This window comes from Meriones unguiculatus, assembly GCF_030254825.1.
Source record: "Meriones unguiculatus strain TT.TT164.6M chromosome 13 unlocalized genomic scaffold, Bangor_MerUng_6.1 Chr13_unordered_Scaffold_33, whole genome shotgun sequence".
NCBI lineage: Eukaryota > Metazoa > Chordata > Mammalia > Rodentia > Muridae > Meriones > Meriones unguiculatus.
The window spans coordinates 1710497-1782585 of record NW_026843645.1 but is presented as its reverse complement, the minus strand read 5'-3'; the positions used below and the strand labels follow the sequence as shown (position 1 = coordinate 1782585).

General features: G+C 38.8%; 2 pseudogenes; both read left to right on the top strand.

Annotated features, from left to right (window-relative positions):
* The first annotated feature begins 26090 nt into the window (after positions 1-26090).
* On the top strand, positions 26091-52982 carry LOC132650757 (zinc finger protein 431-like; annotated as a pseudogene).
* Positions 52983-70349: 17367 nt separating this feature from the next.
* Positions 70350-72089, top strand: part of LOC132650756 (zinc finger protein 431-like) — a 3116-nt pseudogene continuing 1376 nt past the window's right edge.

Genomic DNA, 72089 nt, shown 5'->3' with positions numbered 1-72089 from the left:
CCCCCTCCCTCATCTCCTCTATGTCCCACTATCCCTCCCTCTTCCTCCCATATCCTTCTCCTGTAGTCCTCTGATAGGGAAGGTCCTATCAGACCCTAGCCTATCAGGTTCCATTAAGACTCCCTGTATCCTATTCATCTGTAGACTGTCTAGGTGGTCCCACCAGGGAGAAGTGATCAAGAAGCAGGCAACCGATTTCAGAGACTGTCTCTTCTCCCCTTACTAGGAATCCCATATGGAGACTGAGCTGTCCATGGGCTACATCTGAGCAGGGGATGTAAGTCCTCTCATGCTCTTTGGTTGATGTATCAGTCTCTGCAGGGCCCCAGGACCCAGATTTTTTTGGCTTTGTTGGTCTAATTGAGTGACTCCTGTCCCCTTTAGGTCCTTCAATCTCCCACTTCTTCAATAAGACTTTTTGTGCTCTATACAAAATTTTGCTGTGGGTCTCTCCATCTGTTTCAATCACCTGTTAAGTGGAGTCACTTAGTGCTCATCCTTGGAAGGCTCCTATCCCGTTCTCTCTCTTCTATGTGCTCTGGCATCTATCCTGTTTTCTTTCCTGAATGAGAATTAAGCATCTTCCCTATGTTTCTCCCTGTACTTTAGCTTTTTAAAGTCTGTAGATTTTAGTATGTCCAATCTATATTGTATGGGTAATATACACTTGTAAGTGAATATATACCAGACATGTATTTCTGCTTCTGGGATACATCACTCAGGGTGATCTTTTTTAGTTCCATCCATTTGCCTGCAAATTTCATGATTTTCTTGTTTTTAATACCTCAGTATTATTTCCTTGTGTAAATCTACCACAATTTCTGTATCCATTCCCCCATTGAGGGACATCTAGTTTGATTCCAGTTTCTGGCTATTATGAATAAAGCTGTTACAGTCATAGTTGAGCAAATGCCCTTGTTGTATGGTTGAGCATCTTTCTGATATATGCCTAGGAGTTTTTTAGCTGATTCTTGGGGTAGCAATATTCCCAGTTTTCTGAGAAAGCACCAGACTGATTTCCGAAGCAGCTGTACAAGTTTAGATTCTCACCAGCAATGGAGGAGGGTTCTCCTTCTTGCGCATCTTCTCCAGCATGTGTTGTCCCCTGAATTTTTGATCTTAGCCATTCTGATGGGTGTGAGGGGGAATCTCAGAGTCAATTTGATTTTCATTTCTCAGACTTTTAAGGACGTTGAGCATTTTTAAGTGTTTCTACACCATTCAATATTTTTCTGTTGAGAATTTCTCTTTAACTCTGTCTCCAATTTTTAATTGGATTATTTGATTTGTTGGGTTCTTTTTATATTCTGGTATTAGCTTTCTGTCAGATGCAGAATTAGTGAAGATCCTTTCCCAGTCTGTAAGCCATCATTTTTTTCTGCAGACAATGTCCTTTGCTTTAGAGAAGCTTTTCAGTTTCATGAGGTCCCATTTATTGATTTTTGATCTTAGAGCCTGTGCTGCTGGTGTTCTGTTCACGAAGTTGTCTCCTGTGCCAATGTGTTCAAGATCTTCCTCACTTTTTTTAATAACAGATTAAGAGTGTTAGTTTTATATTGAGGTATTTGATTCACAAGGACTTTACTTTTGTGCAGGGTGATAATTATGGATCTATTTGTATCTTTCTATATATGGACATCCAGTTAGAGAAGCACCATTGGTTGAAGATATTCTTTTTTCCATTGAATGGTTTTGGCTTCTTTGTCAAAAATCAGGTGTTGTAGGTGTGTCGGTTTATTTCTGGGTCTTTGATTCAATTCCACTGATCCACCAGTATGTTTCTATGCCAGTACCACACTGTTTTACTGTTTCTCTATAGTACAGCTTGCGATTCAGGATGGAGATACCTCCAGAAGTTTTTTTTTATTGTACTTGATTCTTTTAACTATTCTGGATTTTTTTGTGTTTTTTTTTTTTTTTTATGTGATGTTGAGAATTGTTCTTTCAAGGTCTTTAAAGAATTGTGTTCATATCTTGATGGGAATTGCATTGAATCTCTATATTTCTTTTGGTAGGATGTCCATTTTGCTGTTATTCCTACTGATCCATGAGTATGGGAGATTGTTCCATCTTATGATATCTTCTTCAATTTCTTTCTTCAAATACTTGAAGTTTTTTATACAGATTTTTCACTTGATTGATTAGAATCACATAAGTGCACTTTATGTTATTTGTGGCTATTGCAAGATTGTTTTTTCCCTAATTTCTTTCTCAGCCCTCTTGTCTTTTCTATACAAGAGGGCTTCAGATATATTTTAGCAACTTTGTATCCAGCCACTTTGCTGAAGGTGTTTATCAGCTGTAGTAGTTCTCTGGTAGAATTTTTAGGGTTACTCATGTAACCATATCATACTATCATATCAACCATGAATAGTGATAGTTTGACTTCTTCCTTTCTGCTTTGTATCCCCATGATTTCCTTTAGTTGTTTTACTGCTCTAGCTAGAATTTCCAGTACTATGTTGAAGAGAAAGGAGAGAGTGAGTAAACTTGACTTGTCTCTGATTTCAGTGTGACTGAGTTAAATTGCTTTCCATTTAGTTTGATATTTGCTGTATGCTTGTTGTACATTATCTTTACTGTGTTTAGGCATGTGCCTTTTATCTCTGATATCTCTAAGATTTTAAACATTAATGGAGGTTCGATTTTATTAAATGCTTTTCAGCATCTATTGAGATGATCATGTGGTTTTTCTTTTTCAGTTTGCTTATGTGGTGGATTACACTGATGGTTTTCTGTATATTGTATCTCCCCTGCATGCCTAGGATGAAGCCACTTGGTCATGGTAGATGAGATTTTTGATGTTTTCTTGGATTCATTTTACAAGTATTTTATTGAGTATTTTTTTCAATATTCATAAGAGAGACTGGTCTGAAATAATCTTTCAGTCCAAATACTTTTTTAAAATTGAAATACAAGTATTTCAATCCAAATACTTTTTAAAACACAGTGTATCCCTGTGTTTTAGTTAGCCTTTGTGAGGTTTATATATCAAGGTGAATGTGGATTCATAAAATGAGTTTGGTAATGTTCCTCTTTTCTGTTTTGTGAAATAGTTTAAAGAGTATTGGCGTTACCTCTTCTTTGAAGGTCTGGTAGAATTCTTCGCTAAAACCATCAGGCCCTGGGCTTTGTTTGGTAGGGAGACTTTTGAGGAATGCTTCTAGTTCATTAGGGCATGTAGGTCTATTACTTAGGTACATGATCCAGATTCAACTTTGATTAGTGGAATCTAGCAAGAAAATATTTCATTTCATTTAGATTTTCAAATTTTGTGGCATATAGACTTGTAAGGTGAAACTTAATGATTCTTTGAATTTCCTCAGTGTCTGTAATTATACCCCCTTTTATTTTCTGATTTTGCTGATTTGTATAGTATCTCCCTGTGTTTTAGTTATGATAAAGGTTTATCTATCTTTGTCATTTTCTCCAAGAACCAGCTCTTGCTTTTGTTTATTTTTTGAATTGTTTTCATTGTTTCTAATTTATTGATTTCTGCCCTAAGTTCGCTTATTTGTAGCCATCTACTCCTCTTGTATATGTCTGCTTCCTTTTGACTAGGTCTTTTACGTCTGTTGTTATGTTGATTTGAGATGACTCAGATTTCTTTATGAAGGCACTTAGTTCTACGAACTTTCCTTTAAAAATTACTTTCATTGTGTCTCATTAGTTTGGGTAAGTTGGTTCCTTCATTTTTGTTAAATTCTAGAAAGTGTAATTAGTTTATTTCTTCCATAATCCAGCTGTCATTGAGTAGAGTTCAGTTTCCATGTGTATGCAGGCTATTTACTATTTTTTTGTTATTATTGAGGTCTAGTTTTAGACCATGTTGTTCTAATGTGATACAAGAGATTATATTGGTATAAAATTTTTTGAATGTATACAATTTACCTTTGTTATTCAAATGATGATTTCTCTCCTTCATTGCCTGGTTTCAATCCAAATACTTTTTATAAGCATCACCTGTCTCAAGTTTGCATAAACATGCCACCGTTTGTTCTCTATATTTTCAATTAAAACAACCAGCCACAATAATGAGCAATGGAGAGGATAGGGTGAGACATCCTGGTCCAGAGTGAGAGAAAGAGGAAGGAGGCAGAAGAGGATAGGAGGAGAATCTGCAAGAGAAGTCTTGGCACCACATGCTGAAATGAACTGGAACTAAGATATCACTTAAAGCAAGTATGATGGGTGAATCTGAATGGTAGGAAACTGTGGGTTTAGAGGTTTAGGATGGAGTAACTGTTGGCCAGCATTGTGCTCTAGGTTAATTAAAATCCTAGTCTCTGTGTGGTGATTTGGTTATACTGCTGTTTAGGAATAACTACTGCTTAACTAAAAGATTTATCAATAGTAAATATTAATAACCTACAACAAATGGCACCCAACTAATCTAAGTATCTATACCCTTTAAATCCAACTTTAATATAATTTGGTGGGGGAGAGGAATAAGCTCCCAGGGATACAACCCAAAATTTAAAACTAAAAACTCCCACATACATTACTGGCTCTTTAAGAGAGACTCTTAAGAGTCAGAGCAAAAGAAAGCCTACTGTGGACAGACCTGAGACTGAACAAAATTGGTTGCCCCTACAGTGTAACAGGATGAGAGAAACATTAAAACAGACTTCTCTGAGCTTGGCTGATAATCTCTTTTATGGTTTTAAGACAGAAATAAAGGAAAGTTTAGAAATTATGACTATGGTTACATTCATATTCCTCAATTTAACTTTAATAATTGAGTAATCCTTTTATGTATTCTCAAAGGCAAAGGCTTTAGAAAAGATACCGTAACAACACAATGAAAAAGAAAATGAAGGTTGGAAACAGGACATAAAACAAGAGATCTTACAGAACATAATAAACAACAGGAAAATAGGGCAGAGGTTTTAGAAAAGATACTGGAAAACACAAAGAATAACTAGAATGCTATAAAAAAATAAAAGTTAGAAGGGAGGCATAAAACAAGAAATTCAAAAGATTATTGAACAAAACAAACAACAGAGAGATAGGTGTGAAATATGGGTACAGATCTTAAAAGAAGAGTTTAGAATACTAAGTAAAGAAAATGCTCAGGCAGAGGCAAAATATAATAATAAAGAAAGCCAAACAAAGACAGTTAGAAAACAAATGTTAGCTTATCCATTCAGTGTACAACAGAGACCAGCAGATGATGATCACCCACATGATTACCATGAGGCTGAATGGCACCCTGTGGAAGTGCTAGACTTGAGAAAATTTAAAGAAAGTGTCACCAATTTTGGAATGCATTCACCATTTTTTTAAACAAATGCTGAGTTTCTGGTCAATCAGTAGAGTAATCCCAAAGGACTAGGAGGATATGGCAAAGGCAATAAAAGAACCTGAGCCATATTTACAATGGCTATCATGATGAGGAGAAGAGACTAGAGAGATAGCATACAAAAATAGAGCCAGGGCTGTTGGTGTTTCTAAGGAACAGCTGCTTAGTGATGGCCAATAGGCTGACACAGAGATACAAGCTGTATATAATGAAGAAACCTTAGCATTATGTCATCTAGCAGCCTTAAATACCTTGGACAAGGTTGAGGAATCAGGAAAACGGCTTGAGCCATTCTCTCAGGTCATACAAGCTCCATGTGAAACATTCATTAATGTTTTGCAAAGATTGACTTCAGCTGGGGATACAAATATATCAGATCCACTAGCTAGAAAAGCTTTTGAAAATGCAAAGATTTTGAATGCAAAGAGGTAATACAGACATTAAAAGCAAGGTGTGCACAAATAGATGAATGGGTTATGAATACGATTGACATCAGACCTCAATCACCCAATTTGGCCTTGATAGGAGAAGCTACCCATAAATACATTGGGAAATGTCTTAATTTTGATGGACAAGGTTGCTGCAAACGGAGTCATGAGAAAGAACAATATAATTCAAAAAGGGAGTCTATACTTTCTAGAATATGCAGAAGATGTGGCAAGAGTTGACATTGGATTAGTGAATGTATAGCACAGATAAAAGGGGTAATCCTTTATCAAAAATGCCTGAGGGGTCTTTCTCAGGCCCCAATGCAGAACAGGATCCTCCTACACAAGAAAGTTAAACACCACTGCTCTGGGAATAAACATTAAAAACTTCAACAGTGAGGCCAGGGCAGGTTTTATAGATAAAAAAAAAAAAAAAAAAAAAAAAAAAAAAAAAACAAAAACAGGAAGGGAACAAAAAAACAAATATATTGGCAAACCTCTATAAATGATCATAGGCCAAAGTTAAAGATAATTTTAAATAATATTGAAATTGTAGGCATGGTGGATACTGGGGCTGAATTCACAGTTATCACTCCTAAATTCTGACCCCCAAATTAGCCAATTCAAGAGGTGGATATCCAATTCCAAGGAGTTGGAACTTTATCTAAAGTGAAATAAAGTGTTAGATGGTTTAAATGTACAGGACCAGAAGGTCAAATTAGAAAACTAAGACCATATGTGGCTGAGATAGCCATAAACTTATGGGGAAGAGATCTGTTACAACAATGGGAGACCCAAATTAACAACCCCCAATTTCAGAGGCAAAACAGGTAATACTCCTGATAAACAAGTTAAAATTATTTAAAAATGCCATCAAAAACAGTTATAGGCTGTCCATAAACAAAATACAACAGAGGCTGTCTTCTCAACTTCATGTTGGGAAGCCACTGCTAGTAAAAATCCCACAACCTTACCAAGGTGGTTGGCTGACCAACCTATTTGGATTGAACAATGGTCTACGAGTAAAGAAAAATTACTGGCACTAGAACAGTTAGTCCTGGAACAGCTGGATGCTCAACATATAGAGGAGTCCAACAGCCCTTGGAATTTTCCTATATTTGTCATCAAAAAGAAATCTGTCAAATGGAGGATGTTAACAGATCTCAGAGCCATTAACAAAATTATTCCGGCAATGGGGTCATTACAATCCGGAATCCCATTGCCTTCCGTGTTACCTAAAGAATGGCCTATTATAGTGATTGATTTAAAGGATTGCTTTTTCACAATTCCTTTACAAGAGCATGATAGGGAAAGGTTTGCTTTCTCAGCACCCACTTTGAATAGAAGCTGTCCAATAAAAAGATATCACTCAAGGGTCTTAGCACAGGGGATGTTGAATAGTCCTACTTTGTGCCAATATTTTGTACAACATATGTTGGAGATAATTCATAAGCAGTTTCCTCAATCCATAATTTACCACTATATGGATGATATCTTATTAGCTGATTCAGATAGAAAAACATTAGAAAATATTTTTCATGAAATAAATAGAACTTTGCCTTGTTGGGGTTTAGAGATTACGCCCAAAAAAGTAAAAAATGAGATTCTATTAATTAACTAGGATGCAAAATGGGTCTACAGAAAACTCGACCACAAAAAGTATAAATTAGAAGAACCCAATTAAAACTCTCAATGATTTTCAAAAATTGCTGTGAGATATTAACTGGCTATAACCTACATTTGATTTAGCTACTCAAGAGCTAAATAACTTATTTCAAAACTTACAGGATGATAAGGACTTTAAAAGTCCAAGAATGTTATCAACTGAAGATGAAAATGAATTGGCTCAGGCAGAAAGGAAATTACAAGATGAATATATAGACCATATTAATCCAAAGAGGGCCTGTATTTTGGTTATCTTGTTTTCTACTCATTCACCCACAGGAATTCTTATGCAGAGGGAGGACTGTCTTAGAATGGATATTTTGACACACAAACAAAATAAAAACTTAAAAACTGAATCCTTATGATTCAGTTCAAAAATCAAAATTATATACAATTCTCTTGGTGTTATCAAATTTTCAAGAATCTCTTGACAGAGAGCACTCACCATCGGGAAGGTGGAAGGCAGAAACCAGCTCCATCTTTAAGGCATAGCATTCCACAGTTCTCTACATTTCCCCCTTTTTGTTTTAGACGCATCAGGCAAGAGTAGAGGTCTGATCTCTGATATTAGAAATAAATTGGGACTTTGTACAGATGTTCATTTAGGTGTCATCTGTCATGAACAACTCCACATTTGGCTAAGGCCGAGGATCTGGCTTGCTTCCATGTAGGTGGACCTATCTGCATTGCCCCCGTGGCACGCCTGGGTTGGCTACCCAGAGGCTATTTAAGCTGTGGGCTGACTTTCCCCGGAGTCCGAGGATTGTTCAAATGTTCCTGAATAAACTGCATTGAAAAAAAAAATGTATAAATAAAAATAAATTAAAAAAATAAAGTAAAAAAAAAAGAATCTCTTAATATAGTCACTGACTCACAATATGCAGAAAGAGTTTTTCTGCAAATAGAAACTTCTGATCTAATTCAGGATAATTTGGACTTAACTTCACTGTTTCTTCAATTACAAAGAGTAATCAGAAATAGTAATAATCCACTGTATATAACATAGATCAGATATGATATGGGTCCACAAGGCCCTCTAGCACAAGACAATGATGAAATTGATCAACTATTGATAGGAAGTGTGTTAGAGGCCTCAGAATTTCATTAAAACACCATGTTAACAGGAAAGGTTTCAAAAGAAAGTTTTCTAACACTTGGCAACAAGCCAAAGAAATTGTGTGAAAATGTCCCACTTGTTCATTATGTAACTAAACTCCACTAACTGCAGAAAGTAACCCTAATGGTAACCAAAAAAATGAAATTTGGCAAATCACGTATTTTATTTTATAGAGTTTGGTAAACTGAAATATGTGCACCATACTATAGACACATATTCAGGGTTCCAATGAGCAAAAGCCATAAGTTCTGAGAAGGCTGATTCAGTTATTACACATTTATTAGAAATGATGGAAGTTATGGTTATGCCTACACAATTTAAGACTGATAATGCTACAGCATATGTCTCTAATAAAATGGAAAGTTTTTTTTTACATATTATAAGATAAAGCATGTAGCAGGTATACATCACAATCCTGCAAGTCAAGCAGTCATTGAAAAATCAAAACGTACTTTAAGGGACATGCTTAACCAACGGAGAAGGGTATTAAAACACCACAGAGATATATTACATAATGCTTTATTGACCTTAAATTTCTTAAATGTAACAACAAACAACAGCTGCACAAAGACACTAGGTTATATAAAAAAAAAAAAACTGCTGAATTATTTCAGCCTATATATTTCAAAGATACCCTCACTTCACAATGGACAGTAGGGAATGGGTTATACACTGGGGAAGAGGTTTTGCATATATTCATACAGGAGAAGAGAAATTATGGGTTCCTTCAAAACTAATAAAAATCAGATATCACAGAGGAAGACCACCTGAAGACATAGCCACACACAAGAAGAGAGAAAACAAGAAGACCAAAGAGAACAGGTAATATAAATTGATAATCCCTTTACATGGGAACAACTCTAAAACTGACTGAGAAATAACAAATGTCTCTAATGAGAACTTCAGCAGTACATGGCCAATAAATCCTTGGCTATAATATCCTCAAAATTTATTATGCCATTCTTTGAATTGGCATTGACAAAATTGATTCACAGTTTAATTTTTTTTTCTTTTGATTTTTTTTAAAGTTTTCATCAATTACACTTTATTCATTCTGCATCCCCCCATTAGCCCCTCCCTCCTCCCCTCCCAATCCCAACCTCCCTCCTCCCTCTGCTTGCATGCCACTCCCCAAGTCCACTAATAGGGGAGGTTCTCCTCTCCTTTCTGATCTTAGTCTGTCAGTTCACATCAAAAGTGGCTGCATTGTCCTCTATATGGCCTGGTAAGGGTGCTCCCCCCCCAGAGGGAGGTGATCAAAGAGCAGGCCAATCAGATTATGTCAGAGGCAGTCCCTCTTCACATTACTATGTAACCCAATTGGACTCTGAACAGCCCTGGGCTACATCTGTGCAGGGGTTCTGGGTTATCACCATGAATAGTCCTTGGTTGGAGTATGAGTCTCTGGGAAGTTCCCTTTGTTCAAATTTTCTTGTTCTGTTGCTCTCCTTGTGGAGACCCTGTCCTCTCCAGCTCTTACTATTTCCCAGTTCTTACCTAAAATTCCATTCACTCAGCCCAACAGTTGCCCATCAGGCTCAGCATCTGCTTTGATAGTCTGTAGGGCAGAGGCTTTCAGAGGCCCTGTGTGGTAGGTTCCTAGGTTGTTTCCTGTTTTCTTCTTCTTCTGATGTCCATCCTCTTTGCTTTTCCGGATGGGGATTGGACATTTTAGTTAGGGTCCTCTCTCTTGCTTAGTTTCTTTAGATGCACAGGTTTTAGTGGGTTTGTCCTATGTTGTATGTCTATATGAGTGAGTATATACCATGTGTGTCTTTTTGCTTCTGGGACAACTCACTCGGGATGAGCCTTTCCAGATCCCACCATTTACCTGCGAATTTCATGATTTCCTTATTTTTCATTGCTGAGTAATATTCCATTGTGTAGATGTACCACAATTTCTGCATCCATTCTTCAGTTGAGGGGCATCTGGGTTGTTTCCAGCTTCTGGCTATTACAAATAAAGCTGTTACAAACATGGTCGAGCAAATGTCCTTTTTGTGTACTTGAGCCTCTTTTGGATATATGCCCAGTAGTGGTATGGCTGGATCTTGAGGAAGCGCTATTCCTAGTTGTCTGAGAAAGTGCCAGATTGATTTCCAGAGTGGTTGTACAAGTTTACATTCCCACCAGCAGTGCAGAAGGGTTCCCCTTTCTCCACAACCTCTCCAGCATGTGTTGTCACTTGAGTTTTTTATCTTGGCCATTCTCATGGGTGTAAGGTGAAATCTCAGGGTTGTTTTGATTTGCATTTCCCTAATGGCTAGTGAGGTTGAGCATTTCTTTAAGTGATTCTCTGCCATTCGGTATTCCTCTACAGAGAATTCTCTGTTTAGCTCTGTTCCCCATTTTTTAAGTGGATTACTTGGTTTGCTGCTTTTCAGCTTCTTTAGTTCTTTATATATACTGGATGAGTCCTTTGTCAGATAAAGGGTTGGTGAAGATTCTTTCCCAATCTGTAGGTGGTTGCTTTGTTTTGATGACAGTGTCCTTTGCTTTACAGAAGCTGTTCAGTTTCATGAGGTCCCATTTATTGACTGTTGCTCTTAGAGCCTGTGCTGTTGGTGTTCTGTTCAGGAAGTTTTCCCCTGTACCAATGAGTTCTAGGGTATTTCCCACTTTTTTTTCAAGCCGATTTAATGTGTCTGGTTTTATGTTGAGGTCTTTGATCCACTTGGACTTCGGTTTTGTGCAGGGTGACATGTATGGATCTATTTTCATTTTTCTACATGTAGACATCCAGTTAGACCAGCACCATTTGTTGAAGATGCTATCTTTTCTCCATTGTATGGTTTTGGCATCTTTGTCAAATATCAGGTGTCCATAAGTGTGTGGGTTTATTTCCAGGTCCTCTGTTCGGTTCCATTGATCTACCATTCTGTTTCTATGCCAATACCATGCAGTTTTTAAAACTGTTGCTCTATAGTATAACTTAAGATCCGGGATGGAGATACCTCCGGAAGATCTTTCATTGTAGAGGATTGTTTTAGCAATTCTGGGTTTCTTGTTATTCCATATGAAGTTGAGAATTTTTCTTTCCAGGTCTGTAAAGAATTGTGTTGGTAATTTGATGGGCATTGCATTGAATCTGTAGATTGCTTTTGGTAAGATGGCCATTTTTACTATGTTAATCCTACCAAGCCATGAGCATGGGAGATCTTTCCATCTTCTCATATCTTCTTCTAATTCTTTCTTCAGAGATTTGAAATTTTTTTCATACAAGTCTTTGACTTCCTTGGTTAGGGTTACTCCGAGGTACCTTATGTCATTTGTGGCTATTGTGAAGGGTGTTGTTTCCTTAATTTCTTTCTCAGCCCTTTTGTCTTTTGTATACAGGAGGGCTACTGATTTTTTTGAGTTAATTTTGTATCCTGCCACTTTGCTGAAGGTGTTTATCAGCTGTAGGAGTTCCCTGGTAGAGTTTTTGGGGTCACTCACGTATACTATCATATCATCTGCAAATAGTGATAATTTGACTTCTTCCTTTCCAATTTGTATCCCCTTGATCTCCTTCAACTGTCTTATTGCTCTAGCAAGGACTTCCAGAACTATGTTGAAGAGATATGGAGAGAGTAGGCAGCCTTGTCTTGTCCCTGATTTCAGTGGGATTGCTTTAAGTTTCTCTCCATTCACTTTGATGTTGGCTATAGGCTTGCTGTATATCGCCTTTACTATGTTTAGATATGTGCCTTCTATCCCTGATCTCTCCAATACTTTGAACATGAATGGATGTTGGATTTTGTCGAAGGCTTTTTCAGCATCTAGGGAGATTATCATGTGGTTTTTTTCTTTCAGTTTGTTATTATGGTGGATCACATTGATGGATTTCCGTATATTGAACCACCCCTGCATACCTGGGATGAAGCCTACTTGGTCATAGTGGATAATATCTTTGATGTGTTCTTGGATTCGGTTTGCAAGTATTTTATTAAGTATTTTTGCATCAATGTTCATAAGGAAGATTGGCCGGAAATTCTCTTTCTTTTTTGAGTCTTTGTGAGGTTTAGGTACCAAGGTGACTGTGGCTTCATAGAATGAATTTGGTAATATTCCTTCTGTTTCTATTTTGTGGAATAGTTTGAAGAGAATTGGTGTTAGCTCTTCTTTGAAGGTCTGGTAGAATTCTGCACTGAAGCCATCTGGTCCTGGGCTTTTTTTTGGATGGGAGACTTTTGATGACCACTTCTATTTCTTTGGAGGATATAGGTCTATTTAGTTGATTTACCTGGTCCTGGTTCAGCTTTGGTAAGTCAAATCGATCAAGAAAATTGTCCATTTCATTTAGATTTTCAAATTTTGTGGCATATAGACTTTTGAAGTAAGTCCTAATGATTGTTTGGATTTCCTCAGTGTCTGTAGTTATATCCCCCTTTTCATTTCTGATTTTGTTGATTTGGGTGGTGTCTCTCTGCCTTTTAGTTAGCCTGGCTAAGGGTTTGTCGATCTTGTTGATTTTCTCAAAGAACCAGCTCTTGGTTTCATTGATTCTTTGAATTGTTTTATTTGTTTCCAATTGATTGATTTCAGCCCTGAGTTTGATTATTTCCAGCCGTCTACTCCTTCTTGGTGTGTCTGCTTCTTCTTTTTCAAGGTTTTTAAGTGAGCCATTAGGGTGCTTGAATGAGCTGTCTCGAATTTCTTCTTGAAGGCACTTAGTGCTATGAACTTTCCTCTTAGCACTGCTTTCATTGTGTCCCACAAGTTCGGGTATGTTGTGTCTTCATTTTCATTGATTTCTAGAAAGACTTTAATTTCTTTCTTTATTTCTTCCCTGACCCAACTGTCATTTAGTAACAAGTTGTTCAGTTTCCACGTGTGTGTAGGCTTTTTGTTATTTCTGTTATTGTTGAGGTCCAGCTTTATTCCATGGTGATCAGACAAGATACATGGGATTATTTCAATCTTCTTGTATCTGTTAAGGCTTGCTTTGTGACCCACTATGTAGTCTATTTTGGAGAAGGTTCCATGAGGTGCTGAGAAGAAGGTAAATTCTTTTGTGCTTGGGTGTAAAGTTCTGTAAATGTCTGTTAGGTCCATTTGATTCATGACCTCTGTCAGAGACATTGTTTCTTTGTTTAATTTCTGTTTGTTTGACCTGTCCTTTGTTGAGAGTGGGGTGTTGAAGTCTCCCACTATTAATGTGTGTGGATCTATATGTGCTTTAATTTTTATCAATGTTTCTTTCACAAATGTTGGTGCCCTTGTATTTGGGGCATAGATGTTCAGGATTGTGATGTCTTCCTGGTGGAATTTTCCCTTGATGAGTATGAAGTGTCCTTCCCCATCTCTTTTGATTAATTTTGGTTGAAAGTCTATTTTATCAGATATTAGAATGGCTACTCCTGCTTGCTTCTTGGGTCCGTTTGCTTGGAAAGTCGTCTTCCAACCCTTTACCCTCAGGTAATGTCTATCTTTGTGTCTTAGGTGTGTTTCTTGTATGCAACAGATTGCTGGGTTTTGTTTACGTATCCATTCTGTTAATCTGTGTCTTTTTATTGGAGAGTTGAGTCCATTGATGTTGACAGAGATTAATGACCAGTGGCTGTTAGATCTCTTGATTCTGATGTTGGCTGTTTTCATCAGGTTGTGTGCTTGGTTGCTTTTTGTTTTACTGAAGTGAGGTTATTTATTTCCTGTGTTTTCTTGAATGTAGCTAGCTTTCTCGGGTTGTATTTTCCCTTCCAGTGTCTTCTGTAATTCTGGATTTGTGTGTAGGTATTGTTCAAATTTGTATTTGTCATTGAATATCTTGTTTTCTCCATCTATGAGGACTGAGAGTTTTGCTGGGTATAGTAGCCTGGGCTGACATCTGTGTTCTCTTAGGGTCTGCATGATATCCGTCCAGGCCCTTCTGGCTTTCATAGTCTCCGTTGAAAAGTCAGGTGTGATTCTAATGGGTTTGCCATTATATGTTACTTGCCCTTTTTCCCTTGCAGCTTTTAGTATTTTTTTCTTTGTTCTGTATTCTTACTGTTTTGATTATTATGTGGCGGGAGGATTTTCTTTTCTGTTCAAATTTGTTGGGTGTTCTGTAGGCCTCATGTATTCTAATTGGCCTCTCCTTTAGCTTGGGGAAATTTTCTTCAATGATTTTGTTGAAAATATTTTCTGGGCCTTGGAGAAGGGAGTCTTCTTTTTCCTCTATTCCTATTATTCTTAGGTTTTGTCTTTTCATATTGTCTTGCATTTCTTGGACGGTCTGTGTCAGGAATTTTTCGGATTTAACATTTTCTTTGACAGATACATCGATTTCCTCCATTGTATCTTCTACACCTGAGATTCTTTCTTCCATCTCTTGTAGTCTGTTGGTTATACTTACCTCTGCAGTTCCTGTTTTCTTCCTTAGATTCTTCCTTTCCATTATTTCTTCCATTTGTGTTTTCTTTAATTTTTCCAATTCTATCTTCAGGTCTTGAGTTGTTTTGTTTACTTCCTTCACCTGTCTGATTGTACTTTCCTGTTTTTCTTTTAGTTCCTTCAACTCTGTTTCTATCATTTCATTCAGTGTTTTAAGCATTTCCTTTCTAAAGGCCATAAACTGTTTGGCTGCAGCTTCCTCTATTTCTTTACAGATGGCAATATTCTGTTTGAGTTTATCTTCCTCTATGTCTTTACGAATCTTATTTGTTTCCTCTGTTATCATCTTCATGAGCATACTTGTTAGGTCATCTTCTTGGATTTCAGTTATGGTGGGGTGTCCAGGGCTACTTGCCCCTCGGTAACTGGGTTCTGGAGATGCCATATTGCTCTGTCTTTTGTTGCTTGAGCTTTTACGCTGGCCTCTACCCATTGTGTTATCTTAGGTGTTTGGGGTCATTTTCTGGTGGTTCCTGGGGATCCTGTGGTGGAGAGAATCCCCTTTGCAGAAAGCTGGTTTTTCCTGAAGGATGTCTTCTCAGCTTTTTGGGTATAGTCCCTGGATGGCTGGTGTTTTTTCAGGAGTTGCTCACCTCAGGGATATAGACCTGAGTGGTAACTGTGGTCTTTGTTAGTCGAGAGGGTTCTCCTCTCACCCAGGGAAGTCCTGAGGGCAGCTGCCCTGTTTCTGGGTTTCTTGTTGCAAATTTAATGATCAGCTGCTGTGACCCAGTTGGACATCAGGCGCGCCTCAACTGTTTGTGCTTGTGTCTGGAGCACAGCTGAGTGCTGGCGCCTCGGCCCCACTAGACTGCTAGACTTTTTCTAGGGAAGGATTGGGTGATTTAGATCAGTACAGTTTCCTTCCTTCCCTGTGGATTCTCTGGAGACACGGACTCCTAGTGTCTTTTTTTGCCCTGGTGCACACTGCTCAGTGTCCGCCAGCTGGCTGGCCGCAGAAATTGCCTGTGCCTGGAGCACAGCTGTGTGATGGCGGCTCAGTCTCTGCCAACTGTCTGGTGCACAGAAACTGCCTGTGTCTGCCTTTGCGGCTTTTGGGAGCCTGAGTGGCTCCCTGAGCTGTGTAATTTTCCAGGGACCTTTTCAGGTCGGGGGTGAGCTGAGTGCTCTGAGATCAGACCCGCCGTTTCTATCTCTGGCGGCGAATCAGGTGCGCAGGCAGGCAGGGCTCTGTGCCGGAACCTGGGTCCCCAGCCCTGGCTCCGGGCTGGCTCCTGGGGTGCCCGTGGAACCCACCCGAGTCTTTTCCAGGGGATGTCTGGGTGACCTAAGGCCGGTCCCAATTGTTTCCTGTACCCTGGGGTTATCTCTAGACCGAAAATTCCAGTCTCTGATAGTGTGGTGCCCATGGTTCAGTCTGGGACCATGACCAGAGACACTGGCTTGTGGCTCTGGGCTGGGGCTGGGGCTGGCGGCCGGCAGCCAAGCGTCTGGCGGAACCGGGATCTCTTCCACGGTTTAGCCGGGTGAGTTAAAAGCTGATTGAATCCCCCACCGTGGGGTATCCTCTCACCTGGGAAACACAATGACTGTGTTTTATGGCCGAGAGTTCTGATTGCTGGTCACTGTGCTGATCCTGCTGTGCTGCTGCTCAGAATGAGAGTCCTCCCAGCTCCGCCATCTTGCCCCTCCTCCCAATGGTCAAAATTATTAACACTGAATAAATATGTTAATATGTTTCCAGTTTTCACTAATAATTTGTGTTTTAACCATTATGTTCTCTATTTTCTTTAGCCCCCTATCAGAGGACTAGGGAAGGTGCACATGTAGAAATGGGAAGGGTGGGTGGGAATAGGTGGAGATGGAAAGGGATACAGCCAGGATACAAAATGAATAAATTGTGATAAATAAATACTTAAAAATAATTTTTTTCAATCATTGTTCTCGCTCTTTTTTTTTAGTTGAACGAATAGTCTCAGTATGATTCTCAGGCTTTCCTGGAACTTAGTGTACATACTAGATCTGCTTAACTTGCCTCTCTAGTGTCTACAGGATATTTGGGCATTCTCTACCTCAATAATATAGTTCTTTCAATGGGATTTTTGAGAATGAGTCACTGAGTCCAAATAGTCATGGTAGGTAGGAAACAGGCTCTGGTCCTAACTACAGTAATAGGAAGAAAGTGTTCTTCATTTAGAGTTGATTGTCTTGAAATCTTCTTTTTTAATTTTAAAGAAAATTGTTTTTCTTTACAATTGTGTTTTTAATGCTCATCATAGTAGATTAGAGTTCTATCATTATGCAACAGATAGTAAAAACCAGCTTCATATATATAAGTAAGTTCTCAATATACTTAAGTGTAACTGTGTTAGACTCATCCCAACATTCTATTAAATCACGGAGGTTAAAACCACCTAAGCCAGGCATGGTAACACAGGCCTTTAGTCATGGTGTTCAGAAAGAGGAGGCAAGAGTTTCAATATGTCAAAGTAATCCAAGGAAACATCCTAGGCCAATGGTCCACAAAAGAAAGGGAGACTGATTGGCTAAGATCAATGTCCATAGTCCTCCCTACAGCTCCAGAACACCCAGGCCATGCCATCAGCGTATCATCCAAGGAAACATCCTAAATCAATGATATAATGGGTCGTCCACAGAACAAAGGGAGAGTGATTGGCTAAGATCAATGTGCATAGTCCTCCCTACAGCTCCAGAACTTCAAGGCTATGCCAGCATCATGTGTAACGTAAAGAATTTGTCACCCCTTGCTTGTTAATGTTTCCTGTCCAAGACAGCTCAGGTCCCTTCACAGTCAGACTCATTTTGGGCATTGAAGATTAGAACAGTCTTGGAAGTGGGAGAATTGGTCTCAGGCACTGATGAGTTCCATATTTATATATCCTATATAAAGGGTTAAGCACAGAAAACCTTACTTACACAAACCATATAAATGGACTCAGCAAGGTTTTTTTTTATGTATATTGGTCCATACTTACTCACACATTCTTTTTTAAGACATTGGAAGGAAAGAATTTGGAACAGGGTAAAGAAAGGACAACAATGGGGGAAATGTTGTAATATATTTTAATTGACACCTGTAAAAATAACTTTAAATAAAAATTTTCTATAGAGGGCATGGGAGTTACTAGCACTGGGTGTTGTTATAGAAGACAGGTTCCATTGCAGGAATCACAAGCTAGCTACGTATACCCTGTAAATGAATCCCAAAGAATCTGATGTCTTCCTTGGCCTTTCCAAGTATGACACAAGGACACATGCATACAAAACATCCAAATAAATGAAAGATATACAAAACTTTAAGAAGTGGCTCTTTTAGGGCTAAGAAGATGGCTCATTGTTTAGGAAAACTCACTCAGGACTTCACAAAAGATAATGCTGAATCGTATCTTCCATGGACACAGCCTCCCATTTCTTCTGTCTGAGTGATTCACACACACACTTGGGGGACTTACATAGCTATAACATATACATCATCCTAGGGGCACAACACAGTCCCAGGCCCTTTGGGTGCTTGTTCTCTTGTTTTCTCTCTGTCTCTCTCACACACAAAAACACATTCACACATGCACACATCTCCATGAACTCCACCAGCACAGTGTCCTCAACTGGCCCTGTAACTCAGAAAATAGAAGATTGTGTGGTGACACCTCTTTCACAAGTTTGTCCCTCTAACCGTATTCTTTTTGAAATGGGGCCACACTTAGACCTCACAGGGTGACACACCCCATCCAATTATTCCATTATCTCTTTAAATTTCCTCAGTCAGTTCCATTAGCTGAGCACCAAGCTTTCAATTACATAAGCATATTAGGCCATCATCATTCAAACTATCATGTAATCTCTAGCTAAATTTTCACAGTTTATTTTCCACTGAATCCTCCTTACCTTGACCTCCACAGCTTGTATTTCTCTTGCCACTATCTTCTCTCAGTACTTCCTGGAATAAAACATTAAGCTCCATGTTAAACATAAAGTGGCTTTTGATATCTAGATTTCTTATATATTGTGTATTGGTTAAACCGATAATATTCAAATTTTCTAACAATGACAAGCATATTTTGAGGGTACAAATTTTGTTCTTCCTTTCCACTCTGTTGTTGTCATTAACTCCACGAACCAAAAATGACTCAGGTGATAAGTTGGCTTCTTTGGCTGATGTTAGCAGGCCCCAAACATTGAGGGAGCTCAAAAATGAAACTCAGGCTATCAAATGAAGGCATGGATTATGATGAAACACTGTTTCTTGCTATGTTCTTTTACAAGGTGACTGTCTACATCTCTGTATGTTTTCTTAACCAGCCCACACCATGTGTTGAGATAAATTTAGACCATCAGTGCCTGGAGTTTACCATTGCATTCACAACAACTGTATTCACCCACAAACATAGCCACAAGAGATTGTCATCTGGGGAACCCCCGTTGGTACTCCCTCACATCATGCTAAGCTATCGAACATTGATAGCTAAAGCTAAGGAGCACACACAGACAAGGTATAAGAATTTTTAACAATTTAAAACCAATGTATTAGCCATCTTAATCATCTCAGTAGGAAAACCACAAGCTAACACAGCAACAATTGAAAAACACAGATATGCCAAGAAATGGGTTACTGACTTTCCAGGAACTGAGATTCTTTTTTTCCAGATAGAGAGGCATCCCTCTCTAGAGTTTTCTCCAGACATGGGGTAGATCAGAATAGCCTACTATGCTTCTCCAGTTAATCTCTGGTTTCTACAGATGCAGCCATACAGATGCTTGTAAGAAATAAGTGCTATCTATGACATAGACTGTGTTACCTGATTTTCACTACTTCATCTTTACCAGGCTGCTTTGCCTGGCCTGAGGATGAGGAGTTCAGTCTTGATATGAATTGATGTGTCGTAGGTGGAAAAGGGCTCCCTTTATTGAGGACAAGAGGAGGGACAAATAGGATGAGGCACAGGAAGGAGAGGAAACAGAGGACTGTGATTGAGAATTAAAATGAATATAAAAATTAAAATAAATATAAAAAGAAATGTCAACCTTAAGTCTTTTCTCTCAAAGAGTGTAAAACTTGTATTTAACATATGGAAGTCAAATCTCAACATGTCCTCCATTCAGCATAATATACTTCCTTCCCAGGAACATGACTGTTTTCTAGTTGTTTGATGACCAGGATCAGTGACCTTTCTTTCCCTGGAGCAATGTCTTCCTTCCCCTTCCTCCTTCTTTCCATATGTACCAGATCCTTTCATACTCACATTGTGAAGGATATTGTGAGCTCTGACCACAAATTTTGGAGGAAAAAAATTCAGTCACCACATTCTTTAGGATAAAAGTAAGTGCATTTGCTATTGAGAAACTGTTTTTCTTCCAACTAGGAAAGTTCCCTTTTTACAAGCACATCCTCCTGATGAAGAGAAAAGGTAGTCTTGTCTGGGCAATTATTTGTAGCAATTCATATTTTAGTCTCAGAAGGTAAGTCAGTTAAGGAACTACCTGAATTATCCTCTAAAGATAAATGCCTCCCACCAGCTTCTGTAATGGCCTTGTACCTTGACAATTCTCCAGCTGAGTAAAAGAACCCCTGGGGTGCAGGTCTCTAGACATTACAGTGACTGTAATCCAAGGAAATTACCAGGGCAACAGGAACCACCTGTACATACACCAAAATTAAGAAATGCTATAGATAACCAAAAAGTACTGCTTTGGTAATTGGGTCATCTCAGGTTTGAGACATGTGTTTGATATGAAATTTGGGTGCAAGAAATCTCATAAAAAGACATTGAGCAAAATGTAAACCAACATGGGTGAGCCACCTAGGTAGAGATAGCTCTAGAGAAAGAGAAAGTAGAAACAGATAAACTGAAGAGAAAAATCATTTCCTGTTAGCACAGGACAGCCAACTCCTCTCTTGCTGTGTGACAGGCTTCCTTCATCTCACCTGCCCTACCCTGACTAGGGACAGATTAAACACTGCAAGGCTTCCAATTTAGGTTCCAATCCAGGCTTCAGACTTTGGTTCAAGTCTCTATCCTCTGTGTGTGTATCATTATCTGTAGTTTCCCTCCCGACCAGTCCCCACAGAAAAAGATGGGAACATTTAGGTCAGCTCTGCAGTTAATGGCAGTCTCTTGGGGTGGTTAATTTTGACTGTCTTCAATGCCATATGACAATGCTTTCCTGAGGAAAAGTGACACATACACACACACAAACTGCCAATATTTTACTTATGATAAACTATTTCAGAAAACGTGTTTCCCAAAGTATTAAATCCCAGCTCATATTGTCATACCCAGCTCACGAGCCCCCAAAAGATCTCCTGGAATCGACTCCGTTGCAAAACACATGAGGGTCTTTTTATTGAAAATTACAAGCTGCAGCTCGGGCCCACACAGCCCCACCGCCAAAGTGGTGGGAGCTGAGCGCGCTGCCCCAGGTTAGTTGGGTGATTTATAGATTCTGTCCCCAAGGCAGGGGCAATTCCTGCCTGGCAAGCATCTATTTGTCAAAATGTTACATTTTGAATTGATTGGCTATAGGAAGGTCCCCAGACCATACTGACCTGGTGTCCCTCCCTAGGGGGATGGGCCAGTTTCCTAGCAACTGTTATCTCTAGTAGGTGGGGAAAGAAGGCAGTAAGGCGGTCCTTCCCCTAAGGGCATCAACAGACTTCTCCACCCACATAGTTCAGCCCTTAATAATAGCTGCTAATTTTTAATCTTTTTGGTCTCTCAATATAAATTTCCCAGATCCATCTGAACTCAGCCCTGTCACAGTCAACCACAATACAGTGGGGTCAGGGAACCTCTTGTGTCTGTGTACTGAGGAGGTACAACCTCTGGATGACAAGGCTTTGCTTCCACAGTTGCAGTTCCTGTGCTAAGATATATGGACTCCACAGTTTCTGATTGAGACAACAGTATTCTTTCCTTTGTTCCTCAGCCATAGAAATCTTCTCCTCCTGTATCCAGGCCAAACTAACATGCTTTTATAAAGAAAAGGGAGTCTGACTGGACTCATCTAAACCATTTATCCCACAGGGCCATGTGACTAATGAGTGTTGAGCTCACCATCCATTGAAGGTGAGCTAACTCTTCTTATGGTTTTGTTGCTATGAAAACATGTGGTGATCTTGGAAGCACATAGAAAGGAAAAAGATTGAATAGGAGCATGCTGCATTTGCAGAGGTTTAGTCCATGATTACCATGGAGGGAAACATGGCAGTGGGCAGGCAGAGATGGGGCTGGAGAAGGAGCTGACAGTTCTAAATCTTGATCAGTCAGTTGCAGAGTAACTCAAGCCTGCTTGTGCATATGAGAAGTCAAATACCACCTTCCCAGTGACACACTTCCTCCCACAAGGCCATACCCTCTCCAACAAGGCCCCACTACTCAACCTTGCCACTCCCAACATGTCAAGCATTCAGACACAGGAGCCTTAAGAGCTACTCTTATTCAAACCACCACACTGACCTTGAGCACAATGGAATCCTGTGTTTTAATCCTAAAACAAACAAACAAACAAATATTTACTACTATTCTTGGTGCTCTTCTCATGGCTTCCCTAACATGCTGGTTTCTGTACTGCTATGAGTCTTATGGATGCCTCCTTTTCACCTGTCTTCAAGTATTATGGCTGAATCACAGAAGCCTCAGCACTTGTCAAAGAGCCTTTCATTACTTCACAATCAACAACACGTGGTTGACTCTGTTACATCATCAAATGTATCTGTTACATCATCAAATGTATCTGCCTGCACAAGTTGTACAGACTTGGAGGTTTCTTTATTACAGGTAATTGTGTGCTGGTGTTATACTTTATCTTGAGACCCTCCCCAAGAGACCACCAGTAACACAAGTCTGATGCAAACACACAAGGGTTCCTGGTGGGAGAACTTGGGTCACTTAAAGGACAGGGCCATTCAAAATGGAATCTGAAAAAAAGAAAGACTTAGTACAGCTCTTTTTCTCTCATTTGCCCCTCTACTAGAAACTTCTCATGAATAATCATGGGATCCTTCATGCAATTAGTGGTAGTTGGATCTCATAACCATTAACTGTATTGTTCCCAATCTCTGCTTCATACTGTAGAAGCTTCTTTAAGGTGCAAGGACCAAAGGCAAAAAGTACTACAAGAATAAAAAGAGGATCCAGGAGAGTAGTTATTAGAGTCGTCAGCCAGGGGGGTGCATCAAACCAAGACTCAAACCATCCTTTAGATTCCTCTCTTTCTCTTTACCTTTGTTCTAGACTTTCTCTGATCTTAGTTAAAGTTTCTCTGATAACTCCGGAGTGGTTGACATAAAAACAACATTCTTCTTCTAAGGCCACACATAAGCCTCCTTGTTGTAAAAATAGAAGGCCTAACACTCTTCTATTTTTAGAACCCCTTCAGCCAAAGAGTCAACACTTCTTTCATGTTGGGAGATTGAATTTTCTAGGCATCGAATATCTTGGTCTATATCAGCCTTTAAAGCATTACAATTTTTACTCTGAACTGCTAAAACTGCAATTCCTGTTCTTGCCCCAGCCAAGCCTGCACTTAGGATAAGAGCCAGAGTAAAGGACATAGGTTCTCATTTGAACCGAGTCAGTTCAGTGTTCCTGGCATTCCCAAAAGGACATTAGTTATTTTATCTTCTGAATGATGTATAATCTATGGAACCAGTTGAACTAGAATACACAAACCTCGGGCATTGTTCAGAATGCTGCAATAAAGGTGAGGAGTGAGCCCAGTGTCACAAGCCCGCCATCCCTAGCTGGGTGGACTCAAGTATGTGTTGGTCTGACAGGATGGAACACTCAGGGTAATGTTACAGAGATCCCAATTGGACGATAGTACCTGTCCCTAGCAAACTCCTTGTTCTGACACTGATTGAAGAGTCAGTTATGTCCCAGCACACTGCCCTCGAAACTGCTGGAAACATCTTCAATGGTACAATTTTCAATTAAACCAATCCCTTCATAATTAGGGGGTGTGAATTGTAGCATAGCCAACAGGATCCAGTCTGATACAATCTTGAGTCTTTTAAAACCGGATTGTTACTGATCATCAAGTCCCAAAGAGGGTCAGATTTTCCCAGATGAAATTTGGGTAGAGGTTTCTTGAGACCATCCAAGGTCATGGTAGTGGCCACTATTTATGCTAGTTCTGTGAACTAAATCCCTAGCAGTTGGGTATTGTGAAGTAGGAAACCCCTTCTTTAATCTTGATTTTGTTTTTATTTATATTTATTTTTTTATTTTGCTTTTTTAAGGCAGGATTTCTCTGTGTAACCATGTATGCCTTCAAACACCCTCTGTACACCTGGTGGGCCTTTCAGTCACAGATATCTGCCTGCCTCTATCTCTGGATTGCTGAAGTTAAAGGCATGCACCATTACTGCCTGGCGATTAATCTGGATTATTTGAAGTGAAAAGATATCTTTTTCATGTAAACCACATTTCTGATAGCAGTGTACACATATAAACTCCATTGAAGATGATAGCTCTTTCTTGTTTTCTGCTTGCTCAAACTCTGGCTATCAAGGTCATATTTTTTGGAACTGGGAGTAGAGCCTACTTTTTGGAATTCTGGGATCTACTAAAGACCAGCTGAGACATCCAGCTACATGGTCTAAGTGGCTACTGAATTTTTCAAATTTCCATTTGCAGACAGGGATTGTTGGATTAGGTGGACCAGAAACTGTGGGAAATTCTTATAGATCCAGTTTCTACATCCATAGAGAGATTCAGTCTATCTGTTCTGTTTACTTACACATACGTTGCTGATACCACAGTGTTTTTCCAGTTTCTTGTTTGTTTGTTTTCACAGTCTCACAGAGGAAGACATGCTTGATCCAAATTGTGTATTATCTGTTTGCTGCTTTTCTCCTACCAGGGGAAAAGTAGCTTCAGTTTAGCGGACCTCAGTGTGAAGTCACAGAACAATCTCATTTTGCTTCCTAAAATCTTTCTAAATTGTTAGTATTTTGGGTAGCCTTCCTCATGTGGATAGACTGTTTACTCCACTGCAAGTTGAGTAATGGATTGTTCAAGCTATCCACCTTGATTTCAGGAGGAGGAGAAGGGAAAATGATTCCTGATTGCCTGAAGACAGAAGGGTAGGCTATTAGACAACAGGCAAAATTCAACTGACAACGAAATCTCTGCAGATCTGGAAAAGATGTGGCCCTGATTCTCCACATATGGATGCAAAGTTCAAGTCATGGATCCAAGATCCCTGCCTGGAGCATAGATTTTTCCAAGGTCAGGTTCCTCCCTAAGCCATGGTCTCATTGCTCTTTGTAATTAGCAAATATGAATTCATTCCTCCTGGGCCAGGAAGTACTATGCTTTGTCCCTTCAGTACACTGTGACCCTATGGGATGTGCTCATGTCGCTCAAGACTCACTGGCCAATCAGGACTTCCAGACGAATCCTGTACTCAGAGGAAGAGGAAGGATCTTCCGGGTGCAAGGTTTCAGGTTCCGTTTGGAAGCTGAGCTGTCTGGAATGTTCGGCGTTCTGTAGTCTGAGCTCAGCTGCTGGTTCCTATGAGGGGATTTCAGGCGACTTCCAAAGAGACGACATGGTGAGTGTGTGGCCGAGGCAGGCAACGTGGTGGTGGAGCAGGAGGCTGAGCAGCAGGAGGTGCTTGTGAGGTCCTTTGTCCTACCCTTAGGAATGCTGAGCACTCTGAGTCCCACGTGTTATAAGTGGGATGGACTGTGACCAGACTGGATATGGTGACCTGGCACTGTTAAGACTGAAATCCTTGGACAAATGGCTGAGGTGCCTATTTAACAGTCCAGAGCAGAATTAGCTACCAGGTTTCCCAGCATCGCTGAGTCCCTCCCTGTTTATAGGCTATGGCAGGCATACACTGCCCTCTAGCCCAGGGCTCGGGCCCGTTAGCCAGCTGCCTTTCTTTCTGTTATCTACCCAATTTGGTTACCTGATCTGTTTCATCTATTTACTGTCATAGTCTCATGGTTTGGCGTGCCCCTCTCCTCTTCTCCCTGTCCTCCCATGTCTTAGGGTTGTGTTCACCTTGGGCTCTCCTGGATGTTCCGGCATGTGGGTGTGCCTTTCTATCTATAATAAACTTTCTCCCCACCATACCTAGGAAGAGTCATGTTACTTAATTTTTATTTTTTCATTCCCCTCCCATTTGCCACTCCTTTCTTTCAAATTCATAGCTCCTTTAGGCTTCAGTTGTTGTTACTGTTTGCGTTTGACTGAGGCTTGCAGCAAGAATTATCAGCTGTGAGGTAAAAATGGCTGCATTGGACAGTGATAGGGTAATGAAATTTATACATGCAGGACTCTGTGACTTGTAAAATAAACATGTACCCATGGAGAGTGGAACATTTTACTAAACTACTTCTTTACCAGGCTCTGTCTGTTCATAGAATGGAAGGGCAGGGCTGAGATGGTTTGTGCTTTCTGAGTCCCCTGATCTCTCATCCTCCCCCAGTAGAAGCAAAAGTGTTGCTTTGGAATGAAATGAGCAGGGAGGCCACAATTTAAGCTATGGCAAGAAAACACAAAATGTGACATGAGGTTATTTTTTTTTTCAACAAGGATTTATATTTCATATTGCTGAGACCAAAACTGTAGGCTTTCCTGTTTCAAAAACCTACTTTATTTATGGTTCTTAAATGCTTCTACCTCCCTTCCACCCAACTGCCCTAGACAGGAGAGAAAGAGGTTAGTACAAACAAGGAGCTTGTATCTCTACAGCTACTAAATTCTGGTTAGGGTCATAGACTTCTTTAGGGCATTACCAGTCTCTGTCATCTGGATTCTAGAAGTCCACTCAAACAGCAAATGGAACTATTATATTAAAACTGTTTCATTTATTCATTTCTAAAACTCTACCTCCTTTCCAAACCTTATTCCTTCTAACACCCCAGCTAGGTAAAAGAGAACAAAAGCTAGAAGGGAAAGAGTTATAGGTCTCTTTAAGTTGCTCTGTGAGGTTTAGGGGGGCCTGGTTCTTTGGGGCAATACCTGTTAGTCACCAGGATATCCAGCAGTCCAACAAATCAGCAGTGATAAACAGAGAAGCAGTGTGGGTGAATAGCATCAGGAAGAGCAGCAGCTTCTTTTTTCTTCAAAGACCCCAGGCCCTCTCATGGCTCTGCATATGTACCTTCTCCAGAAGACTCAGAATTAAACTATGTGCAGGTGGCACAACTGCAAGCCTCCTAGAGACAATCATAAGTAAGAGCTGTGGACAAACTGAAGCAGCCTCATGCTCCACACCTGGGGATAATAGAAAAACACATTCACATAACATGAGTGGGATTTTAAAGAAACAAAAAATCTTAATACAGTTTCTGATTTTGTGATTTGATATATTCTCTCTCTCTTTTAGTTAGTTTTGACTAAAGTTTGTCCGTCTTGTTGATTTTTCTCAAAAATCCAAAACTTTATTTCATGGATTCTTTCTCTTTTTTTTTATTTTTTACCTAAATTTTATAATTTCTTGATGTCTACTCCTTTTATGTGATTACATATTTTTGTTCTAGTCTTTTCACGTCTGCTGTTACCTTGATGGTATGAATCCTCTTTAATATCTTTATGTAGGCACTTTGTGCTATGAAGTTTCCTCTTAGCATCATTTTTTATTCCTCATTATATTCCATGAGTTTTCATGTGATATGTATTCGTTTTCATTGAATTTTATACTCTTTAAATATTTTTTTTCTGTTTGAAACCATTTTTTCACTTGGTTGAAGGTTATTCACTTTCCATGAGTTTGTAAGCTTTGTGTTCTTTCTGATGCTATATATACATCCAGCTTTAAGCCATGGTGATCTGATAGGATACAGGATGTTGTTTCAATTTGCTCTTAGGACTTACATTGTGTCTGAGTATGTGGTCAATTATAGAGGATGTTTCATGAAATGATGAAAAGATATATTCCTTTATGTTTCTGTAAAAAGTTTTGTAATTTTCAGATAGTTAGTCCCAGCTGTGGTAATATAGCTGAGCTCAGGTGTTGACATATTGCCTGACTCTTCTTGAATCTATTCCTAAACTGGTATCTAGGCATCTGGGTTTGGGGCAATTATAGGACTAAGTGCTGAAATGATGTGTGGGAGTTTTATTCTTGGGGGTCTGTTAGCACTCTGAAGTTTCAGAAAGTGTGTTGGATGAGTGTTGCTATTTAATGGCCTGCTTGGCTAGTGTATTCATGGTGTTATGTTTTCAGGATGGTATGGAGGGAAAGGAGCCACATGTGTTTAGTTAGAGCACTAGGGAAGATCCTGAGAATTGGGTTTCAATTAACAAAGATATTGGGGAAGATTCCCAGTATACCACCTTAGACTCCATGCAAGCATATGCTATTGTGCTGATCCAAATCCACCCTTATGTTTTAATATTTGCCAGAGAGTATATTTTTTGCCTCGAGATGTCATGTACTCATGACATTAATACTGCCTGAGACTTCTGTGTCATTGAATTGCAAGTGTGTAACATTCTTCCTACCTCTTGTGTTTGTTTTGAGTTTTTAAATGAGGTAACATGAGTAGTATTTTTCCTGTATGTTTGACTATGCACCTCTTGTGTACCTGGTCCTCACAATAGTGAGTCAATGGCCTCAGAACTTCAGAATTTGGAGTAATGGGTAATTTTGAGCCTGAATGTAAGCACTGGAAATTGAGCCCAGTTATTGGCAAGACCAACAAGAGCTTTTCATTGCTGATCCACCTCTACTGCCTTATGTTGCTCATTTATGACCAGCTATTCCAGTACTAATGTTTTCATCTGTCCATTTGTACCTGTTTGAACACGCATTTCCTTTTAGTAAGCTCTCATTAATATTAGAGTTTAAACTGGGACACGTCAGGTTTCTGGAAGATAAATACAGAACTGTATTGAGTATATAATTCTTTGTAGGAACTTCAGAAATACCATGGAGTTCTTTGACTCTTTCTTAATTGAATGATTTTTGCAGCGATGAAGGCCTTATCTCTACCTCAACTGGATGTCATGAAATTTGTTTTGGTGCCAGACAGGCTTCCAGCTAAATGAGATACACATACCTCTGCTTCCTGACTACTGGAATTAAAGTCATGAGCCAATACGTCCTGCTTGTCCATAATTATTGTAGTTAGTAATGATGCATACAAATTCTGTGATCTGTAGTCTGTACTGTTCATCAGCATCCTTGACTTGCTTACTTTATGTCTGTTAATTGACATTTCTGTTGGAAGGCTAAATTCTATTCAAACGGTGCAGAAATGAGATAAACCTCCTCATTTAGTTTACTTCTAAAATGACCAGATGAGTACATCAGAACTTCTCTGTCAGGAGATAAGTCAGGGAAGATCCAGAATTATATAGATATATTGTCGATGAAGTTTACTTTTACATTCTTGCCACTATTTTGCTTTCTCTAATACCCATGTTTGGGATAATTTAGAATTCTATCACCTATGATGATGTGAATGTGTACTTCACTCAGGAAGAGTGGGCTTTGCTGGATCCTTCCCAGAAGAGTCTCTACAAAGATGTGATGATAGAGACCTACAAGCACCTTACAGCCATAGGTAAGACACTGAATTTTCTTTCACTATTTGGTTAAAGTGGACATCTATTGTTGATTTTTCTCAATGTTGCTCTTATGTAATTTCATTTGGAATGAGGGAGAATAAATCAATCATGTTTCTAAGGTCACTGAAGAGAGAAAGTTAAATTTTCCCTAATTTTCAGGAAAATATCAACTCTTTCTGGTATATATTTTAGGCTACAATTGGGAAGACCATAATATTGAAGAACAGTGTCAAAGTTCGAGAAGATATGGAAGGTAATTATCTCATGGAAGCTGATATAAATATGCCTGTGAAAAAATTTCAATGTGTCCCAGGAGTTTTAAAGGAAGGCAGTAGAGTAAAGAATCCAATATTCCAGAGTATTAAGGAATATTAAATTCTCCAAACTTCATGTTCCTCAATGTAAGCTGTTATTTTGTTTTCAAGGCAGTTTGATATGAATGAAGACAGTGAAAGTTTTGCTAAACAGATATTACTGTAAAAAGGACTTTTATTCAACCTAGAAATCATGGTCTCCAAAGATTACTGCCCCTCTGTCTGCTACCCTAGGCCTGGGCAGGGCAGATTCTAGGTTCCATACAACAACCTACCTTAATCCTAGGAGTTTTTTGGCCTCTGAGAATTCCTGTTCAATAGGCACACCCTATCTTGTTCTTTGTGAGCTCATAGATGGCTGATTCAATTCAGGTTTTCTGGCTCAAACTCCTCTCCTAGCTTCCTTATTAAATCTGGCCTTCTACTGTCACCTAATTTCTTTGTATAGTCTCAAACTAACTCCATCCATCTTTTCCAATCTTCAGGCGCTTTTTTATTCTCTGGCTCATTTGATCTTGACCTCAGTTCCCTACTTCCAATCTGTCTTTCTATTACTATCCCAGTAAAACTCCCTCCTCTCTCCATGTAGTACCCCTTAAGAAGCTCATTTCCATTATTGTCTTGTGAGAGATGCATGTATCATATTCTGCCAAATATTTTTCTGATTGTGTCGGCTTTTCTGCCACTACTTTTCCTTCTAACTGATTTAGTGTGTCTGGTTTTATGTTGATATCTTTGATGTACTTGGACTTTCGTTTTGTGCAGAGTGAGTAGTATGGATCTATTTGCATTTTCCTGCAGGTAGATATCCAGTTAGACCAGCACCATTTGTTAAAGGTGCTGGTCTTTTTTACATTGTATGGTTTTGGATTCCTTGTCAAAAATCCACTGATCATAGATGTGTGGGTTTTTTTCTGAGTCTTCTCTTTGGTTCCATTGATCCACCATGCTGTTTCTATGCCAATACCATGTAGTTTTTATTACTATGGCTGTGTTGTATAGCATGAGATCAAGGATGGTGATACTTACAGATGAACTGTTGTTGTACAGGATCATTTGGGCAATTTTGGTTTTTTTCTTTTTCCATATGTAATTGAGAATTGTTCTTTGCAGGTCTACAAAGATTGATGTTGCTATTTTGAAAGGAAATGCCTTGAATCTGTAGATTGCTTTTAGCAGGATGTCCATTTTCAGTATGTTAATCCTATGCATCCATGAGCACGGAAGATCTTTCCATCTTCTGATATCCTCCTCAATTTTTTTCTTCAGGAACTTGTAGTTGTTTTTCTTTTCAAAGTGGTCTTTCACTTGCTTCGTTAGAGTCACACCAAGGTACTTCATGTCATTAGTAAAGAGTGTTGTTTCCCTAATTTCTTTCTCAGCCCTTTGTCTTTGGTATACAGGAGGGCTTCTGATTATTTTAACTTAATTTTGTATTCAGCCACTTTGCTGAAGGAGTTTATCAGCTGAAGGAGTTCTCTGGTTGAATTTTTGGGGTCACTCATGTGTAGTATCATTTCATCTGTGATTAGCAGTACTTTGACTTCTTCCCTTCTTATTTGTATCCTCTTCTCTCCTTTAGTTGTCTTATTGCTCTAGCTAGGACCTCAAGTACTATGTTGAAGAGATATGGAATGAGTGGGCAGCCTTGCCTTGTCCCTGAGTTCAGTGGGATCGATTTAAGTTTCTCTGGGTTTAGTTTGATGTTGGCTAAATGCTTGCTGTATATTGCCTTTCTATTTTTAGGTAAGTGCCTTGGATCTCTGATCACTCCAAAACTTTAAACATGAATGGGTGTTGGATTTTGTCAAATGCTATTTTGGAATCTAGATGACCATATGCTTTTTCTCTTTCACTTTGTTTATATGGTGGATTACATTGATGGGTTTCCCTCTTTTGAACCACCCTTGCATACCTGGGGTGAAGCCTACTCGGTCTTAGTGGATGATATCTTTATGTGTTCTTGGATTCAGTTTGCAAGTATATTATTTAGTATTTTTGCTTTTAATTTCATAAAGGAGATAGGACTTAGGTTCTCTTTTTTGGTAGGCCTTTGTGTAGTTTAGGTATCGATGTGACTGTGGCTTCACAAAATGAATTTGGTACTGTTGCTGCTTATTCTATTTTGTGGGATAGTTTGAAGAGAACTGGAGTTAGCTCTTCTTGAAGGTCTGCTAGACTTCTGCACTGAAACCATCAGACCCTGGGCTCTTTTTGGAAGGGAGACTTTTAATGACTACTTCTATTTGGGAGGGAAATATAATACTATTCAGTCTATTTACCTGATCTTGATTCAATTTTGGCAAATGGAGTCTATAAAGAAAAGTGTACATTTCATTTAGATTTTCAAAATTTCTGGCATATACGCTTTTGTACTAAGATGTAATGATAGTTTAGATTTCCTCTGTGTTTGTTGTTATGTCTCCATTTTTGTTTCTGAATTTGCTGATTTGGATAGTTTTTCTCTGCCTTTCAGTTAGTTTGGGTAAGGGTTTGTTTTTCTTCTTGATTTTCACAATAAAACAAAAAAATGTCTCTTGGTTTTATTGATTCTTTGAATTGTTTTATTTCCAGTTTATTTATTTCAGCCCTGAGCTTGTATATTTCCATTCATGTACTCGTCTTGGGTGTGGCTGCCCCATTTTTTCCTAGGGCATTCTAAACTATACTATACTTCTGAATGACAGAATGCATGATAATGATTAACATATGAATTAATATTTTTTCATGTGTTCATTCATTGGTTCCTAATAACACCTGGATCATAAACTCCCATCATTTTCAGAAAGTCTAGTCAAAACAGGAAACTATTAATAAATTAAACTAATATACTTAATTACTTGACCAAACTCATTGAGAATATAACCAAAGAAATCACACTACAGAATATCCCTGGTCCTGTGGAAATTGTTGTGTTCATTCTGGTTAACTTTACAAATGCAGTGTTAAAATTCCTCTATAAAAATGATAAATCATTACTCATATCCCTTTTTAGATACTCTGTAAAATTCCTATCTGTTGAGTATCATACCAATCATACTGCAAAAGGCATATTTATTGAATAGGTGATAATTTAATGTTCAAAACCTCCTTGTGAGAAAATATTCCATAGCAATGGTGATTTTACTCAAATCCTTGAAGTTGCTAAGCTAATTTACACAGAAGATAGGAGAGTCAAGAATATTGTTGTGGAGGAACCATAATCACAATAGCACATATCTTTGACAAGCAATGAGTCAAACTCTGTGGATTTGGTAATCTTTCATTTGTTATTCTTCTTTTAATAGGTATATCCTTTGTCATAATTCATACAAGTCATGTGAGGGTAAGGATCTGGAAAGAAGAAACATACCTCATTCTCCCAGAACAATTAGAATATATGTAGTAGTCCTTACTTTGAGTAGACTTTCTGAATGTGGTGCAAGTTTACATTGAATTTATTAATAATTATTCATAATAAAATTATTAGTTAGTTGTTAAAGAATATTCAGTGTGTCCTCCATAGCTATGGTATTCTTGTACATCTCCATCCTTACATCTTTGTTGAGATACATTTTGGAAGGATCCAGAAAAGCCTGCTTTTCCTGAGTAGGCATTTTCAAGAAGCATATCACCATGTGCTTCCAAACTATCCTATTGCATTCTAAACTATCTTATACATGTATACAAGAGAAAGCAAGATGGTGACAACACTATAAGCTTATATTTGTTCATGTGTTCATTCATTCATTATTAAAAAAAATGAATCATAAACTTGTATCACATTCAGAAAGTCTAGGCAAAGCAGGGGACTATTAATAAATTATATTAATATATTTAATTAGTTTTCCAAACTTATTGGGAATACAACAAAAAAAAAAAACTCTCAGTACAGAAAATCCGTATAATTTCTGTCCCTGTGGAAACTTTTCTGTCTATTATGGTTCATTTACAAATGTAGTATGACTCAAACTACAGAAAAATTTATGAATTCAGTCACTGTGGTAAAGCTGACTCCTATGTATTTTTTAAATATGTGAAAACCCACTTACATAAAAATGATGGTATAAGTGAGCCATGTAATAAAGTTTGTTACCACCAAAGATATCTTGGAAGGTACAAAGCACCCACAGTCAAGGGGGTAACTATAAATGTAAGAAAAGTGATAAAAGGTTAAGAGGCAACTTCATTTTACAATTAGTCGAAATTGCAAACTTAATTTACACCAACAAATAGATTCATCAGTGTAATGACTATGGTAAATCTTACAGATACCCAATTATCTTTACAGCAATGAAAGAAGACATATTTTTGAGAAGCATGAATGTAAGCAGTATGGTAAAGTCTTTTCCCAACCCACTGGTATTCTAATGCACAAAAGAACACATACTGGAGAAAAACCCTATGAATGTAATCAGTGTGGGAAAGCCTTTTCACAACACGGAAATCTCAGAAGGCATAAAAGAACACATACTGGAGAGAAGCCCTACAAATGTAGTCAATGCGGTAAAGCCTTTTCACAACTGGGTACACTCCAAGTGCATAAAAGAACACATACTGGAGAGAAACCCTATAAATGTAATCAGTGTGGTAAAGCCTTTGCTTGTTGTAGTCCTCTCCAGAGACATGAAAGAATTCATACTGGAGAGAAACCCTACGAATGTAATCAGTGTGGTAAAGCCTTTACACAATCCAATGCTCTCCAAGTGCACAAAAGGACACATACTGGGGAGAAACCCTATGAATGTAATCACTGTGGTAAAGCCTTTTCACAATCCAGTGGTCTCCAAGTGCACAAAAGGACACATACTGGAGACAAACCTTAGGAATGTAATCAATGTGGTAATGCCTTTTCAAAACCTAATAGTCTTCAAAGACATAAAGGAACACATAATGGAGAAATACCCTACGAATGTAATCAAAACGGTAAAGCCATTGTGTGTAGTAGTGGTCTTCAGAGATATGAAAAAAATTCACATTGCAAAGAAACCTTATGAATGTAATCACTGTGTTAAATCCTTTTCACAACCCAGTTGTTTCAAAGTGCATAAAAGAACACATACTGGAGGGAAATCCATAAGAATGTAATCTGTGCGGGAAAGCGTTTTCATGAAACGGAAATCTCCAAAATAATAAAACAATACATACTGGAGAGAAACCCTGTGAACGTAATCAAGGTGGTAAAGCCTTCACACATTACATTGATCTCCAAAGGCATGACAGATTTCATACTGGAATGAAACCCAATGAATACACTCAACATTGTAAGGCCTTTGCACATTGCTGTGATCTCCAAAAGGATGAAAGATTTCATACTGCAGTGAAACCCGATGAATATAACCAGTAAACACTTTGAATGTCACATTTTTTCAACCTTTGAAAGAAAGTCTACTGGAGAGAAAACCTTGTGAATGTTTTTAGTATAACGAAACCTTTGTACATTTCTATATGCTTCCTGTTCATGAATGAATCAGACTGAAGAGAAGCCCTATGAATGTGTTTAATATGGGAATTCAAGGCTTTGTGTTTTCATGTTTCCTAGAGATGTAATGAAGTGGTCTAATCAGTAATCAACTGCAACTCACTACATAGCTTGATGTGATATGAACATGTATATATGATTGGACATTCTGTGATTCTGTATGTTCCTCCTACTCATCCATTTGTCATTTCATCTTGAAGTGCTGCATTCTATAGGAAATATATAGTATAAAGATTCTAGATAATGTAACAGAAAGGATATTTACTTAAAAAGAAACACTTCTAGTGTGTACCTGTAAGTAACATGTTTATGGGCTTTTCTGACAGATATGTACAGAGTGGGACACAAGTTTGTTGGATCTCCGTTGGCCTTCTTAATATGATGATTGAGGACTGATTCCCAGCTTTGGACACCAAAAACCTTTCCTACAAGTCTGTTTCCCTGATGCTCAAATTAGATTAGTTGAGATATTACATCAATAAAATATAGTCTTTTTACATTGTAAACATATTGTCATGTAATAATTGAGGGATTCAGGGCAACTTGAATGATAAAATTTGTTTGAAAATGAGAGTGTGCAGCCAGTTCTCCTAGGTGCTGAGCCATGTATTTAGCCTCATAAACGTGTCACGAATAGCATTTTTAGGTGTGAAAGGTTAATCCTAAATTCATCTTTATCTCAGCCCTGATGACCCAGAAGAAAGAGAAGATTGAGAGCATAAAAAGTAACTTAGCCTTGGTGCTGAAAGAATTTTCTGAGCCAATATCTCCACAAAAGTATTCAAGTATTCAAAAATTATCACAACAGAAACTGACAGTACACGTGTTTAAAAAGTGCTTGACTACGTGACCAAAGCCACAATCTGAGTTTATCTCACATAGGCAGCAATGGGAGCCCACAAGGACACGTGTCAGGTGTACTCCTTCTTGAGATTATGCCTCATGTAAAGAGAGAAAAATAACTTGTAGGCATGAAGACCAACTTTTCAGAAGTGAATTGTATTCTGTTTCCCTGATGCATGCAAACATTCAATTAGGAGCCCAGAATGGTGAAGACTCCAGATGCTGTGGAGATTGTTGTCAGGGGATCCTGAAATTTAAACAGATGTCAATAGAAGGTGAGAGAAATCAGGCATTTACAGAGTCCTGTGGAGCCTGGAGGAACTATAAGGGAAGGAGATTTGGATGTTAAAGACAGGATTAAAGTCCCCCAACAATTAATTATAGCAATTAATTCTTGGGTTGTACCTGAGGACATGCACCTTCTATTGTATTCTCTGTACCTACTCAGCTGTGGTGGGTCAATTCTCCAGGTCTTCCACTCTTTCCTTGTCTTCTCAGATAGGTGTACATGTCAGTCAGAATACCATACAGGCTGCCACTTGGTGGTCTCGAAATGGACTTCAAATCTCCTCAGTCCCAATTCTGTCATCTCTGTAACTTCTCTACCTGGCAGGGATAACAATATTCTGAATAAACATTCATATATCTCCCTTAGGTCTAATAAATCAATGGACTCCATGTAATTTTATTCTCCTCTGGAATGTCATCTTTGAATAGACCTATTCCCCTGGATGAGATATTTTCTGCTCAATAACATCATGTCATGGGAATACCTTGCAGGAAAGAAATAAGCTGAGAATGGGGGAGGAATTTACAGATGGGAATTTTTTAATATATGGCCCTGTGAGATTACTTAGTTGTGTGCATCTCTGGCCTTCTATGTAAACCTATTAAACCTAAAGGATGATTTACTTATCATATATTGTGCTTCACACCCATGACAAGCTGCTGAGGTGCCTCTTTGACAACATCCCTCAGTCCCTACCTTCTAAAGGGAATGATTATCATACCCCACCTCTACCCTTAACTTTCCATTCCACTAGAATGGGCTTGCCCTCTCCCAGAGGCTCTTCCCTGTAGAGCCAGATTTTTTTTCTTCTATATGCTTTTCTTCTCTCCCTCTTTCTTTGTGTGTTTCTTCTCTTCCTGTATTTTTTTCTCTCTGTTCTCTCTCCCTCTCTCTACACACACATCTCTTTGCCCACACTATGTCTCCTTCATGGGAGCTTCCATGGCCCTATTCCTTAGGGACTGAGAACCCTCTGTGAACTGTTTTCAACAAGCCTCCATTCAAATGCTTTATCATGTATTCAATTAGCAAATTTCACCTGTGGGAAGAAAGATAAAGTATAACTTTATATATTCATCAATGGTCAAACTTAGTCACACTGAATAAATATGTTAATATGTTTCCAGTTTGCATTAATAATTTGTGTTTTAACCATTATGTTTTCTTTTTTTCCTTAGCCATGTATCAGAAGACTAGGAAAGGTGCACAGGGGGAGATGGTGATGGTGCGAGGGATTGGGTGGACATGGAAAGGGATACAGCCAGGATACAAAATGAATAAATTTTGTGATAAATAATGAATAAATATATTGTGATAAATAAATAATTAAAAAAATTTGATTTTAACCTTTGTTCTCTCTCTTTTTTTTTCAGTTGATCGAATAGACTCAGTATAATTATCAGGCTCACCTGGAACTTAGTGTACATAGTATAATTGCTTACCTTGCCTCCCTAGTGTCTACAGGATATTTGGGCATTCTCTACCTCAATAACATAGCTCTTTCGATGGGATTATTGAGAATGAGTCACTGAGTCCAAATAGTAATGGTAGCTAAGAAACAGGCTCTGGTCCTAACTACAGTAATAGAAAGAAAGTGTTCTTCAATTACAGTTGATTGTCTTGAAATCTTCTTTTTTAATTTTAAAGAAAATTGATTTTCTTTAACCTTGAGTTTATAATACTCATCATAGTAAATTGTAGTTCTATCATAGTAGATTGGAGTTATGCAACACATAGTGAAAACCAGCCTCATAGACTTCAGTAAGTTCTCAATGTAGTTGAGTGTAACTATGTGTTAGACTCATCCCAACATTCTATTAAATCACAGAGGTTAAAACCACCTAAGCCAGGCATGGTAACACAGGCCTGTAGTCAGGGTGTTCAGAAAAAGGAGGCAGGAACTTCAAGATGTCAAAGTAATCCAAGGAAACCTCCTAGGTCAATGGTCCACAAAAGAAAGGGAGACTGGCTAAGATCAATGTCCAAAGTCCTCCCTACAGCTCCAGAACACCCAGGCCATGCCAGCAACATGTCATCCAAGTAAACATCCTAGATCAATGATATAATGGGTGGTCCACAAAACAAAGGGAGACTGATTGGTGAAGATCAATGTGCATAGTCCTCCCTACAGCTCCAGAACTTCAAGGCTATGCCAGCATCATATGTTACCTAAGGAATTTGCCACCTCTTGCTTGCTAATGTTTCCTTCCAAGACAGCTCAAGTCACTTCAGAGTTAGATTCATTTTGGGCATTGAAGATTACACCACTCTTGAAAGTGGAAGAATTGGCCTCAGGCAGTGATGAGTTCCATATTTATATATCCTATACAAAGGGTTAAGCACACAAACCCTTACCCACACAAGCCATATAAATGGACTCAGTAAGTTTTGTTTTTTTTATGTATATTGGTCCATACTTATTCACACATTCTTTTATAAGACATTGAAAGGAAAGAATTTGGAATAGGATGGAGAAAGAACAAGAACAGGGGAAATGATATAATATATTTTAATTAACATCTGTAAAATTAACTTTAAATAAAAATTGGCTACAGAGGGCATGAGAGTTACTAGCACTGAGTGTTGTTATAGAAGACAGGTTCCATTTCAGGCATCACAAGCTAGCTAAATATACCCTGTAAATGAATCCCCAAAGAATCTGATGTCCTCCTTGGCCTTTGCAAGTGTGACACCCTGACACATGAATGAAAAACATCCAAAAAATACAAAAGTTTAAGAAATTGATTTTTCAGGGCTGAGGAGATGGCTCTGGGTTTAGGAAAACTCACTCAAGACTTCACAAAAGATAATGTTGAATCTTATCTTTCATGGACACAGCCTCCCCGTTCTTCTGACTGAGAGATTCACACACAGACTGGGGCCACTTAGATACCTGTAACACATACATCACCCTAGGGGCTCAACAAAGTCCCAGGCCCTTTTGGTGCTTGTTCTCTCTCTGTCTCTCACACACATACATACACATTCACACATGCACATATCTTCATGAACTCCACCAGCACAGTGCCCTCATCTGGCCCTGTAACTCAGAAAATAGAAGATTGTGTGGTGACATCTCTTTCACCAGGTTGTCCTTCTCACCATATTCTTTTTGAAATGGGGCCACACTTAGACTCCAAAGGGTGATACACCCCATCCAATGATTCCATTATCTCTTAATTTTCCTCAGTCAGTTCCATTAGCTGAGCATCAAGCCTTCAATTACATATGCATATTGGGCCATCATTATTCAATTCATCACGTAACCTCTAGCTAAATTTTTCACAGAGTCTATTTTCCACTGAATCCTCCTTAACTTGACCTCCATGGCCTGTATTTCTCTCGCCACTCTCTTCTTTCATTACTTCCTGAAATGCAACATTAAGCTCCAAGATAAGCATAAAGTGGCTTTTGAAATCTAGATTTCTTATATGTTGCACATTGTTAAAACCAACAATATTCAGATTTTCTGACAATGACAAGCATATTTTGAGGGTACAAATTTAGTTCTTCCTTTCTTCTCTGCTGCTGTCATTAACTCCACTAACCAAAAATGACTCAGGTGATAAGTCGGCTTCTTTGGCCGATGCTGGCAGGCCCCAAACATTGAGGGAGCTCATAAAAGAAACTGAGGCTATCAAATGAAGGCATGGATTATGGTGGAACACTGTTTGCTGCTATGTTCTTTTACAAGGTCACTGTATACTTCCATGTAAGTTTTCTTAACCAGCCCAGGCCACATGTTGAGATAAATTTCCACCATCAGTGCCTGGGGTTTGCCACTGAATTCACAACAATTGTATTCACCCACAAACATAGCCACAAGTGATTCTCATCTGGGGAACCCCCAGTTAGTACTCCCTCAGATCATGCTCAGCTATGTAACATTGACAGCTAAAGCCAACGAGCACACACAGACAAGGTATAAGAATTTTTAACAATTTATAACCAGTGTATTAGCCATCTCAATCATCTCAGAAGGAAAACCACAAGATAACACAGCAACAATTGAAAAACACAGATGCCAAGAAATGGGTTACTGACTCCCCAGGAACTGAGATTTTTTTTCCAGATAGAGAGGCATCCCTCTCTAGAGTTTTCTCCACACATGGGGATGATCAGAATAGCCTGCTATGCTTCTCCAGTTAATCTCTGGTTTCTACAGATGCAACCACACAAATGCTTGTAAGAAATAAGTGCTGTCTATGACATAGACTGTGTAGCCTGATTTTCACTGCTTCATCTTTACCAGGCTGCTTTGCCTGTCCTGAGGATGAGGAGGGGTTCAGTCTTGGTATGAATTGATGGGTCAGTGCTGTAAAGAGGCTCCCTTTTTGGGGGACAAGGGGAAGGACAAATAGGGTGAGAAGGAGCCACAGGAAGGAGAGGAGGGAGAGGACTGTGATTGGCATGTAAAATGAATACAAAAATTAAAAATAAATATAAAAAGAAATGTCAACCATAAGTCTTTTCTCTCAAAGAGAGCAAAACTTGTATTTAACATATGAATTCAAATCTCAACATGTCCTCCATCCACCATAATATTCTTCCTTCCCAGGAACATGTCTGAATTCTATGTGATCAATAACCAGGATCAGTGACCTTTCTTTTCCTAGAGCAGTGTCTTCCTTCCCCATCCTCCTTATTTCCATATGCACCAGTTACATTCATACTCACATTGTGAAGGAGATTGTGAGCTCTAACCACAAATTTTGGAGAAAAGAAACTCAGTCACCACCACATTCCTTAGGATAAAACCAAGTGCATTTGCAATTGAGGAACTGTTCTTCTCCCAACTAGGTAAGTTTCCTTTTTACAAACACATCCTCCTGATGAAGAGAAAAGGTAGTTATGTTTGGGCAATTATTTGTAGCAATTCATATTTTAGTCTCAGATGGTAAGTCAATTAAGGAACCACCTGAATCATCCTCTGAAGATAAATGCCTCCCACCAGCTTCTGTAATGGCTTTGTACATTGACAATTCTCCAGGTGAGTAAAAGAACCCCTGGGATACAAGTCTCTAGACATTACAGTGACTGTGGTCCAAGGAAATTACCAGGGCAACAAGAATCATCTGTGCATACACTAAAATTAAGAAATGCTGTGGAGAACCAAAAAGTACTGCTTTGGTAATTGTGTCATCTCAGGATTGAGACGTGTTTGATATGAAATTTGGGTGCAAGAAATCTCATAAAAAGACATTGAGCAAAATCTAAACCAACATGGGTGAGCCACCTAGGTAGAGATAGCTCTAGAGAAAAAGAAAGTAGAAACAGATAAACTGAAGAGAGAAATAATTTCCTGTTAGCACAGGGCACCAACTCCTCTCTTGCTGTGTGACAGGCTTCCTTCATCTCACCTGCCCTACCCTGACCTGGGAGAGACTGAACACTGCAAGGCTCCCAACTTAGGTTTCAATTCAGGCTTCATACTTTGGTTCAAGTCTCTATCCTCTATGTGTGTGTGTTATTATCTGTAGTTTCCCTCCCTACCAGTCCCCACAGAAAAAGATAGAAACATTTAGGTCAGCTCTGCAGTCAATGGAAGTCTCTTGGAGTGGTTAATTTTGACTGCCTTCAATGCCATATGACAATGCTTTCCTGAGGAAAAGTGACACACACACACACACAAACTGCCAATATTTTACTTATGATACACTATTTCAGAAAACGTGTTTCCCAAAGTATTAAATCCCAGCTCATATAAAAGTTCCCAGATCCATCTGAACTCAGCCCTGTCACAGTCAACCACAATACAGTGGGGTCAGACAACCTCTCGTGTCTGGGGACTGAGGATTTACAATCCCTGGATGACAAGGCTTTGCTTCCACAGTTGAACTTCCTGTGCTAAGATATATGGACTCCACAGTTTCTGATTGAGACAACAGAATTCTTTCGTTTGTTCCCCAGCCATAGAAATCTTCTCCTCCTGTATCCAGGACAAACTAACATGCTTTTATAAAGAAAAAGGAGTCTGACTGGACTCATCTAAACCATGTATCCCACAGTGTCTCGTGACTAATGAGTGTTGAGCTCACCATCCATTGAAGGTGAGCTAACTCTTCTTATGGTTTTGTTGCTATGAAAACTTGTGGTCACCTTGGAAGCACATAGAAAGGAAAGAGATTGATAGGAGCTTGCTGCATTTGCAGAGGTTTAGTCCATGATTACCATGGAGGGAAACATGGCAGTGGGCAGGCAGAGATGGGGCTGGAGAAGGAGCTGACAGTTCTAAATCTTGATCAGTCAGCTGCAGAATCACCCTAAGCCTGCTTGTGCATATGAGAAGTCAAATCCCACCTTCCCAGTGACAGACTTCCTCCCACAAGGCCATACCCTCTCCAACAAGGCCACACTACTCAACCTTGCCACTCCCAACATGTCAAGCATTCAGACACAGGAGCCTTGAGAGCTATTCTTATTCAAACCACCACACTGACCTTGAGCACAAGAGAATCCTGTGTTTTGATCCTATTTTTGTCTGGTGACCTTACCACCATGGAAGCAACCATGAATTAGCCAAGATTTTACTAATTATTTGATAAAAAGGTAAATGCCATGTGACTTACTGCTTTTGTGGCATAAAGGAATATGGAGGCATTCATTAACTTCCTGCTCTCACTGAGCTTTCAGGGTACTATGCCAATTTTACTAACAGGGGACACCAGACTTGCATGATGTATGATATGTGTTTGTTTTGATTTATTTTTGACACATATATTATATATACTGTGTATAATATATGAATTGAGTTCCAGAGACGACTGTAGAATTTTCATCATCATGTGCCTCCAACACTAGTCAGGATGGAAATCTGGAACTTTACAGTAGTTAGGCTTGGGAGGCTCCATGGGCCCTTTGTTTTCACAATAAACTAACAATACTTCTATCACTAGCCATTTGACTCCATATCGAATCATTTTTCTGCCACACTGCTAAGCGTGAGTCAGCAGCAGGAATGCATGATATGTTTAATCTTGAAGAAACATTTCATAAATGTCTTTGATAATAAAAAGGAGTGAATTTCCAATAGAGTTTCAGGTATCATTATAATTGTGTATTATCTATGACAAAATTGAACCTATAACAGAATATAAAATTAACGTGTAGCTTATGATAGGAAACACAACAACTTTGAGTGACTCTAAATGGTACCTGGAAGAACTTTTATCAAGGCAAAACTACATTTGCAACCAGGAAAACTGGATCATGTCTGTAAACTCAGCCTCTTGGGAAGCAGTGTCTAGTACAGCCCCTGTGGAGCAAATGTGAGTTCTAGACTGTGTGCTGCAAACAGAATTGATTCCACCTGTATATTTCAGAATACCTATGTTAAGGTCATTGGTTAGTCTATTGGTGAAGCCTTGCTTTTCTTCCTTTGTAGCATTCAGTAGTTTCTTGGCCCTGTACATTTAGTGTTTCCATAATTATGTGCAATGGGGGATTTCATTTCTGATCCTATCAATTATGTGTTCTGTTTTCCTGTTGTTCTTTAATACATACCTCTTTTTTAGTTGGGAAAATTGTTTTCCAACAAATCATAGTATTGATTTTACTATTTCCAATATTGTCAGAAGAAACTGAGACTAAGATCCTACTAGAAAAAATAAAACCATCCACTAATCTCACAGTTCATAAGGTCTATAACACAAATGTATGAGTATTATTAAAGTAATGAGCTTTTTCAGTGTCAAGGTAGGTATAAGCCATACAATTTTTAAAACGTTTATAGATTCTGTATGAAATACAAGGTACAGGCATTTATAAGTTTTATTAGAATCTTATAATTTCATATAACTCTGAGTGAATAGAGTTAATTATTATAAAATATGCTTTGGAAAGATTGAGCCATTCCCTTTGGGAAAAGATGTTACCTGAACATTATAGTTATATACAGAAGTGATCCATTATATCCAATTACCATAATTACTTTGCGGACAAGATCAAGGAGATTTTAACCAATAATATGGAGAAATAATGAATTTCTTTACACAGCCTTTATACGTTAGATTTTTTCCCTTCCATGTTGTAATGTGTCTATTTTTCAGCTGTTATGCACTTGGTATTTGAGGTAAATTATATTGCTCATTTTTAGCAAAAATATCATTATTTAAAAGTTGTAAACAATGTATTTAAGGAATTGACTTCAAATTATATAAGAAAAAAACCTTGCATGTAAAGAATACAGTGCTTTCCTCTTTCCATTTAACATATATTTGTAAAACACATTTCTTGATTAAACTTTTTTTAATATTCAAGTGTGCCATGTATATAAACTTTATTACAGTAAATTTTGTACTGCCAAAGACTACAGAATTTGAGACTTTTACCTTTAAAAGGAGAGAATAGGAGAGCATCTTTGTGTATAATATGCATTATTTATCGATTTGAAATCATAAAATTATCCCAGCCCAAAATTGTATCCCTCCATTCTTACTTAAAAGGGAAGAAATATCAAATCACAATAAGATGAAACCCAAACCAAAATACAATCATGTTAAATACCTTAGTGTCTAATATCTGAAACTCATAATCTTCTGTTCTCTGAAGGGCCTAGGCAGCTCTCTGTTTCCCGTTTTGATGTGCACACATCACACTGCTTATCTGTGAGCCCAGTCAACTCCAAGAAACAAACAACAAAGAAACAAATATTTACTACTGTTCTTGGTGCTCTTCTCATGGCTTCCCAAACATGCTGGTTTCTGTACTGCTACAAGTCTTATCAATGCCTCCTTTTCACCTATCTTTAAGTATTCAGGCACTTCTCAAAGAGCCTTTCATTACTTCACAATCAACAACAGCTGGTTGACTTTGTTACATCATCAAATTTATCTGCCTGCCCAAGTTGTACAGACTTGGAGCCCTCTTGATTACAGCTAATTGTGTGCTAGTGTTATGCCTATATCTTGAGACCCTCCCCAAGAGACCACCAGTAACACAAGTCTGATGCAAACACACAAGGGTTCCTGGTGGGAGAACTTGGGTCACTTAAAGGACAGGGCCATTCGAAATGGCATCTGAAAAACAAGAAAGAGTAGTTCTGCTCTTGTTCTCTCATTTGCCCCTATAGTAGAATCTTCTCATGAACAATAATGGGCTCCTTCACCCAATTTGTGGTAGTTGGATCTCATAACCATTAAATGTATTGTTCCCAATCTCTGCTTCATATACTGTAGAAGCTTCTTTAAGGTGCAAGGGCCAAAGGTAAAAAGTACTACAAGAATAAAAAGAGGATCCAGGAGAGTAGATATCAGAGTTGTCAGCCAGGGGAATGCATCAAACCAAGACTCAAACCATCCTTTAGAATCCTCACTTTCTGTTCACCTTAGTTAAAGATTCCCTGATAACTCCAGAGTGGTTGACAGAAAAACAACATTCTTCTTCTAAGGAAACACATAAGCCCCCTTGGTGTAAAAAGAGAAGGTCTAACACTCTTCTATTTTTAGAACACCTTCAACCAAAGAATCAACACTTCTTTCATGTTGGGAGGTTGAATTTTCTAGGCATTGAATATCTCATTCTAAATCAGCCTTTAAAGCATTACAACTTTTACTCTGAACCTCTAAATGGCAACTCCTGTTCCTGCCGCAGCCAAGCCCGCATCTAGGATCAGAGCCAGAGAACATGGGTTTCAGTTGAACTGAGTCAGTGTTCCTGGTGTTCCCAAAAGGACATTAGTTGTTTTATCTTCTGAATGATGTGTAATCTATGGAACCAGTTTAACAAGAATACAAAAATCTTGGGCATTATTCAGAATGCTGCTCTAAAGGCAAGAAGTGAGCCCAGTGTCACAAGCCCACCATCCCTGGCTGGGTGGACTCAAGTATGTGTTGGTCTGATAGGACAGAACACTCAGGGTAATGTTACATAGATACCAGTTGGGTGATGGTACCTGTCCCAAACACACTCCCTATCCTGACACTGATTGAAGAGTCAGTTTTGTCCCAGCACACTGCCCTCGACATTGCTGGAATCAGCTTCAATGGTATAATTTTCAATTAAACCAATCCCTTCATAATTAGGGGGTGTGAATTGTAGCCTAGCCAACAGGATTCAGTCTGATCCGATCTTGATTCTTTTAAAACCTGATTGTTACTGATCATCGTGTCCCAAAGAGGATCACTGTTTCCCAGGAGAAATTTGGGTAGAGGTTGGGTAAGACCATCCAAGGTGGTTGTAGGGGTCACTACTTATGGTAACTCTGTTAACTAAATCCCAAGCAGTTGGGTATTGTGAAATAGGAAACCCCTTCCTTAATCTTGATTTTGTTTTAATTTATATTTATTTTTTTTTGTTTTGCTTTTTTAAGGCAGGGTTTCTCTGTGTATCCATGCATGTCTTCAGACTCCCTTTGTATACCTGGTGGGCCTTTCAGTCACAGAAATCTGCCTGTCTCTGTCTCTGGATTGCTGGAGTTAAAGGCATGCACCACCACTGCCTGGGGATTAATCTGGATTATTTGAGGTGAAAAGTTATCTCTTTCATCTAAATCACATTTCTGATAGCAGTGTACACATATAAAGTCTATTGAAGATGATAGCTCTTTCTTGTTTTCTGCTTGCTCAAACTCTGGTTATCAAGGTCATATTGTTTTGGAACTAGGAGTAGAGCCTACTTCTTTGGAATTGTGGGATCTACTGAAGACCAACTGAGACATCCAGATACATGGTCTGAGTGGCTACTGGATTCTTCAAATTTCCATTTGTAGACAGGGGTTGTTGGATTGGGTGGACCAGAAACTGCGGGTAATTTTTATAGTTCCAGTTTCTACATCCATAGAGAGATTCAGTCTATCTGTTCGGTTCGCCTATACATCCTTTGCTGATAGCACTGTGTTTTTCCAGTTTCTTGTTTGTTTGTTTTCACAATATCACAGAGTAAGACATGCTTGATCCAAATTGTGTATCATGTGTTTCCTGCTTTTCTCCCAGGATTGTCACCTACCAGGTGAAAAGTAGCTTCAGTTTAGCGGACCTCAGTGTGAAGTCAGAGATCAATCTCATTTTGCTTCCTAAAATCTTTCTAAATTGTTAGTATTTTGGGTAGCCTTCCTCATGTGGAAAGATTTTTTACTCCACTGCAAGTTGAGTAATGGGTTGTTCAATCTATCCACCTTGATTTCAGGAGGAGGAGAAGGGGAAGTGATTCCTGAGTGCTGGAAGACAGAAGGGTAGGCTATTAGACAACAGGCACAAGTCTACTGACAATGAAATCTCTACAGATCTGAAAAAGGTGTGGCCCTGATTCTCCACATATGGACCCAAAGTTCAACTCATGGATCCAAGATCCCTGCCTGGAGCATAGATTTTTTCCAGGGTCATGTTCCTCCCTAAGCCAGGCTCTCATTGCTCTTTGTAATTAGCAAACATACTTTCATGCCTCCTGGGCCAGGAAGCACTATGCTTTGTCTCTTCAGTACACTGTGACCCTATGGGAGGTGCTCATGTCGCTCAAGACTCACTGGCCAATCAGGACTTCCAGACGAATCCTGTACTCAGAGGAAGAGGAAGGATCTTCTGGGTGCCAGGTTTCAGGTTCCGTTTGGAAGCTGAGCTGTCTGGAATGTTCGGCCTGCTGTACTCTGAGCTCAGCTGCTGGTTCCTGTGAAGGGATTTCAGGCAACTTCCAAAAAGGCGACATGGTGAGTGTGTGGCCGAGGCAGCCAACATGGTGGTGGAGCAGGAGGCTGAGCAGCAGGAGCTGGTGTGGTTGGTCCTTCCTGGGCTGGATGGAACCCGGTAGCCATCAGCTGCTTGTGAGGTCCTTTGTCCTGGCGTTAGGAATGCTGAGCTACCTGAGTCCCACGTGTTAGCAGTGGGATGGAGTGTGATCCAGACTGCATGTGGTGAACTGGGCAGAGGCCCTTGCCCTGTCAGCCTCTATGACTGCGAATTCCATGGAGAGGTGGAGACTGCAGCACTGGCCTGTAAAAGGGACTTTTATTCTCCTGTTTTAGTTGTCTTTGAGGCTTAGTATCATCTCCTGCTGACCTAGATCTAGTCCTGGATGCATCTAGCTTCTATATACTATAATCTAGGCCTGGAATGTTTTCAGCCCCTGAGGCTTACTGCTTAATAAACTCACACATTCTACTTCCTTCTGAGTTCTGGCTGACTTGTTCATTTGAGCTGCTCTGGCTCAGATTCCTCTCTATGCTTAGTGATTCAATCTGGTTTCTCTCTCAGTCTCTGAGTTGTTTTTCTTGACCTCAAACTAACTCCAGCAATCTGCTCTAATCTTCAGGCTCCTTCTCAGTCTCTGGCTCTTTCTGTCTTCACTGTTGACTAGCTTGTTCTAGTGAACCTCTCTGTGTAAACATCTCTGTAAAACGACTTTCTGTCTCTATGCATTGCCCCTGAAAAAGCTTCCCTTTCCTCTTTCCTCTCCTGAAAGTTGGGCTTAACCTATTCTGTCAAGTTTTTTTCCCTGATTGGACACTCTTTCTGCCACTCATTTAAACATTGCTATCAAACATGGTGCTTCTGTCTACAAACTTCTGTCTAGAAGCTGTCTACAAACTGTCTGCTTGGGTGCTTTTGTAGGAGTGGTAACCTCTGTGTTTGTTTCATTTTCAATCACATGCAATCATAGGTAACATTGGTCAAGTTCACATTTTTCCTGGCTTATTTTCCTTAGGAATTTTGATAAAAATTAAGTATATTTTTTTTTGTCTTTTTTTTTTCTATATCTGTTTTTTTTTTCTTCACAAATATGCACTTTCTGGTAGTTTTAGCTTCATGGTAAGTACAGAAGTCATATTGTTCCTACCTGTATTCTATTTCACATATCACATAGTTTTGAAATCAGCTTTCTTGTTCTAAGTTGTTAGGAACTTGATTTGGAATGTATTGATTTATGCTGCAAATTGAACATACCGAACGCTTATTTTGAAAATACATGATATTAATGGTGTTGTTTATAGTTGTATGAAAGGGTAAAAATGCTGTTCAGTACTCACTTATTTAGCAACACTTGAATTTTGGTATTCGGCAGAGAGTATATTCTATTTCTCAGAATGTCATGTATTCATGACATTGTTACTGCCTGAGGCTTCTGAGTCATTGGATTACAGGTGTGTGACATTTTTCCTGCCTCTTGTGTTTGTGTTGATTACTTTAAATAAGTGAATATGAGTAATATTTTGCCTGTATGTGTGACTATGCACCTCTTGTGTACTGGTTCTCAAAATAGTCAGAGATGGCCTCAGATCTGAATTTGGAGTTATAAATAGTTGTGAGCCTCCATGTAAGCACTGCTAATTGAGCCCAGCTTTTTGCAACACCAACAAGAGGTTTTCATTGCTGAGCCCCCTAAACTGCCTTATGTTGCTCATTTACTACCAGCTATTCCAGGTCTAATGTTTTCATCTGTCCATTTGTACATGTTTGAACATGAATTCCCCTTTAGTAAGCTCTCATTAATATTACAATTTAAACTGGGCCACTTCTGGTTCCTAGAAGATAGATACCGAACTTTAGTGAATATATATATATATATATATATATAAATATATATATATATATATATATATTTAGGCTCTTAAGTAAAAACTATTGAGTTATTTTATCTTTCTTATTTGATTGATTTTTGCTGTGAATACAGGTCTTAACTGTACTTCTAGATGTCAGGAAACTTGTTTCAGAGGCTGTGCTGGCCTCTGACTCAATGAGATAATACATGCCTTTGCTTCCTGAGTGCTGGAATTAAAATCATGAGCCAATACTTCCTGTTTGCCCATAATTTTTTAGTTAGTAATTGTGCTTACAGTTTCTGTGATCTGTGGTGTGTAGTGTTCATTGACTTCCTTGTTTTGCTTTCTTTATATCTGTTAATTGGCATTTTTCTTGTAAGGCTGTATTCTATACAAAGGGTGCAGAAATGAGGTGAACCTCCTCAATTACTTTCCTTCTAAAATGGCTTGGTGAATTCATTGAAACCTCTGTGCCAGGACATATCAGGGAAGCACCAGAATTATATGAATATATTATCAATAAAGTATACATTTATACTGTTGTCAACTATTGTGCTTTCTGTTATACTCATGTCGGGATCCTTTAGAGTTCGGTAACCTATGACGATGTGGATGTGAACTTCACTCAGGAAGAGTGGGCCTTGCTGGATCCTTCCCAGAAGAGTCTCTACAAAGATGTGATGCTGGAGACCTGCCAGCACCTTACAGCTATAGGTAAGACAGTGAATTTACTTTCGCTATTAAGGTAAAAGGGACATCTGTTGTTATTGTGGGCTGTTCTTATTAATGCTCTTATATAAGTTCACTTGGAATGAGAAAGAATAAATCAGGCATGTTTCTAAGGTTTACTGAAGAGAGTAACTTATATTTTGCTTAATTTTTAATAATCTATGATTCACTTTTTGGTACATATTTCAGGCTACAATTGGGAAGAGCATAAAATTGAAGAACATTATCAACTTTTTAGAAGATATGGAAGGTAATGATCTCTTGGAAGCTTATATAAATATGCCAGGGAAAATTATTTAAAGATGATTTATTTATTCATTATTTTCCCTGGCATATTTATACATATTTATTCTCTGGCTCATTTGATCTTGACCTTAGTTCTCTCTCTCCAACCTGTCTTTATATTACCATCCCAGTAAAACTCCCTTTGCTTTCCATGTAGTGCCCCTTAAGGGAGCTTCATTTCCTGTCTCTTCTCATGAGATACACATGTACCCTATGCTGTCCAAAGAAATCACGTTACAGAAATTCCCTGTGATAACTGGCCCTGTGGAAATTACTGTGTTTATTTTGGTTAATTTATAAATGCAGTGTGATTACAACTATAGAAAAAATTATGAATGCAGTCCCTGTGGTAAAGCTGACTCCTTCTAGGTCTTTAAATATGTGAAATACCACTTATAGAAAAATGATGCTACCAGTGATCCATGTAATGAAGTTTCTTACCATCAAAGGTATCTTGTAAGTTATAGAACCCGACAATAAAGAGGGAAACTATGAGTGTAAAGAAAGTGATAAAAGGTTAAGATGTAACTTCATTTTAAGATTAAAGCAAATTGAAAACTTAATTTACACTGACATAAAGATTCATCAGTGGCTGAAGAGATGGCTGAGAGGTTAAGAGCACTGGCTGTTCTTCCAAAGATCCTGAGTTAATTTCTCAGCCAACAACATGGTGGCTCATAATTATCTATACCAAGATATGGTGTCCTCATGTAGCATGCAGGCAGAACACAGTATAATAAGTAAATAATAATAAGTAAATAAATCATTTAAAAAAAGATTCATCAGAGTAATGAATAGGGTAAAGCTTACACATATCTGAATTTTCTTTGCAGAAAGAAAAGAATACATGTTCATGAGAAACCCTATGAATGTAAACAGTGTGGTAAAGCCTTTTCCAATCCCAGTAGTCTGCAACTGCATAAAAGAACACATACTGGAGAGAAACCCTATGAATGTAATCAGTGTGGGAAAGCCTTTTCACAACCCAGTAGTCTCCAACTGCATAAAAGAACACATACTGGAGAGAAACCCTATGAATGTAATCAGTGTGGGAAAGCCTTTTCACAACCCAGTGGTCTCCACCTGCATAAAAGAACACATACTGGAGAGAAACCCTATGAATGTAATCAGTGTGGGAAAGCCTTTTCACAATATGGACATCTGCAGACGCATAAAAGAACACATACTGGAGAGAAACCCTACGAATGTAATCAGTGTGGGAAAGCCTTTTCACACCTCAGTAGTCTCCAAGTACATAAAAGAACACATACTGGAGAGAAACCCTACGAATGTAATCAGTGTGGAAAAGCCTTTTCAAAAAAAGGAAATCTCCAAGAGCATAAAAGAATACATACTGGAGAGAAACCCTATGAATGTAATGAATGTGGTGAAGCCTTTGCACATTGTAACAGTCTCCAGAGGCATAAAAGACTTCATACTGGAGTGAAACCCTATGCATGTATTCATTGTGGTAAAGCCTTTTCACAACTCAGTAATCTACAAAAGCATGAAAGAATACATACTGGAGCCAAACCCTATGAATGTGATCAGTGTGGGAAAGTCTTTTCTCAACATGGACATCTCCAAACGCATAAAAGAATACATACTGGAGAGAAACCCCATGAATGTAATCAATGTGGTAAAGCCTTTGCACGTTGGTGCAACCTCCAGAGACATGAAAGGATTCATACTGGAGCCAAACCCTATGAATGTAATCAGTGTGGGAAAGCCTTCTCATAACACGGAAATCTCAAAAAGCATAAAAGAACACATACTAGAGAGAAATTGTATGAATGTAATCAATGTGGTAAAGCCTTTGCATTTTGTAGTGGTCTCCAGAGGCATGAAAGTATTCATACTGCAAAGAAACCCTGTGAATGTATTCAGTGTGGTAAAGCCTTTTCAAACCCCAGTAGTCTTCAAATACATAAAAGAACACATAGTGGAGAGAAACCCTACAAATGTAATCAGTGTGGGAAAGCCTTTTCACAACACAGACATCTCCAAACGCATAAAATAACACATACTGGAGAGAAACCCTATGAATGTAATCAATGTGGTAAAGCCTTTGTACGTTGTAGCAATCTCCAGAGGCATGAAAGACTTCATACTGGAGAGAAACATTATGAAGGTAATCAACGTGGTAAATCCTTTTCACAATCCAGTAGTCTTCAAGTACATAAAAGAACACATACTGGAGAGAAACCCTAAGAATATAAGCAGTGTGGTAAAGCCTCTGAACATTGATGTCATCTCTGAAGGCATGAAAGATTTCATACTGGAGTGAAAAGATATGAATATAACTAGTAAAGCCTTTGCATGTCACAAATTTTCAAAGCCATAAAAGAAATCATACTCAAGAGAAAAAAAAATATGAATATATTCACTGTGATGAAGCCTTTGGAAATTTCTATAGACTTCACTTTCATGAATGAAACATACTGAAGAAAAACCTATGAATGTGTTCATTTTGTTAACTCAAAGCTTTGTGTTTTCAAGTATCCTAGAGATATAATGAAGTGGTCTAATCATCCATCAACTGCATCTCACTACATAGCTTGATGTGATATGAATATATACATAAAATTGGATGTTCTGTGAATCCATATGTTCCTCCAAATTAGCCATGTCATTTCATCTAAAAGTACTGCATTCTATAGAAAATATGTAATATACAGGTTATAGATAAAGTAACAGCAAGAATATGGACTAAAAAAGAAACACTTCATGTGTGTGTGTAAGGTGATTATGGGCTTTTAAGCCATGACTGATATGTACAGAGTGGGAGACGAGTTTGTTGGATCTCCTTTGGCCATCTTAATATGATGATTGAGGAGTGATTGCCAGCTTTGGACACCAAAATCTTTTCCTACAGCACTGTTTCCCTGATACTCAAATTAGATTAGTTGAGATATTACATCAATAAAATAGTCTTCTTTTTACATTGTAAACATACTGTCATGTAATAATTGAGGGATTCAGGGCAATTTGAAGGATAAAATTTGTTTGAAAATGAGAGTGTGCAGCCAGTTCTCCTAGACACTGAGTCATGTATTTAGTCCCATAAATGTGTCTTGAATAGCATTTTTAGGTGTGACAAGTCAATCCTAAATTCACCTTTAACTCAGCCCTGATGACCCAGAAGAAAGAGAAGATTGAGAGCATAAAAAGTAACTTAGGCTTGGTGCTGAAAGAAGTTTCTAATCCAATATCTTCACAAAAATATGGAAGTATCCAAAAATGGTTTTGGATCCAAAATTCAGTATGGAAGTATCCAAAAATTCAGGCCAGAATCTGAAAGTACACGTGTTTAAAAATTGCTTGACCACATTTCCAAAGCCACAAACTGAGTTTATCTCACATAGGCAGCAATGGGAGTCCACAAGACATGTGTCAGGTGTACCCCTTCTTGAGATTATGCCTAATGTAAGGAGAGAAAAAACTTGAAGGCATGAAGACAACTTTTCTGAAGTGAATTGTATTCTGCTTCCCTGATGCATGCAAACATTCAGTTAGGAGCCCTGAGTGGTGAAGACTCCATATGATGTAGAGATTGTTGTCTGTGGATCCTGAGATTCCAACAGATGTCAACAGAAGGCTTCAGAAATCAGGCATTTACAGACCTGTGGAGTTTGGACGAACTATAAAGGAAGGAAATTTGTATGTTAAAGAAACTATTAAAGTCCCAGAGAGCAATTAATTCTTGGGTTGTATGTAAGGACAAGTTGCCTTCTATTGTATTCGCTGTATCTACTCAGCTGTGGTGGGTCAATTCTCCAGTTCTTCCACTGTTTCCTTGTATTTTCAGATACCTGTAAGTGTCAGTCAGAATACCATGCAGGTGGCCACTTGGTGGTCTCAAATAAGACTTTAAATCTCCTCAGTCCCAACTCTGTCATCCCTGTAACATCTCTATCTGGCAGGAATAACAATATTCTGAATAAACATTACTATATCTCTATTAGGTTGACATCTAATCAATCAATGGACTCCATGAAATTCCATTCTCCTCAGGAATGTCATTGTTGAATAGACCTATTCCCCTAGATGAGATATTTTCTGCCCAATAACATTATGCCATGTGAATATCTTGCAGGAAAGAAATAATCTGAGAATTGGGGAGGAATTTATAGATGGGAAGTTTTTAATATATGGCCCTGTGAGATTACTTAGTTGTGTGCATCTCTGGCCTTCTATGTAAACCTATTAAACCTAAAAGATGACTTACGTATCATATGTAGTGCCTCACACCCATGACAATCTTCTGAGTTACCTCTTTGAAAGCATCCCTCAGTCCCTACATTCTAAAGGGCATGATTGGCATACCCCACCTCTACCCTTAACTTTCCAGTCCAGTAGAATGGGCTTGCCCTCTCCCAGAGGCTATTCCCTGTAGAGCCAGATTTTTTTGTTTTCTTATATATGCTTTTCTTCTCTCCCTCTTTCTTTCTGTGTTTCTTCTCTTCCTGCCTTTTTTCTCTCTGTTCTCTCTCCCTCTCTCTACATACACTTTCCTTTGCCAACACTTATGTTTCCTTCATGGGAGCTTCCCTGGCCCTGTTCCTTAAGGACTGAGAACCGTCTGTGAATTGTTTTCAACAAGGCTGCATTCAAATGTTTTATCATGTATTCAATTAGCAAATTTCACCTGTGGGAATAAAGATAAAGTATAACCTATTTATTCATCAATGGTCAAAATTAGTAACACTGAATAAATATATTAATATGTTTCCAGTTTTAATTAATAATTTGTGTTTTAACCATTATGTTCTCTTTTTTCCTTAACCCCCTATCAGAGGACTAGGGAAGGTGCACAGGGGGAAATGGAGAGGGTGGGTGGGAATGAGTGGAGATGGAAAGGGATACAGCCAGGATACAAAATGTGATAAATAAATAATTAAAAATAATTTTATTTTCAAACATTGTTCTCTCTCTTTCTTTTGGTTGAACAAATAGTCTCAGTATGATTCTCAGGCTCTCCTGGAACTTAGTGTACATACTAGATCTGCTTACCTTGCCTCCCTAGTGTCTAGAGGATATTTGGGCATTGTCTACCTCAATAACTTAGTTCTTTCAATGGGATTATTGAGAATGAGTCACTGAGTCCAAACAGTCATGGTAGCTAGGAAACAGGCTCTGGTCCTAACAACAGTATTAGAAAGAAAGTGTTCTTCAATTGCAGTTGATTGTCTTGAAATCCTCTCCTTTAATTTCAAAGAAAATTATTTTTTTTCTTTATCATTGAGTTTTTAATACTCATCATAGTATATTGGAGTTCTATCGTTATGCAACAGATAGTGAAAACCATCCTCACAGACATAAAAAAGTTCTCAATATAGTTAAGTGTATCTATGTGTTACACTCATCCCAACATTCTATTAAATCACGGAGGTTTAAACCGCCTAAGCCAGGCATGGTAACACAGGCCTGTAGTCAGGGTGTTCAGAAAGAGGAGGCAGAAACTTGAAGATTTCAATGTCATCCAAACAAATATCCAAGGTCAATGGTATAATGGGAGGTCCACATTCCAAAGGGAGACTGATTGGATAAGAGCAATGTCCATTGGATAAGCCCGAGAACTTCCAGGCCATTCCAGCACTGTGTGTTACCTAAGGAATATGCCACCCCTTGCTTGCTAATGTTTCCTGTCCAAGACAGCCCAGGTCCCTTCAGAGTCAGACTCATTTTGGGCATTGAAGATTAGAACACTCTTGGAAGTGGGAGTATTTGTCTCAGGCAGTGATGAGTTCCATATTTATATATCCTATATAAAGGGTTAATCACACAAACCCTTACCCACACAAGCCATATAAATGGACTCAGTAAGTTTTTTTATGTATATCAGTCCATACTTACTCACATATTCTTTTTTAAGACATTGAAAGGAAAGAATTTGGAATAGGATGGAGAAAGGACAAGAAGAGGGGAAATGATATATTTTAATTAACATCTGTAAAATTAACTTTAAATAAAAATTGGCTATAGAGGGCATGGGGGTTACTAGCACTGGGTTTTGTTATAGAAGACAGGTTCCATTTCAGGAATCACAAGCTAGATAAGCATAACCTGTAAATGCATCCCAAAAGGATCTGATGTTCTCCTTGGCCTTTCCAAGTATGACACAGGGACACATGAATGCAAAACATCCAAATAAATGAAAGACATACAAAGCTTTAAAAAGTGGCTTTTTCAGGGCTGACGAGATGGCTCTGTGTTTAGGAAAACTCACTCAGGACTTCACAAAAGTTAATGCTTAATCTTATCTTTCATGGACACAGCCTCCCTGTTCTTCTGACTGAGAGATTCACACAGACTGGGGCCCCTTAGATACCTGTAACACATACATCATCCTAGGGGCTCAACACAGTCCCAGGCCCTTTGGGTGTTTGTTCTCTTTCTGTCTCTCACACACAAACCTACACATTCACACATGCACACATCTCCATGAATTCCACCAGCCCAGTGCCCTCAACTGTTCCAGTAAACTCAGAAAATAGAAGATTGTGTGGTGACAGTTCTTTCACCAGGTTGTCCTTCTCACCATATTCTTTTTGAAATGGCGCCACACTTAGACCCCAGAGGGTGACACACCCCATCCAATGATTCCATTATCTCTTAATTTTCCTCAGTCAGTTCCATTAGCTGAGCACCAAGCTTTCAATTACATAAGCATATTGGGCCATCATTATTCAAATCATCATGTAACCTCTAGCCAACTTTTCACAGAGTCTATTTTCCACTGAATCTTCCTTAACTTTACCTCCATGGCCTGTATTTCTCTTGGCACTCTCTTCTTTTAGTACTTCCTGGAATGCAACATTAAGCCCCATGTTAAGCATAAAGTGGCTTTTGATATCTTGATTTCTTATATATTGTGTATTGATCCAAACAACAATATTCAGATTTTCTGACAATGACAAGCATATTTTGAGGATATAAGTTTTGTTCTGCCTTTCTTCTCTGTTGCTGTCATTAACGCCAATAACCAAAAATGACTCAGGTGATAAATTGGCTTCTTTGACTGATGCTGGCAGGCCTCAAACATTGAGGCAGCTCAAAAAAGAAATTCAGGCTATCAAATGAAGGCATGGATTATGGTGGAACACTGTTGCTATGTTCTTTTACAAGGTCAATGTCTACTTCTCTGTATGTTTTCTTAACCAGCCCAGGCCAAAAGTTGAGGTGAATTTTAACCATTAGTGCCTAGGGTTTGCCACTGAATTCACAACCATTATAGTCACCCACAAACTTACCCACCAGTGATTCTCATCTGGGGAACCCCCAGTTGGTACTCCCTCACATCATGCTAAGCTATGTAACATTGATAACTAAAGCCAACGAGCACACACAGACAAGGTATAAGAATTTTTAACAATTTAAAACCAATGTATTAGCCATCTCAATCATCTTAGTAGGAAAACCACAAGCTAACACAGCAACATTTGAAAAACACACATATGCCAAGAAATGAGTTACTGACTTTCCAGGAACTGATATTTTTTTTTCCAGATAGAGAGGCATCCCTCCCTAGAGTTTTCTCCACACATGGTGCAGATCAGAATAGCCTGCTATGCTTCTCCAGTTAATCTCTGGTTTCTACAGATGCAGCCACACAGATGCTTGTAAGAAATAAGTGCTGTCTATGTCATAGACTGTGTGGCCTGATTTTCACTACTTCATCTTTACCAGGCTTCTTTGCCTGGCCTGAGAATGAAGAAGAGTTCACTCTTGATATGAATTGATGTGTCATTGGTGGAAAGGGGCTCCTTTTTTTGAGGACAAGGGGTGGTACAAATAGGGTGAGAAGGAGGCACAGGAAGGAGAGGAGGGAGAGGACTGTGATTGGGATGTAAAATGAATATAAAAATTAAAAAGAAATATAAAAAGAAATGTCAACCATAAGTCTTTTTGCTCAAAGAGTGTACAACTTATGTTTAACATATGGAATTCAAATCTCAACATGTCCTCCATCCAGCATAATATTCTTCCTTCCCAGGAACATGTCTGAATTCTAGGTGTTTGATCACCAGGATCAGTGAACTTTTTTTTCCTTGGAGCAGTGTCTTCCTTCCCCTTCCTCCTTCTTTCCATATGCGCCAGTTTCTTTCATACTCACATTGTGAAGGAGATTGTGAGTTCTGACCACAAATTTTGGAGAAAAAACTCAGTCACCACCACATTCCTTAGGATAAAACCAAAGGCAGTTGCTATTGAGGAACTGCTCTTCTCCCAACTAGGTAAGTTCCCTTTTTAGAAGCACAACCTCATGATGAAGAGAAAAGGTAGTTTTGTCTGGCAATTATTTGTAGTAATTCATATTTTAGTCTCAGAAGGTAAGTCAGTTAAAGAACCACCTGAATCATCCTCTGAAGATAAATGCCTCCCACCTGCTTCTTTAATGGCCTTGTACCTTAACTATTCTCCCACTGAGTAAAGGAATCTGAGGGTGCAGGTCTCTAGACATTACAGTGACTGTGGTTCAAGGAAATTACCAGGGCAGCAAGAACCATCTGTGCATACACCAAAATTAAGAAAAGCTGTGGAGAACCAAAAAGTACTGCTTTGATAATTGGGTCATCTCAGGGTTGAGATATGTGTTTGATATGATATTTGGGTGCAAGAAATCTCATAAAAGACATTGAGCAAAATGTAAACCAACATGGGTGAGCCACCTAGGTAGAGATAGCTCTAGAGAAAAAGAAAGTAGAAACAGATAAACTGAAGAGAGAAATTATTTCCTGTTAGCACAGGGCAGCCAACTACTCTCTTGCTATGTGACAGGCTTCTTTCATCTCACCTGCCCTTCTCTGACTAGGGAGAGATTGAACACTGCAAGGCTTCCAACTTAGATTTCCATCCAGGCTTCAGACTTTGGTTCAATTCTCTAGCCTCTGAGTGTGTGTAGTTTCTGTAGTTTCCCTCCCTATCAGTCTCCACAGAAAAAGATGGCAACATTTAGGTCAGCTCTGCAGTCAATGGCAGTCTCTTGGGGTGGTTAATTTTGACTGTCTTCAATGCCATAAGACAATGCTTTCCTGAGGAAAAGTGACACATACACACACACAAACTGCCAATCTTTTACTTATGATACACTATTTCAGAAAGTGTGTTTCCCAAAGTACTAAATCCCAGCTCATATAAAAGGTCTCAGATCCATCTGAGCTCAGCCCCATCACAGTCAACCACAATACAATGGGGTCATTCAACTTCTTGTGTCTGGGGACTGAGGAGGTAGAATCCCTGGATGACAAGGCTTTGCTTCGACAGTTGCAGTTCCTGTGCTAAGATATTTGCACTCCACAGTCTCTGGATGAGACAATGGAATTCTTTCCTTTGTTCCTTGTCTAACTACCCCAACCATAGGAATATTCTCCTCCTTTATCCAGGCCAAACTAACATATTTTTATAAAGAAAAGGAAGTCTGATAGTGCACATCTAACTTATGCATCCCACAGGGCCTTGTGCCTTAGGAGAGGTGAACTCACCTTTCCATGAAGGTGAGCTAATTTAGAGTTTTGTGGCTGTAAAAACCCACTGTGACCATGGAAACACACACAAAGGAGCCTACTTCTTTGGAATTCTGGTATCTACTGATGACCAGCTGAGAAAACCTGCCATATGGTCTGAGCAGAGCTACTTCTTCAACTTCCCCTTTGCTAACGGGCATTGTTGGACTAGTTATATAAGAGCCTTCCGACCATTCTTAAAAGATCTCCATTCTACATCCATAGAGAGAGTCATTCTGTCTGCTGTGTTCATCTGCACTGCCTTTGCTGATACCATTGTGGTTTTCATTTCTTATTATTCCAGAATCCACAGAGGAAGACATACCTGCTCCAAATTGTGTATCACCTGTTTACTGCTTCTCTCTCAGGGTTTTCTGATATCTACCAGGTGAAAAGTAGCTGCAGTTTAGCTGACCCCAATGTGAAGTGACAGAACAATCTCATTTTGTTTCCTAAAATCGATCGCTGTTTAACTGTTGATATCGTTGGTGGCCTTTCTCCAGTGGACAGATGGTTCACTCCACTGCAAGTTGAATATTGAATTGTTCAAACTATCCACCTTGATTCCAGGAGGAGGAGAGGAAGTGCCATCCTGAGTGCTGGAAGACAGAAGGGTAGGCTATTAAACAACAGGCACAAGTCTGCTGAAACACAAATCTCTGCAGATCAAGAAAAGGTGTGGCCCAAGTCATGGATCCAAGGTCCCTGCCTGGAGCATAGGCTTCTCCAGGGTCAGGTTTCTCCCTAAGCCAGGCCCTCATTACTTTTGTAATTAGCAAAACATGCAATCATCCCTCCTGGGCCAGGAAGCACAATGCTTTTTCTCTTCAGTACACGGTGATCCTAGGGGAAGTGCTCATGTCGCTCAAGACTCACTGGCCAATCAGGACTTCCAGACGAGGCCTGTACTCAGAGGAAGAGGCGGGTTCTTCCGGACGCCATGTTGCGGGTTCAGATCCATAGCTGAGGTGTGTGGAATGTTTGGCGTGCTGTGGTCTGAGCTCAGCTGCTGAGTCCTGTGAGGGGATTTCAAGCGTGTTACAAAGTGGCGACATGGTGAGTGTTTGGCTGCCACCCCAAGGTGGTGGTGGAGCTGGAGGCTGAAGAGCAGGAGCTGGTGTGGTTGGTCTCTCCCGGGCTTGGTGAGAACCTGCAGCCATCAGCTTCTTGTGAGGTCCTTTGTCCTGGCGTTAGGAATGCTGAGCTATCTGAATCCCACGTGTTAGCAGTGGGATGGAGTGTGAGCCAGACTGCATGTAGCGACCTGGGCAGAGGCCTTTGCCCTGTCAGCCTCTGTGACTGGGGATTCCCTGGAGAGGAGGAGACTCTGCAGCACTGGCCTCTAAAAGGGACTTTTATTCTCCTGTTTTAGTTGTCTTTGAGGCTTAGTACCATCTCCTGCTTACCTAGATTGAGAGACCAAAAAAATTAAAATTAGCAGCTATTATTAAGGGCTAAACTATGTGGGTGGAGAAGTCTGTTGATGCCCTGAGGGGTAGGACCGCCTTACTGCATTCTTTCCCCACCTACTAGAGATAACAGTTGCTAGGAAACTGGCCCATCCTTCTAGGGAGGGACACCAGGTCATTATGGTCTGGGGACCTTCATATAGCCAATCAAATCAGAGTGTAGCATTTTGACCAATAGATGCTTGCCAGGAAGGAATCGCCCCTGCCTTGGGCATGCTGGGAAGAACCAGAATCTATATATCACCCAACTAACCTGGGGCGGCGTGCTCAGCTCCCAACGCTTTGGCGGTGAGGCTGTGTAGCCCAAGCTGCAGCTTATAATTTTCAATAAAAAAAGACCCTCATGTGTTTTGCAACGGAGTCGATTCCTGGAGATCTTTTGGGGGCTCGCGAACTGGGTATAACAAGATCTAGTCCTGGATGAATCTAGCTTCCATATACTGTAATCTAGGCCTGGAATGTTTTCAGCCCCTGAGCCTTACTGCTTAATAAACTCACACTCTCTAGTTATTTCTGAGTTCTGGCTGACTGGTTCATTTGAGCTGCTCTGGCTCAGACTCCTCTCTATGCTTAGTGATTCAATCTGGTTTCTCTCTCAGTCTCTGAGTTGTTTTTCTTGGCCTCAAACTAACTCCAGCAATCTGCTCTAATCTTCTGGCTCCTTCTCATTCTCTGGCTCTTACTGTCTTCACTGTTGACTAGCTTGTTCTCTTAGTGAACCTCTCTGTGTAAACATCTGTAAAACTGTCTCCTGTCTCTATGCATTGCCCCTGAAGTAGCTTGCCTTTCCTCTCTCCTCTCCTGAAAGTTGGGCTTAGGCTAGTCTGTCAAGTCTTTTTCCCTGATTGGACACTCTTTCTGCCACTCAATTAAACATTGCTTTCAAACATGGTGCTTCTGTTTACAAACTTATGTTTAAAAACTGGCTACAAACTGCCTATTTGGGTTTTTTTTGTAGGAGTGATGACCTCTGTGTTTGTTTCATTTTTATACACATACAATCATAGGTAACATTGGTCAAGTTCACATTTTTCCTGGCTTATTTTCCTTAGGAATTTTGATAAAAATTAAGTATAATTTTTTGGTCTTTTTTTTCTATATCTGTTTATTTCTTCACAAATATGCACTTTCTTGGTAGTTTTAGCTTCATGGTAAGTACAGAAGTCATATTGTACCTACCTGTATACTATTTCACATAGCACATAGTTTTGAAATCAGCTTTCTTGTTCTAAGTTGTTAGGAACGTGATTTGGAATGTATTGATTTATGCTGCAAATTGAACATACTGAACCCTTATTTTGAAAATACATCATATTAATGGTGTTGTTTACAGTTGTATGAAAGGGTAAAAATACTATTCACTACTCACTTATTTAGCACAAAAAAAGTGTTCACCTCCTTTTTCCTGACTGATGTTCATGTTTCTTGGGCTCTTTTTTGTCATGATTATGTGAGAGCTTCTGCTATCTTGTCTAGAGGTAGTAATAAAAAATGAAGAGCAGAAAGCACGGAAGCTAATAGAGGCAATTAAGTACTAAAAGATTTTTTAACTTTTTAATTGGTGTATGCAGAAGAAAATTTAAATACCAAGATTTTTGTAGCAAGATTTGTTATGAGAAGCAAATTGCTATTTTAGTGTACTGTCTAAATGCAGAAAGCCATTTTATTTGAAAGGTATGAAAGCTTCCTGCAAATGTGTCATACAGCATGAAAAAGGAAAAATGAGGTTAGGAAATAGACTTACCCATTTTGTTTCAATATAAATAACAATAAATTATACTTTAAGAAAAATGTATTAGTCTTAGAAAATTCTCTCATCTCACTTTTTTCTTCTGATTAAATACCATGTCTTAGATTGTAACCTTTTCACTTTTGCTTTGGAGAATGTGTTTAAAGATTTAATATTTTTACACATCAGTTTATGTTTTATGTATTATATAAATAATATAGTAATGATGATATCATTACATACGGATTTTTGTGAATACTTATTAAAACACTAGTTTTTTTCTTTTTTATTTAACTTTCATTAATTACACTTTATTCATTTTGTATCCCCCCATAAGCCCCTCCCTCCTCCCCTCCCAATTCCACCCTCCCTCCCCTTTCTGCATGCATGCCCCTCCCCAAGGCCACTGATAGGGGAGGTCTTCCTCTCCTTCTTTCTGATCTTAGTCTATCAGTCCTCATCAGAAGTGGCTGCATTGTCATCTTCTGTGGCCTGGTAAGGCTGCTCCCCCCTCAGGGGGAGGTGATCAAAGAGCAGGCCAATCAGATTATGTAAGAGGCAGTTAAAACACTAGTTTTTTTATTAATTTATTAAATTGAAATCTCAGTTGTAGGTCCCTCCCTCCTTTCCTTACATTTCTCAAATCCCTTCTGATTCTCCACTATTCCTCAGAATAGAGAAGTCCTCCTAATCAGAGAGCCCATCTCATCTATTCACAGAGGATGGAGTTCATCTTCCTCCTGTATGTCCTGGTAGGGAAGTCTCATCATAGTCCATGTCAGATATATCCCCCACTCCACTAACTAGTGGGCTGACATGAAGCTTAAGATGCCCATTGTTCTCATGTTCTTGAGGTCTGTGCATTGTAGTAGGTCTATCCTGTAGTAAATGACTAAAATGCACTAATAAGTGTGTTTATAGCTTGTGTGTCTTTGTGGGTCTCTGTTATGTCACTGAGGATGACCTTTTCTAGTTGCATCAATTTGCCTGCAAAATTTCATGATTTCCTTGTTTGTAAAGGCTGAGTAACATTCCATTGGGTAAATGTTACACAGATTCTTTACCCTTTCTTTGGTTGAGACATAGCTAGGTTGTTTCCAGTTTCTGGTTAGTACAAATAAAACAGCTATGAACATAGTTGAGCAGATGTCCTTGTTGTGAGTGAGTTGAGCAGATGTCCTTGTTGTGAGTGCAGTATCTTTCAAGTGTATACCTAGAAGCGGTATAGCTGGGTCTCGTGGTATGGCTATTCCCACTTTACTAAGAAAGTACCAGATTGATTTCCTAAGGGGTTATACAAGTTTACACCCCAGCCAGCAATGGAGGAGTGTCCCTCTTTCTACATATCTTTGCCAGCATGTGTTTTCACTTGAGTTTTTGATCTTGGCCATTCTTACAGGTATAAGATGGAAACTCAAGTCATTTTGATTTGCATTTCCCCAATGACTAAGGATGTTGAGAACTTCTTTAACTGCTTATGCACCATTCAAGATTCCTATGTTGAGAATTCTCTTACCCTGTGTCTCATTTTATAATTGGATTATTTTGTTGCTGTTTATTTTCAGGAGTTCTTTAATATAATTTTGGATATTGACCCTTTGTCATATGTAGGATTGGTGAGGATCTTTCTCAATCTGTAGATGGCAATCACCTCCTATTGATAGTGTCCATTGCTTTACAAAAGCTTTTCAGATTCATGATGGCCCATTTATTAATTGTAGATCTTAGAGCTTGTTCTGTTGGTGTTCTGTTTAGGAAGTTGTCTCTTATGCCAGTGAGTTCAAGATTGTTACCCACTTTCTCCTCTAGCAGATTTCCTCTGACTTTACGTGGAGGTCTTTTTTCCCCCCTTAATTTTACTTAACATGTATTACAATTCATTTACTTTGTATCCCAGCTCTAGCCTCCTCCCTTTTCTCCTCCCAGTTGCACTCTCCTTCCCCCTTCCCATTTTTTTCCCTATGACTCTCCACAAGTTCACTGATAGGGGATGTCCTCCTCCCCTTCCATCTGACCCTAGCCTATCAGGTACCATCAGGACTGACTGCATTGTCTTTCTCTGTGGCCTGGCAAGGATTCCCGCCCCAAATCATGGGGAGGTGATCAAACAGCCAACCACTGAGTACATGTCAGAGACAGCCCCTGCTTCTGATGCTACATCAGAACAGGAGTTCTAGGTCCTCCACAGTTATAAGGCTTGCTATATTCATCATTCTCCACAGGCCCAATTTATCTCTATTGGTCTCCTGATGGAGCTACTGTTTCCTCCAGGTCTTTCTATCTCCCCTTCTTCTAAAAGATTCTCTGCACTCTGCCCAAATTTGGCTATGAGTCTTAGCATATCCTGTGATATCTTGCTGGATAGAGTCCTTAAGAGGCCCTCTGTGGAAGCCTCCTGTCCTGTTCTCTGTCTTCTCCCACTTCTGATGCGTATCCTGTTCTGTTTCCCCTTCTGAATGAGGATTAAGCCTTTTTCCTAGGGTCCTCCTTGCTGTTTCCCTTTTTTAGAACTATGGATTTTAGTATGTTTATCTACATAATATGTTTAATATCCACTTATAAGTGAGTATATACCATGTGTGTCTTTCTGCTTCTGGGATCCCTCACTCAGGATGATTTCTTCTAGTGCCATTCATTTGCCTGCCATTTTCATGATTTCTTGTTTTTAGAGGCTAAGTAGTATTCCATTGTGCAAACGTACCACAATTTCTTCATCCATTCCTTGGTAGACTGACAAATAAGTTGTTTCCAGGTTCTGGCTATTATGAATAAAGATGCTGTGAACACAGTTGAGCAAATGTCCTTGTTGAATGATTGAGTATCTTTCATATATATGTTCAGGAATGGTCTAGCTGGTTCTTGAGGTAACACTATTCCTAATTTTCTGAGAAAGCACCAGATTGATTGCCAAAGTGGTTATACAAGGTTACCTTCCCACCATCAATGGAGGAAGGTTCCCCTTTCTCTAGAACATCTCCAGCATGTGTCTTCCTGTGAGTTTTTTTGGATTGACATGCTTGCTTGATTCATCAGTCTCTGCACATGACTAAAGATGCTGAGCATGCCTTAAGTGTTTGTCTGCTTTTCCATATTATTCTCTTGAGAATTCTCTGTTTAGCAGTGCACCCCATTTTTTAAATTTGATTAATTGGTTTGTCAGTGTTTACTTTCTTGAGTTCTTTAATATATTTCTGGATATCAGCCCTCAGTCACATGTATGGTAGTTGAAGATTCTTTCCCATTCTGCAGGCTGCCATTTTGTTCTGGTGACAGTGTCCTTTCCTTTACAGAAGCTTTTCAGTTTCATTAAATCCTATTTATTCATTGTTGATCTTAGAGCCTGTGTTGGTGTTCTTTTTGGTGTGTTTCTTTGGGGGAAGTTATGAAAGCTTTTGTGGAGGAATTTGTCTACATTCCTTATTGGGGATTGGCTTTGAGTTTCTATAGTCTCAACTGATTTCCTGTTGTTACTATCTACTGTGTTGGGATTGAAACTGATCATTCTGATTCCTTCTCATGATCTCATGCCTTCACCCTCATCGACTCTAACTCTAAGGCACGTAAGAAAGAGTCAAAGCAATTGATATTCAGTGCTAATGTAATTTTGTATCCTGAGGTTTTTACATTTTTACTTCTGGTGTTTTTGAAGACTAAGTTTCTTTGTATAACTTTGGCTGTGCAGAATGTAGGTATGCAATCCAGGTAGGCCTCAAACTTAGAGGTGCATCTCATAGTGGCTCTAGAGGGCTAGCATTAAATGAGGCCTAGTATGCATGGCATTTTTGTTTTGAAATATAGGCTGATGGGCCTGATAGGTGGGTTTATGCACATATCAAGCATATGCTGTTGTGCTGGTCTTCATCCACATCCACACTTGAATTTTGGTATTCATCAGAGAGTATATTCTATTTCTCAGGATGTCATACATGAATACATGACATCCTGATACTGCCTGAGACTTCTGAGTCATTGGATTACAGGTGGTGACGTTTTTCCTGCCTCTTGTGTTTGTGTTGATTATTTTAAATAAGTGAATATGAGTAGTATTTTGCCTGTATGTGTGACTATGCACCTCTTGTGTACTGGTTTTCACAATAGTCAGCAGATGACCTCAGATCTCCTGAATTTGGAGTTATGGATAGTTGTGAGCCTCCATGTAAGCACTGTTAATTGAGCCCAGTTATTTGCAACACCAACAAGAGGTTTTCATTGCTAAGCCACCTCAACTGCCTTATGTTGCTCATTTACTACCAACTATTCCAGGTCTAATGTTTTCATCTGTCCATTTGTACATATTTGAAGATGAATTTCCTATTAGTAAGCTCTCATTAATATTACAGTTTAAACTGGGCCACTTCTGCTTCCTAGTAGATACAGAACTGTAGTGAATATATAATTCTTTGTAGGATCTTAAGTAAAAACTATTGAGTTCTTTGTATCTTTCTTATTTGATTGATTTTTGCTGTGAATACAGGTCTTAAATGTACTACTGGATGTCAGGAAACTTGTTTCAGAGGCTGGGCTGGCTTCTGTCTTAATGAGATACACATATATTTGCTTCCTGAGTGCTGGAATTAAAATCGTGAGCCAATACTTCCTGTTTGCCCATAATTTTTTAGTTAGTAATTGTGCATACAATTTCTGTGATCTGCGGTCTGTAGTGTTCATTGACTTCCTTGTTTTGCTTTCTTTATATCTGTTAATTGGCATTTCTCTTGTAAGGCTGTATTCTATACAAAGGGTGCAAAAATGAGGTGAACCTCCTCAATTACTTTCCTTCTAAAATGGCTTGGTGAATTCATTGAAACCTCTGTGCCAGGACATATCAGGGAAGCACCAGAATTATATGAATATATTATCAATAAAGTATACATTTATACTGTTGTCAACTATTGTGCTTTCTGTTATACTCATGTCGGGATCCTTTAGAGTTCGGTAACCTATGACGATGTGGATGTGAACTTCACTCAGGAAGAGTGGGCCATGCTGGATCCTTCCCAGAAGAGTCTCTACAAAGATGTGATGCTGGAGACCTGCCAGCACCTTACAGCTATAGGTAAGACAGTGAATTTTCTTTCGCTATTAAGGTAAAAGGGACATCTGTTGTTATTGTGGACTGTTCTTATTAATGCTCTTATATAAGTTCACTTGGAATGAGAAAGAATAAATCAGGCATGTTTCTAAAGTTTACTGAAGAGAGTAACTTATATTTTGCTTAATTTTTAATAATCAATGATTCACTTTTTGGTACATATTTCAGGCTACAATTGGGAAGAGCATAAAATTGAAGAACATTATCAACTTTTTAGAAGATATGGAAGGTAATGATCTCTTGGAAGCTTATATAAATATGCCAGGAAAAAATATTTAAAGATGATTTATTTGTTCATTATTTATATATTATTCTGCCTGCATGTATACCTGCACACCAGAAAAGGGCATGGGATCTCATTATAGATGATTGTGGGCCATGTTGAGGTTTTTGCGAATTGAACTCAGGACCTCAGGAAGAACAGCCACTGCTTTTAACCTCCGAGTCATCTCACCAGCCCTGTGAAGAAATTTGTATGTGTCCCAGAGGTTTTAAAGAAAAACAACAGTGGAAAAACGAATACCATTTTAAGAATATTAAGGAACATCAAATTATCCCAAATCCATGTTCCTCACTGTCAGGTATATTGTTTGTTTCCTGGGCATTTCAATGCAAAAAAGGAGAGTGAAAACCTTGGTAAACAGATATTAAAGTAAAAACGACTTTTATTCAATCTCGAAATTATGGTCTCCGAAGATTACTGCCTCTCTGTCTGCTACCGTAGGCATGGACAGGGCAGTTGCTAGGTTACATACAATCTATCTTAGGCCTAGAAGATTTTCTGCCTCCTAGAATGACTGCTTAATATGCACACCCTATCTTGTTCTTTCTGAGCTCATGGATGGCTGATTCAATTCAGCTGTTCTGGCTCAAAATTCTCTCCTACTTTACTTATTACATCTGGCTTTTCTACTGTCCTGTAAATTGCTTTCTTTAGTCTCATACTTAACTCCATCAGTCTTTTCTAATCTTCAGGCTCTTTTTATTCTCTGGCTCATTTGATCTTGACCTTAGTTCTCTCTCTCCAACCTGTCTTTATATTACCATCCCAGTAAAACTCCCTTTGCTTTCCATGTAGTGCCCCTTAAGGGAGCTTCATTTCCTGTCTCTTCTCATGAGATACACATGTACCCTATGCTGTCCAAAGAAATCACGTTACAGAAATTCCCTGTGATAACTGGCCCTGTGGAAATTACTGTGTTTATTTTGGTTAATTTATAAATGCAGTGTGATTACAACTATAGAAAAAATTATGAATGCAGTCCCTGTGGTAAAGCTGACTCCTTCTAGGTCTTTAAATATGTGAAATACCACTTATAGAAAAATGATGCTACCAGTGATCCATGTAATGAAGTTTCTTACCATCAAAGGTATCTTGTAAGTTATAGAACCCGACAATAAAGAGGGAAACTATGAGTGTAAAGAAAGTGATAAAAGGTTAAGATGTAACTTCATTTTAAGATTAAAGCAAATTGAAAACTTAATTTACACTGACATAAAGATTCATCCGTGGCTGAAGAGATGGCTGAGAGGTTAAGAGCACTGGCTGTTCTTCCAAAGATCCTGAGTTAATTTCTCAGCCAACAACATGGTGGCTCATAATTATCTATACCAAGATATGGTGTCCTCATGTAGCATGCAGGCAGAACACAGTATAATAAGTAAATAATAATAAGTAAATAAATCATTTAAAAAAAGATTCATCAGAGTAATGAATAGGGTAAAGCTTACACATATCTGAATTTTCTTTGCAGAAAGAAAAGAATACATGTTCATGAGAAACCCTATGAATGTAAACAGTGTGGTAAAGCCTTTTCCAATCCCAGTAGTCTGCAACTGCATAAAAGAACACATACTGGAGAGAAACCCTATGAATGTAATCAGTGTGGGAAAGCCTTTTCACAACCCAGTAGTCTCCAACTGCATAAAAGAACACATACTGGAGAGAAACCCTATGAATGTAATCAGTGTGGGAAAGCCTTTTCACAACCCAGTGGTCTCCACCTGCATAAAAGAACACATACTGGAGAGAAACCCTATGAATGTAATCAGTGTGGGAAAGCCTTTTCACAATATGGACATCTGCAGACGCATAAAAGAACACATACTGGAGAGAAACCCTACGAATGTAATCAGTGTGGGAAAGCCTTTTCACACCTCAGTAGTCTCCAAGTACATAAAAGAACACATACTGGAGAGAAACCCTACGAATGTAATCAGTGTGGAAAAGCCTTTTCAAAAAAAGGAAATCTCCAAGAGCATAAAAGAATACATACTGGAGAGAAACCCTATGAATGTAATGAATGTGGTGAAGCCTTTGCACATTGTAACAGTCTCCAGAGGCATAAAAGACTTCATACTGGAGTGAAACCCTATGCATGTATTCATTGTGGTAAAGCCTTTTCACAACTCAGTAATCTACAAAAGCATGAAAGAATACATACTGGAGCCAAACCCTATGAATGTGATCAGTGTGGGAAAGTCTTTTCTCAACATGGACATCTCCAAACGCATAAAAGAATACATACTGGAGAGAAACCCCATGAATGTAATCAATGTGGTAAAGCCTTTGCACGTTGGTGCAACCTCCAGAGACATGAAAGGATTCATACTGGAGCCAAACCCTATGAATGTAATCAGTGTGGGAAAGCCTTCTCATAACACGGAAATCTCAAAAAGCATAAAAGAACACATACTAGAGAGAAATTGTATGAATGTAATCAATGTGGTAAAGCCTTTGCATTTTGTAGTGGTCTCCAGAGGCATGAAAGTATTCATACTGCAAAGAAACCCTGTGAATGTATTCAGTGTGGTAAAGCCTTTTCAAACCCCAGTAGTCTTCAAATACATAAAAGAACACATAGTGGAGAGAAACCCTACAAATGTAATCAGTGTGGGAAAGCCTTTTCACAACACGGACATCTCCAAACGCATAAAATAACACATACTGGAGAGAAACCCTATGAATGTAATCAATGTGGTAAAGCCTTTGTACGTTGTAGCAATCTCCAGAGGCATGAAAGACTTCATACTGGAGAGAAACATTATGAAGGTAATCAACGTGGTAAATCCTTTTCACAATCCAGTAGTCTTCAAGTACATAAAAGAACACATACTGGAGAGAAACCCTAAGAATATAAGCAGTGTGGTAAAGCCTCTGAACATTGATGTCATCTCTGAAGGCATGAAAGATTTCATACTGGAGTGAAAAGATATGAATATAACTAGTAAAGCCTTTGCATGTCACAAATTTTCAAAGCCATAAAAGAAATCATACTCAAGAGAAAAAAAAATATGAATATATTCACTGTGATGAAGCCTTTGGAAATTTCTATAGACTTCACTTTCATGAATGAAACATACTGAAGAAAAACCTATGAATGTGTTCATTTTGTTAACTCAAAGCTTTGTGTTTTCAAGTATCCTAGAGATATAATGAAGTGGTCTAATCATCCATCAACTGCATCTCACTACATAGCTTGATGTGATATGAATATATACATAAAATTGGATGTTCTGTGA